The following is a 72,089-nucleotide window of genomic DNA, read 5'->3' on the forward strand; positions in this document are numbered from 1 at the left end:
TCTAGTCATTCTGAAAACTAAAGTTATATAATGTATAACTCTAGCCATAGAATGTATAACTCTAGCCATAAAATGTATAACTATAAGCTTATACAGTATAGTGTATAACTCCAGGTATTACTCTAGGTATAACTCCAGGCATCTAATGTATAACTCCAAAGTATATATTGTACAACTCTAAGCATATACTGTAAAACTATAGGCAAATAATGTATAATTCCAGTATGGAAATGTCTCTATATTGATATCTGAGCTCACCATATCAGAGTCTAGTTGGAATGGACTAGAACACGACTCTTGCCACATGTCCCACGAGGCACAAAAGCCTTCAGAATTATCAACAACCAAGTTTTTTTTCCTGCCTTGCCAAATTGCAATTGCTAGGTCCTATAAAAATGATAGACGGGGGTTGGCAGCTTATATCACACGTTACGTACATTTTGTCACAAAATAACTTGCGAAGTTCGAGCACACTTAGAGCGTGACCTAGGCCAAAGAAACAGCCGAACTTGCAACAGCTGCGGTGTTCGCGTGCGTAAGCTGATTGAGTAGTACAGACCAGCAGTCGATGACATTAGCCATAATCTGAGACCCGGGCATCAACGTCTGGAGATCAATATGCGTTATGCAGTTTGGACAGGCATATGTGACCAATTGTTCCCTACAAAGGATTAGCAAAATGAGACACGCAGCAAGGGAAAAGATTCATGACCTGTTTCATTGTCGTATTGAAATATAGGTAAAACTTATCTTTTACTTACTCTTTATTATGGACGTGGAATTGATCAAAGACATAATCCATTACATCCTTCCTCAACCTGAACACCGTCCTGAAACGTTCCTTGTTAAATCGCAGCAACTGTGAGCATACGTGTTGGTCAGGTTCGGCTGCCCCGCAATCCTGAGAACAACCTAGGTTCTTGATACCCGTCGTTGTGAGTACCAAAAATAAGATTTATAATTTCCTATTAAAACTAACCTAGGCTAGTGGTAACAGGGTCGAACCACAAGGAGGCGAATGTAATTTCTAATTGTCTAATTTATTCTAAGGTAACGAAAGTGGGGGTCGATTTGATTGGGTCTATACTAATAGCAATAAAAGACAATAAACTAAATAAACGGATAAAACAGATAAAACAAGGGGTACTAGGATGGTCGGTTCACTATAGTTTCGGCGGCAGCATATTAAACAGGTCTAAATCAAACACATGAGGCGGGAAATAAAGAGGTCCTCTCGGTCCACTCTTGACAAATAGCATCTTTCGATCTCGCTATAGGTCCCTAATATCACTAATACTGACTCTCGTCCTGAAAAGTGACTAACGGTCTAAACGTTACCTATCTTTCGATCTCAGCATAGTTTAGTCATTTTAATTGGCGATCTAACAACTGTCCCTATCTTTCGATCTAATGGGTCAGTCAAATATTAAGCACTCAACTAGTCGCATGCATTCGATTCGTCAAACACAACATCTAAATTAATTAAAACGAGGGTAAACCTCACGTGGTCAGTCGATCGACCAAGTATGTCAGTCGATCGACTGGCTCGCGATACAGGCCGTATTCATTCTACGCCGCCTACACTATAATTCCCCTACAGCCTAGCACGAACAATTTAGCTACTCATACTAAGAATGATAACAACAATAAGATTGATGAAATAAACAGAAGAATTCATAATTAAAACTACGGAACAAAAGGCTAGCATAAAACGATAATTATGGTTTCGGGAACTAACTAACAATTCTATACTATCAATGCAATAAAGATGAACTGAAATTAGAACATAAGGAATACCGAAATTACAGAGGAATGGTTAGAAGTACGAATGAAAATCCAATGCAAACCAATATTCCAAACCCTAATTATTGTCTAAAGAACTGAATGTAAAACTAGGTAAATTTCTGAATGAGTATCCCTGTAAACTAGGTTACGTTATATAGGAAATATACGTAACAATTATTATTAAAACCTAAACACAGTGGGCTTCAAGTTCCTTGATCTTTTAATTCTCGTCTGAAGCAGCGATGTGGTCGATCGACTAAGAGTGGCGGTCGATCGACTGAGTAGCAGTGTACAATAGCCTCTGGAACCCGCAAGTTGGTCGATCGACTGACGGCAGTGGTCGATCGACCGAGGTAGCTGACACTTGACTTCTATAATCTCGTGGATTTGTCTTTTGGCCCTTGGAATGCGCACCAAGCTCGTTCATTAAGCGAATGCTTCACGTCAAATGCAATGCAAGACACTCGGGGACGAATTTAGCTCAATTTCCGTTGAATTCTTCACATTTCTGCAATAATGTACAAAAACACGAAAGTAGACGGAAATAGGGGAAATGGTAGCTTAAACTACACAAATAAGCTCTGAAATGCGTGGAAAATAGGATGTAAAATATCATATAAAAGACACGCATCAAACTTCCCCAAACCAAACCCTTGCTTGTCCCCAAGCAAGAACTAGACTCGATCTAACGACCTAATGGAACGAGTTCAATCTCAGAGCGAATTACAATATGTAAAGCCTAAACCAATTTAATGCAATAACTATCAATCAATTAGTAATGCGAATCATGCAAACGAGTTATAAGGTCGTTAAAAACTGCTGAACCGTCAACTATAGAGACTTATCAAATCGGACTCTCACGGGTCGCTCAAATCACTCATAAGCACAGGTGAATATATAAGAGGATAGAAAGAATTCATTTTTGTAGAGACTCTCACCTAACTACGACCTATGAGAACATGCTTGCAGTATAATATGAAAGCAATCTCTACAACCGTACATATGCATTCCAACCAACAAATGACCATGACACATGCCGAGGTATATATGGATAATGTGAGGTATGGGTAAGAAGAGGCAAAACATTTATGGAAAAGTGGAGGTACAGGTGATCAAGCTAGTACCCAACCGGAACCATTTAGCAACATCCAACTTCTTGCTCGAAATCTAATCGACACGGTGCTAAAGCAAGCACAAAACTCACAATCCCTGATATAAAGCAATCAACCAACTCCCCATAAGATATGAATAATACATGGGAGCAAAAATCGCCATAAGATAAAGGCTTGAATTATGCGAATTGATTCTTTCTTTTTCTTTCGAACTCCAGTCGATCGACCATAATTGGCAGTCGATCGACTGCTTTGAACAGTACAGAACCTCTTTTTCTCTTTTTTCGAATCATTTTTCTTTTCTTTTTGTTTCTTTTCAACTTCTTTCCTCCTTCATTTCATCTTCCCAACTAAATCTCAAATAAGAACAAATGGCTACCAAAAACGAAGTGACAATCCCAACAACTAAACTACTAGCTTGACAAGGGCAGGCTAAATGTAGGATGCAGTAGTGGGACAAAAAGGCTATTTTTGGCAGTGTGGAGCTTATGGGCGAAACGAATAAAGGAAAACCTCTACCACATGTGTCAACAAACCACAAACCGAATGCATACAGGTATTAAGCAGATTAAGTTCATATTTATGCACATTGATGTAACATGTCTCATAAGGAGTACTACTCACATTCCTAAATAAACCGGTCATAGATGTCAGCAGTTATAGGCTCTAATAACTCAGAATATATAAGTAGTTTGCCAGAAATCAAAGTCAAGTCTCAAGTTCAGCAAATAATTTAACAAACACTCGTAGATATGCATATACGATTCTACTAATAATACGTCAATTAGCAAGGCTTAGGTATAAACAAATGCAAATGCAATATCATCCTTGAAATACTACCGTTCCGACTCGACCTATATGCTAAAATAAACATGCAATTTTTTTGAATTTTTGAAATTTTTCAATTTTTTTTTTGAATTTTTGGTATACATATATAAAATGAAATAAACAATGCAAAACAGAATGTAAACGTGAATGCAAGCAAATGATATGCGACGCAAAACCCTTCCCCAAACCAAATCGTACAATGTCCCCATTGTGCAAAATCATGTAATGAAGAAAAGAGAAACGGGAATTTGCAAAAAAATTAAATAAATAAAACATGAAGTAAAGACTTAGAAACTCACAAAACTTTAAGCGCAGCAAAGGAAACCTCCCCAAACCAGCGTGAGCTAGGAGGTTTCAGTAGCCAGCAGTGCTACTAATAAGTACCTGAAAAGACAAGCAAAGTACCACGCATAAAATCGAGAAAGCAATGATGAAGCGGTATTATGTGCAAAATTGAGAAAAATGGAAGAAATAAATAGTGACGGAAGATAAAGTGGAGTAGAAAACTCCCTTAGTTCCGCAAATCGACCAAACATAGCAGGAGAGAGGTCGTAAAGTACAAAAGAAGGCAGGTCGGTCGATCGACCACATCACTCAGTCGATCGACCGAGGTGAAAGGAACAGTAGCTCCTGGAAACTGCAGACCAGTCGATCGACTATATAGCCCAGTCGATCGACTGAAAATACTGCTGTACTTCAGATTTCTTCGTATTTGCTCAATTACTTGAGCTAAGGAGGTCTAAAAACCTGCAAATGCACAATAATACGCGCCCAAAATTGCGCAAAACCCAAAGTAAAGTCTAAAGCGTATAAAATCCTAAGCAAGCAAAATAAAATGCGAAATCTCGCGCACACAAAAGCAATAAAAAGTGTCTAACAAAAGCAAATAAAATGTTTGTAAAACATGTGATCAACTAGTAGTTGATCAAGAACGGCCACGGAATGGCCCACTTGGTCGGCTTCTGGCTACTAGAGGTAGCCTCAACGGTGCTTATCTTATCAGTTGCACCCTTCTTAGCTTCCACGTCTGTATGGCTCAACGGATCAACACTTTCATCATCTCCCCAGTCAATGATCTCTTCGGACTCGTCGGAATCCAAATCGGACTTTCTCACTTTGACCGGCTCGTCATCAACTTCCTCATCAGTGCCATAGCTAAGGCAACCAAGACCGCCTCGTGAAATGATTTGCTTCTTCGCAACTGGCGTAACTTGCAGCTCTTCCTTCCCCAAACCAGCTCCTGCAATATCAAAAATAGACAAATCTTCCTCCGATTTGCTCCCAATCTGGGGCGGAGGTGTTACAACAGGAATGGGACCAGAGATAGGCATATCAGGAAGTATAAAATAAGATTTCTTTTCAGAAACCGTATTGCAAGTCACGGGCCACATGGGGTCCTTCTTCTTAGCAGGTTGGGCAAAGACAATAGAATGCTTCCCTACTTTAAAAGTCAAGGTACCCGAACCAACATCTATGACTGCACCAACAGTGTGCAGAAATGGCCTACCCAAAATAATGGGAATATGGGCATCCTCAGGCATGTCAAGTACGACGAAGTCAACAGGGAAGAAGAACTTCCCTATTTGCACGGGGATGTCCTATAAGACTCCTATTGGCTGGACCGTAGATCGGTCAGCCATCTCAGATCTTGTCATGTCTCACACGCGAACCTAGTCAATTTGAGCTTCCTAGCAAGACTCAAGGGTATTACACTTATACTAGCTCCTAAGTCACATAATGCCTTCTCAATAGAGAAGGTACCTATATTGCAAGGAACAGAAAAACTACCCGGGTCTTCTAGTTTGTGAGGTGCAGTGTGAGATAAATAAGAGCATGACTCTTTGGTTAATGCGACAGTATGTACATTTTCAAGTGACTTTTTCTTAGACAAGAGTTGTTTCATGAATTTAGTGTAAGCAGGCACTTGATTAACTAACTCAAGGAAAGGCACTTGTACATTCAAGCTACGAATAACTTTTTCAAATTTATTAAAAGATACATGTTCCTTCGTCGGCACTAGTCTTTCCTGGATATGGGGTCAAAGAAGTAGCTTAGCCCTCTCCTCTAAATCGCGCATGCCGGTATCCGTGGACTTAGGCCGGAAGTCCACTACTTTCTCCTTGTTGAAGCTTGAACCCTCCTCAGACCGTCTCAAATGTGAACCATTGATCGACATCGGGTCGTACTGAGCGGGACGACCCATCAGCACTCGGGTCTTTTCCCAATATTTCCGGGACTGTCGTACCCCGAAACAAATGATCCCTCAAGTTGTCGGGCATCGGAGGACGAAAAATCTCACTATCAGCAGCGATCTCAGTCGATCGACCAGTGATGTCAGTCGATCGACTGAGTTGAACAGGACAAGAAGCTTCTGTAACTCGCACTTCAGTCGATCGACCGGGTATGTCACGATCGATCGATATACCCGTAGACGCCTTTTTCTTTCCTTTGCTCGTTCCAGCTTTGTTTTGATTCGGTTTCGCCTCATCTTTTGCAGCATCATCCTCGACCATAGCAGGCCCCTTCAGGGTGGACCCACTCCTCAACGTGATGGCATTAAGAGTCTCCTTTTGGTCGGTTTGAGTCGGTAAGTGTCCCGGAGCTCGAGTGGTATTCTTGCTAGCCAATTGAGCAATTTGGCTCTCTAGCATCTTCATCCCGGCCTCTCTAGCTTGGGACTCCTTCAGTAATAAGTTCTTCAACTCGGTGAACTCGGAATTTTGGGATTGTTGCTGCTGCTGAGGAACATACGGAGGCTTTTGATATGCCTGCTTATATGGAGGCACATAGGCTTGCTGCTGCTGCTGCTGTTGTGGAGGTTGAGTCAGATTCAGGACATTCTGGCTACTCCACCTCAAGTTGGGGTGGACATTCGGCTCATAGTACGTGTTTGTCTGCCTATAATGTTGAAAGGCAGCGCAAGACTCAAAGGGGACAGAACAATTTTCCGAGATATGCTCCTCGGCTCCACATCTTCTACGAGACGAAAGGACCGTCAAACAAAGATTAACATGGTACATCCCTCCTTTAGAGGCTCCTCCCAACTCATATTTGTCAAACCTTGCGGTGAGAGCTTCTAGTGCAAATCAGAGGAAGATTCAAAGCAGCTCTCCTTTGATTGCCTCCGAATTCCCATATTCACTTTATGGGTGGCTAAGTCATCAATGATCTTCCACCCCTTAGTCTCTCCCATATTCTCAAAGAAATCGGCCATTGGCTGCAGATCTAAAATAGCCCTCGATCGTCATACAGACCCATTATAGAACCGATTGCAAAGACTCCATTTTTCGAACCCATGGTGCGGTATGGTTCGCACCGGTTTCTTGAAACGGACCCATGCTTCATGAATGTTCTCATCAGGCCCCTGTTTAAAGCTCGTGATCTGAGCTCTAATGGCATTTGTCTTCGAGGCAGAGAAATATTTCTTGTAGAATGCCAAGGCCAATGAATTCCAGTCGGTGATCCCATGAGCGGCTCGATCCAGATCTCTATACCACTCCCTTGTAGCATCACGAAGGGAGAAAATGAACATGGTCTCCTTGATCTGGTCTTGGGTCACACCGGTCGGCGGGGGTATAGAGCAGCAATAATCAATAAAAATCTCCATATGCTTGGCTGCATCTTCATTTGCAGCTCCCCCGAACTGGTTTCTCTCAACCAGGTTAATATAGGAAGGCTTCGGCTCGAACTTTCTCGTCTCCCCTGGTAGTTCGAATCCTTTGTAGAGATTCGCAGCTGTCGGCTCTGAGTGACTGGCAATCGTTGCTTCTTCAGCCATGATTGGAATTTCTGGAGAAGTGACTGTCTCAACTGAAGAAGTAGAAACAGGAGATGTAGGTGGATCTTCTTCGAACAGTTCGTTCTCGTAGTAACTTGACAGAGTACTCAGCTCTTCCTCTGTCGGTAATACCCTTTGTGATCGTCTCAACTCGCGCAAGGATTTCTCAATCTCAGGATTGAATGGTACTAGTTCACCACCCTGTGACCTGCGCATAAGAAGAAACTACAAAAAGAATATAAGAAAAGTTTAAGGAACGGAAGTCCCTTAAACTAAAGAAAGACTAAATGAAAACAACTAAAAATTAGAACAATTGCCTCCCCGGCAACGGCGCCAAAATTTGATACCCGTCGTTGTGAGTACCAAAAATAAGATTTATAATTTCCTATTAAAACTAACCTAGGCTAGTGGTAACAGGGTCGAACCACAATGAGGCGAATGTAATTTCTAATTGTCTAATTTAGTCTAAGGTAACGAAAGTGGGGGTCGATTTGATTGGGTCTATACTAATAGCAATAAAAGACAATAAACTAAATAAACGGATAAAACAGATAAAAGAAAGGGTACTAGGATGGTCGGTTCACTATAGTTTCGGCGGCAGCATATTAAACAGGTCTAAATCAAACACATGAGGCGGGAAATAAAGAGGTCCTCTCGGTCCACTCTTGACAAATAGCATCTTTCGATCTCGCTATAGGTCCCTAATATCACTAATACTGACTCTCGTCCTGAAAAGTGACTAACGGTCTAAACTTTACCTATCTTTCGATCTCAACATAGTTTAGTCATTTTAATTGGTGATCTAACAACTGTCCCTATCTTTCGATCTAATGGGTCAGTCAAATATTAAGCACTTAACTAGTCGCATGCATTCGATTCGTCAAACACAACATTTAAATTAATTAAAATGAGGGTAAACCTCACGTGGTCAGTCGATCGACCAAGTATGTCAGTCGATCGACTGACTCGCGATTCAGGCCGTATTCATTATACGCCGCCTACACTATAATTCCCATACATCCTAGCACGAACAATTTAGCTACTCATACTAAGAATGATAACAACAATAAGATTGATGAAATAAACAGAAGAATTCATAATTAAAACTACGGAACAAAAGGCTAGCATAAAACGATAATTATGGTTTCGGGAACTAACTAACAATTCTATACTATCAATGTAATAAAGATGAACTGAAATTAGAACAGAAGGAATACCGAAATTACAGAGGAATGATTAGAAGTACGAATGAAAATCCAATGCAAACCAATATTCCAAACCCTAATTATTGTCTAAAGAACTGAATGTAAAACTAGGTAAATTTCTGAATGAGTATCCCTGTAAACTAGGTTACGTTATATAGGAAATATACGTAACAATTATTATTAAAACCTAAACACAATGGGCTTCAAGTTCCTTGATCTTTTAATTCTCGTCTGAAGCAGCGATGTGGTCGATCGACTAAGAGTGGCGGTCGATCAACTGAGTAGCAGTGTACAGTAGCCTCTGGAACCCGCAAGTTGGTCGATCGACTGAAGGCAGTGGTCGATCAACCGAGGTAGCTGACACTTGACTTCTATAATCTCGTGGATTTGTCTTTTGGCCCTTGGAATGCGCACCAAGCTCGTTCCTTAAGCGAATGCTTCACGTCAAATGCAATGCAAGACACTCGGAGACGGATTTAGCTCAATTTCCGTTGGATTCTTCACATTTCTACAATAATGTACAAAAACACGAAAGTAGACGGAAATAGGGGAAATGGTAGCTTAAACTACACAAATAAGCTCTGAAATGCGTGGAAAATAGGATGTAAAACATCATATAAAAGACACGCATCAGTTCTCAGGTACAATGTCCATACACGGAAGGGGGACAGTTGAATGCAGTAAGAAAGGATGGTGGATCATGTCACATCGCGGCACATAAATAGGGGGTGGGGGTGGTGCAACCGGCTCAAGCCTAGCACCAGCGATTTCAACTACCACACCTTCTTTGGCCGCACTAATCGTTCGCTCATCAACCCCGGCAAATGCCTCATTCACATATGTCGTGCTCATGAAAGTCAGAGGGATTTGCTTTCCACTCCATTCCGTTGAAGGATCCCTCGGGGTGACCTCCGCACCCTCGACAACAACTACGTTTTCACCCCCATTGTTAGAATGTTGTTCAACATTCTCAATTACATCCTTTAGACAGTGGCCTGAATGAAAAATAATAAAATTAAACACCATGCTTTTGTATCAAAAAAGTTACAGCTATAACTCTAAAAGTGATACAAAAAGGTCACAGAGTTACAGACCCAATGAATTACAGTTATACATAGAAGAGCAAGAGTTATACACATGTGTGAAGTATTAAAAATATGCTATAAGAGTTATACATATTTGAGTTAGAGTTATACACATATGGTTAAGAGTTGTACCAAACGGCCGTTCCAGTTCTACAGATTGAAAGATAATTTTATACAAAGAGGCACTACAGTTACAAGGCCTCATCATAAGTTTCAACAAAGTTATACTTTATCTACTTAGAGTTATACACGATCAATTAAAAAAAAACGAATGTATAACAAGTATTTAGCACAAATTAACAAACTTACCTCGCCACCAGGACCACTCCCGTACGCTGGAAGTCCACATAAAGCTTCCTTGATTTCAGCAGTAGAAAACATACACTCCATCAATTCTTGTGTATCCATTGGCAATGATGGGACCGTAGATTTTTCCATCTCCTTATCTGACGGTTGATTGTCTGACAATCTTTCAACATTTTTTTTCAATCCCTCCCCATGAACTTGCTCATGCACCTCATCACCTACCCCAGGCCGAGTTTCAAAGATCCTCCTCGACCGTCCGTAAGCTTGGTCAATTTCCTCCTCGGTGTACTTCGCCTCCAACAACAGCTCTCTGACAGTTTGGACGGGGGTGCACACAACTTGATCCTCTAACCCTGGGCTAGCATCTGACAACGAATTAGAAACTACTGTATCACCTCCCACTTCCTCCATAATCTTTGACCATGAAACTGCAACTGATTTCGTTGGCGCGTCAACTTTGTCCGACTCTCCACGCGGCTCAACACAAGGGTTACCACCCCTGCCACCTGCCACCCCCATCATTGGCGAGACTAGACGGAACTTCACTTATTTGACGCGTAGATGCATCGATTCCGTCATATTTTTTGGGGGACTCACTAACTACCTCTCCAAATGCAGGAGCGTTACCAACAGAAACCTACAACCTTTCTGCAATCTGTTCTGCTTCAGCGATGTACTTTTGAATCTTTTCACCCTCAAAGAATTCTTGAGACAGCTTTGATCCTTGCGGTTGCATCTGCGTACCATGAATAGAACACAATAGCGTTCCTTTACATCTGTAGATAAAGCTCGTGAGTACGCTGCATTTAAGAAGTACAGTAAGTTAGTTATATTATAATAGATGGGTACGTTTAGTGAAATGAATCAATCAAAAATATATAATAGATTGAACTTACATCGACAGCCCTAGCTTTCAATTCCTGGTCATCCTCGACACCTGCTGGTAGTTCGATTTGAATGAACTTCTTCTCAGAAGTTGAGTAGGAGAGAGGGGGTGGGGGGGCTAATAACAACAGTAGTTTGGGTTCACGCGGGTCGCTGAGGCTGATACTGTCCAAACTCCTAATATAAGAGGGATCTTGAAGGCACCTCGGATACCTGGTCTTAGACAAAGTTAAAGTACCCAATCCCCCTTGAGCCACCTCAAATTTTACCCTATCTACAAGCGAAGTTTCATCCCAATGCTTAATCAAAGGTAGATCGTGGAGGCACGGCCTACTCTTGTAATCATATCGCTGAAAGTAGCTTATCATGGGGAAGGGGATACAGCCACCCAACATCGTCACCCCCTTTCTACAGTCTGTCCCCGCTTTCACCATCATTTCCAAAATATAAGAGCACCAGTCAAAATGTGGAATGGCTTTAGGATCTTCTACAGCCCTTAAAAGCTTCAAATCTATCCCGTTGTTTGGGGTGGGTGCGAGGAATAAAGACATAGAGAACAAAACAAATAGCCGGCAAAAATGATCGTCTGCCTCCTCGTACTCCATAAGTTGCTTGTGAACTTTCCCTAAACTTATTGAACTATTTGCTTTGTCCACCCCGTAAGCTTGCCGCCATTTGTCCTTTAGCTCCTTATTTTCGGGATCGTTGGACCCCTTCTGCGAACCAGTAGGTACCAACGGGAGACGGTTGGGTCCAAAAGGTATCAAAAAACAGTCATGCACGTCATGCTTACTGATCATAAACTCCTTCTTCCGAGAAGCCCTGAACACATATGACCCATCAGAGAAGGACTCCAAGAATAGGCGAACGTGTGCAAGTGGGAAGCTGCTAATCTTAAGCTCCAAAAGGCCACCAAACCCAATTTTCTTAACAGCGGACACCTAATCCTCATTAAGCTTTTCAATGAGAGAGACAAGCCTTTGAGGTCGACACGAAACCGTGATTTCATGCACCCTCTTTACCCTTGGCTTGGCCTCAACCATCTGGGGAAAAACAAGGACAACACACAAAATTAGACATACCGTAGTTGCAATTAGAGATATTTGCAACAAAGAAATAGACATACTTTGAATTAAAGTTATACAATAAATAGTCGAGTTATACAAAATATAAGTAAAGTTATACATTCGATAGTAGAGTTAGTCGAAAAATATCAAGAGTTATACATTCGACAAAGCAGGTTATTCAAAATGTAATCAGAGTTATACAACAAATGACAACAGTTATAAAAAACTCAAACTTTGAACCTTGGAATCAGGTCCCTTCTCAGTACTTGGTACATCATCCATCTGTAGCTGACAAACAATAGGGACAATAGGGATTCAGATTATGTATAACCAAAATTCTGTTAAATCAAATTTCTATAAAATCCAAAATTCTTTTCACCATTCAAAAGGAGATAATCAGGAGAGTTATACAGAATAACAGTAGAGTTATACATATAATAACAAAAGTTAGACAATCTGAAACTAAAGTTATATAATGTGTAACTCTAGCCATAGAATGTATAACTCTATTAATAAAATGTATAACTTCAAGTATATACTGTATAACTCTAGGCATATATTGTATAACTCCGGGAATAAAATGTATAACTCTAGGCATATATTGTATAACTCCAGTTATACATTATGACAGCAGAAGTTATTCAACATGTAATTAGAGTTATACAACAAATGACTGCAGTTATAACAAAAGTCAAACTTTTAACCTTGGAATCAGCTCCCTTGTCAGTACTTGGTACATCATCCATCTGTAGGTGACAAACAATAGGGATTCATATTATGCATATATTTAGTTGAATTTATACATAATTCAATAAGAGTTATATAAAAAAGAATTTTGAATGGTTTGTCATCTCTTCTTTTCAACCAAAATTCTGTAAAATCCAAAATTATTTTCACCATTAAAAAGAAGAGATAATCAGGAAAGTTAGCTATAGAGAATAACAATACAGTTATACATATAATAACAAAAGTTAGACATTCTGAAAACTAAAGTTATATAATGTATAACTCTAGCCATAGAATGTATAACTCTGGCCATAAAATGTATAACTGTAAGCATATACAGTATAATGTATAACTCTAAGAATAACTCCAGGTATAACTCTAGGTATAACTCCAGGCATCTAATGTATAACTCCAAAGTATATATTGTATAACTCTAGGCATATACTGTATAACTCTAGGTATATATTGTATAAATCCAGGTATAAAATGTATAACTCTAGGCATATATTGTATAACTCTAGGCATAGAAACTAAATAGAAGTAGAGTTATACATATAACAATTAGAGTTTGACATTATGAAAGAAGAGTTGGTCACAGAATCAGAAGAGCTATACATCTAGTAACCAGAGTTATACATCTAGTAACCAGAGTTATACATATTGAGTACTAAAGTTATACATCTAGTAACCAGAGTTATACATCTAGTAACGTATAAATAAGAGTCAAAACTTTTAACCTGGATATCAAGTCCCTTGTCAATACTTTCTACAACATCCATCTGTAGATGACAAACAATTGTGATTAAAATTATGCATATATTTAATTGAAGTTATACATTATTCTATAAGTGTTATACCAACAAGACGAGATTTTTTACCTTTGATTCAGATTTCTTGGAAGTTTTCTTGGCATTTTTCTTTGGCAAAAACCATTGTTAATTATCAAATGAACTCGTATTTGATCTGCACAAGCATAATTAACAATTGAACAAATCAACATCAGCAAACCCATAATTGAAAATTGAAAAATCAAATGAACTCTTTTTATGATAGTTTAACAAAGGCAATAATTAACAAAAAACAAAGTACAAATCACTAAATAAGGAATGAAAAAAATACCTTATAAAAAAATGGAGACATGCGAGTTTGCAGGCGAGTTGGAATTAATTGGTAGTGATGAAAATGGCGTCTGTTGAGTTGGAATTAATTGGTAGTGATGAAAATGGAGTTATCAGCAATGTGAAGAAAGAAAAGGAAGACGAAATGACAGGAAATAGAGGGAAAAAAACCGCAAGTTGTTTTGAATTATGTGGAAAATGAGGAGGGAAATGATGACGGACTGATGGACATAACACTATAGCATGCATGGGTTAGTGGGTAAGAGGAGAGAGGTAAATCTAAAATATTAGTTGAGTGGGGTTTTACTGCGCAATCTTGGCCATTGGTTTGCTTGATCCAGCAGCCCACATTAGGACTTATGGACTTAATATGATATAATGGCCTTAGTTGATCTCTTCTCTCTCTCTCTCTCTCTCTCTCTCTCTCTCTCTCTCTCTATATATATATATATATATATATATATATATATATATATATATATATATATATATATATGCTGAAATTATACTACTTATTTTAATCATATTCATTTCTACTACACAGCTACAAACAATGGTCAGGTTGATAATCAGAATGGTGGAAACGGGGATAATCCATCTGAAGAAGAGTCGTTATGGTTCGGCAAGTCATAAAGAAAGTAGAGGAGAAGAAGGAAAAAGCAGGCATGCGAAGTGAGGAAGACATGGCAAAGGATCAAGATGGGGTAGTTGAAGAGGAAGCCATAAAGGCAGGGGAGAAGGAGGTGGAGGTGGGAGCCGGAGACAAGTTCTTATCATCTCCAAATCCGGCTTTTGACGAGGCATTAGCTACTACGACTAGTTTATAATTGATGTATATATACTAATTAATTAAATTTATTAATTAAAGTAGTGCATGTATATATACTAATTAATTAAAAATGTGAAGGTTGTTTGCAAGAAGCCTTGTGTTCTTTACTAGAAAGCCCCTGCAGTAGCATCGGGCAAAATTGTTGTTGCTAGGGGAGTAGCGTCTATTGCGACCAGAATCAAGAAGTTGAGGTTGAAGGCAATCAAGGCATTGCCTTCCGTGAGGGATGGAGGGAAGTGGAAGTGACCGAGTTATATCTGGAGGAGTATGGTACTCTAATAGTACCACGTAGTGATAATTGGCTTTTGCAAGATGTCGTGGGTTCTATTGTGCAATGGCTTGAAGCATTCATTAGTGTTGACGTCTCCGGGGTAATTAAGTTAAAGCGAACGCATTTTATATAATGAACGCCTTTAAATTTATTAGGGTAACCTTATCTAACATATATTAAGTATTTCAATTTTTACATTTGCAGGAGTTACACGAAGCCATTATGGCTGAAATTAGGACTACTACGTCAACACCCAAAGTCATTGATTCGACTGCCTCTCCACCCAAAATTCAAGAGGTAGTAATAATTTGAAAAATAGATTGTGAGTTTTTTCTTTTTTTTTGGTTATTTAAATTATATATGACGTCTTGTGTAATGTATATTTTTTTTCTAAATTGTATACCGGGGTTAAATCAGACGACTTACGATATAAGCCATCTACTTTTGTTGCACACAACGCTGGCGTTCCTCTTAAACCTAGATATCACACCGATGATTATAAGCAAAAATTGAATACTTCAACATTCGTAGCTTTGCACCAGCTGGCTGAAAAGAAGCTAGCTGTCGGAGAAGTACTCATTATTGAGATCGGAGAGGATGTTATGGGCGAAGGTACAACTGTTCTTATGGATGGGGAATCACTATGTCAGTTTCTCGACCTTGACGAGTTACATGCTATGCATATTGTAATTTGGATGAAGTAAGTTTTTTAATAAAACTTGGTATTTGGTTTTACGAAAAGTGATGTTTATTTAAATCATCAATGAAAATAACATTCTTCATTTCATTTGACGTAGTAGGTACCTGTGTACACACATCGCTGAGGGGAACTATGTTTCTCATGACTACGGATTCGTGTCACCTGAATTGTTCTCTCAAAAGGTGATTGGATACAAATAGAGAGACCACATCGATAAAATTGCTGAACGGTTGATGATGCCCAAAAGCCTATGGTTTGCCCCATACAATGAGAATCAGTATGTATAGTACTTTATTATAATGAATCATGATTCTGTTCATTTATTAACACGGTTACATGCATGTATATGAACTAACAGTTTAATTTTCAATATTTCATAGCAAGCATTGGCTCCTAACGGCAATCAATGTGAAAAAAGGCATAGTGTACTGGATTGACTCTTGCGGACATAGTCTAACTGAGAAATATGCAAAGATGATGACTGAGTATGTTTACAACCTTAAATTATAATGTCAATTGTTATTGTATGACCTTTGAAGTCTAGGCTCCTTTTAATCACAAATACTATCTTACAACCAGTTGTATATTAGCATTGTACAACCGCCTTAAAGTTTTTGAGTTCTTTACACAAAGTTATCGAGCTATTTTATAAGTTATTGAGCTAATTTAAAAAGTTATTAAGTTTAATAATTATTCCTCTTAAGCTCAATAACTTTGTATTGTAACTCGACAATTTTGTTAGTAAAGCTCGACAACTTTATAACAAAACTCGACAACATTAAAAAGGTTGTACATAAACTACATACAACCAGTTGTATAATCTACTAATTGCCTTTTAATATCCCATCAGTATTACTGAGCCAAATGCTAATTATAATTTCCTGTATATACTTATGAATTAGTGTGTTTCAAGCAATTGGTGCATCAAGTCCAACTTTTGTCACTATAAAAGTAAGTGTATTCTAAATAATTACTCCTATCAATTAGTTTATGTTTATGCGAGAGGTTGATCTAATTTAGCTTATTTGTATATGATTTATATAATAGTCTCCAATACAACCAAACAGCAAATAATGCGCCTTTTTCTGTTATCGGTCCATGTGGGAGATTATCACCTGAAAGTATATCAACATAGAGTCACCGGTTAGTGTGTTTTAATAACTATTTCAAACGTAACTTGGGTTTAATTCTGTGTAATATTCCACTTATTCTTTCTATTTTGATTAAGTATATTTTGACTTGTAGTTCCCACCTTCAATCAACAACAAAGACCCAACCTATTCGAAGGAAGACATCGCCGACATGAGAAATAAGTGGGCCACTTATTTTCTTTCATTAGCGGATGGTCAATAATCTGCTCATTATGTATGTGTGTATATAAAGCCATGTGTAATTAGTTTTGGTCACCCTGTTTATAATATTTTGATGTTGGGTTGAACAGATCAATCTGTGTAATATTCTGATGTTGCAGGATTGAAATTTTGCAATGCGCAACTTCTGAAATGCTATTTTGCAGTAGCATTTCAGCGGAACCTGCTACTGCAAAAATTAGCATTTCAGCAGCTGCTAGAACCTACTAAAACAATTTTTTTAAAAAAAAAAATTATAAATTCGATTACGGTTAAATATAAAACCGTGGTCAATAAATCTATTGAAAACGGTCGCATTTAAATAGAAACCCGTTGACATATTCATCCATAATATAACGGTTTAATAACCATAAACCGTTATCGAATTCATGACATTTAAAACGGTTTAATAAGCATAAACCGTTGTCATATTTACTATTTTACAACGGTTGTGTTTCAGTAAAACCGTTGTCATAGGTTTCCGTAGAGCATTCAGACTAATACTACCACGGTTTCAATATTATAGACAACGGTTTTTGAACCGTTCTTAATATTGTATTGCGGTTATTTGAACCCGTTATTTACATTTCATAACGGCTCCGCCATTTTAACAACCGTGGTTACAAAATAACAACGGTCGATGTAATAACGGTTCCGTATTTTGTATTACCACGGTATATCACCTTATCTAACAGTTGTTGCACCTATTATTTGGCGTAGTGTATGTATTGATTCAAATATTGATGATTTTCCTTCCCTACTCCTTCCATATCACTTTAATTCCTCTCTTTTCTTCAAAAGTTTATTCCAAATTAATGAGTTTAATTACAATTCTAAATTTTAAAGTTCTCAAACACCTAAATGTATAACTATAACCCACATCACTACTACTAATTTTTTCACCTATCATTATTCATTACCACCAATAGGCAATGACACAAAAATCACCGATCGCCTTTGGTATTTTCTTATTAAAATCTAATTCACTTATTAACAAAATATTATTTAGTGACCCGTGCAACGCACTGGCACAAAATTTAGTTGATTATAAGAGAGACAAGAATTTAGTTAATACAATTACCTCCTTTCGTATAACACCAAAGGTAACATTTACTATAAAATGATGTGTCACACCAAAGGTAAAATTCCTTATTTGACCCACAACATTACCAAATTATGCTTATACCCATTTGATATTTGTACAAAATGTCATTACATACCACCCAATAACCCACAATTACATATTCTACTTATTTTTTTCCCTTTTTACTCATACTTTTTCCACCATTACTTAAATCACAAATTCTCATTATAGACGGCGCATATCCGTCTATAGCTATAGACGGGCAAAATATTCACCCACTTTAAGCAAAACGGGCCAAATGTTACCACCTTAATGTCAAATGTCACTAGTGCTATTTCCTAAGCTACAACAGGTAGTTTATCTCATGAAAATGGTACTTGTGACATTTGGCATTAAGGTGGTGACATTTGGCCCGTATTGTTTAAAATAGGTCGATATTTGGTCCGTCTATAATTATAGACGAATATCCCCGTCTATAATGAGACGCTTTATACTTGAATACGCATTTTTTCCTACATTATATGTTTTTTTTTTGGTGTAATTCCTACATTATATGTGGTGTGGTAGGGGGAGTAACATTTTTTTCGTAGGTTAGACCGTCCTAATTTAATTATGACAAGTAGATACGCAAGTAGATAGGATTGAGTGCAAACAGTACTACAGACTGACTCAAATAGGCTAGACTTATAGAGCTATAGACCAATCATTTATAGGGTGTACGGCTTTTCACTAAGTTTTATTGAATCCCGATAATGTAATAATGTCCAATTAAGTCTATATGTCAAGTATGCAGTATTTCTCCATTGGATCACGTCATCACGTGCGTGAGTCGTTGAAAGTCCTACAAAATTATGCCTAGGGCAATTCACAATAGATAAACCTCTAAAAAGGTTTGTCACATGATATATCACCAAATTAACAAACTTCTACAATAACAAACTTATACATAACAATAGACAAACTTTTTCAAGGTTTGTTATGAAATATTACACTGTAATATTATATGGATGTCCATATCTTAGAATATTTTAGGGTATATTATATTATGGAAACTCTACCTCATTATATGTGTATATATACCCCTCATAATGGAATAATATACAGTTCTGTCTCCCTTACTTTCTCTCAGGGGCGTCTAAGGCCCAGGGCAGCCCAGGGCGGTCGAACTGGGCCTCCAAATTTTAGGCCCAAGTTCGTTGTCCAGTCCATCACCATTTGATAAAAAAAAAAAAAAAAAAAGAAACTAAACTAATTGAGCGTTGGAACATACGGGAGTCAACTACACTCCTAATTTTCTTCCCTAATTTATCTCCTTCCCAATTATTTCATTCCCAAAATCCCAATTCTGATATCTCGTTCCCGATTTCCACTCAACTGATTCCCAAAATAATCAATCAAGCGTTATAATCAATCAAACGTTCATAAAATCTCTGATTTCTGATTATATATATCTTGATTCTTCACAAAATTATGACACAAATTTACAATCAATTATTCTCATCTCCCAATTTTTCCTTCGATCGGATTAACCACTGGATTAAAGATCAATCTGTTACTATTTTTAACAGAAAGCATCCGTTGTTCATCAGTTTCAAGTTGCCGACAAGGTATAAATTCTTCTCTAATATTAGTTTGTAATTCATAATTATTTTGTTTAATTATTATTTCGTTATATGGGTCTGATTCAGACCGTCTGATGTCTGAAAAATTTATTGATGGCGACGCCGCGACGGAGTTCGGATATGTGACCGAGATGGCGAGATCTGCTCGACTGCTCCCCGTTAACATTTGGTTAATTGTTTGTATTTTATTGAAGGTTTTATATACGTAGTTTTGAATGAATAAATGATGTAATCCAAATTTTCTTATGTACTTTTACGTGTTAAGCATATGAAAAATAAACAGTTTGTTTACTTTTTAGGGCCTCATTTTGTTTTTCCGCACTGGGCCTACAATTCTTTTGAGACGCCCCTGCTTTCTCTTGAGTTTCTCTCTCTAATTCTCATACTCTATATTTCACAACACGTTATCAGCACGAGTCCTAACCGACTGGGCAAATAAAATTAACGACGATTACTTATTATTTAGATTTGATAATATGAAGGTTCATATCAAGTCTTGTTCTATTATCTTGCTAATTCCGCTGATTCAGGTCAGGTACGTTTGCTAACAAACTGAGTCAGGTACGTTTCCTCACCCGTAATTACTCTTTGATTGGGAGATAAAGTGCTTGCTTTCACCACGTTTTCGAAAACTGTTGAGTTACAAATCAAGCGTGTATCAATTTGTTGAACCAAAGTATAGTTTGTTTGGAATTCATCATTGATAATGATAAACATCTCATCTCTTCAATTCACAAAATAGTGAATAATCTCAAAGACTGGTTTATGAATTAGATCATCCCAAATCACAATAATAATCTGTTGGTTTAGGTACACTTATGTAACATAACTATGGTAAACCAGAATTCTGCACGAATTTTATGAATTATACATTGAATTTCTTATCCAATGCAACATTAAGCCACTTGTAAATTTTGTTTTTGTTTTTATAATCTATGCAATTGATTAGTAGTCTAATAAACATACTCCCTCCACTTTTTTATATATGACGTTTTGCATTTACGAGGTAAGCCTTTGACTTTAATATTTACAAAAATATATTTGTTCAAAAAATATAAAAATAGTACCATTAAATTCCTTACGAAAAACTCTTTCATATGAGTATACATATCATAATATTTAGTCTTATATTTTAAGAGATATTGAAGAGAGAAGGGGGTGTCTCGAAATGTGAGAAAGTCATATATAAAAAAATAGAGGGAGTAATAAAGAAAATATAATTGGTTTTATTAAACTTGTGATAACTTGTCTACAAAGCATAGTAAGCGACTCTCATAAACAAAGGTATTTGGTTGAGTAATGGTACAAATTATTTCTTATCAGGCTTATATGAATTTGGTATTTGGCATAATGCATGATTTCAGTCATTGGAAATTTGCTCTCGCTTTGGTTTAGCCGTCTTAATGGAATACTAGATAATACTAATTGTGTGTTCATTTGCTTTATTTGTGCCTTCTGGAAAAGCGACACACATCTTGTCCTTAGAGTCACAAGGAAAGTTGATTTATCGGACAGCAAATCTTGGGTACGTATATATATATATTCGGTATTGCTACCTAATTTAATTAGGTTTTATAATTCGGATTTGTTGTTATTCTCTATAGTCCTTGTGTTCTAACTTACCTTACTGGAATTTAATATAACCTATGAGAAATTATTATGATGACGTATACTACGGAGTATGTTATAAAGTTAACATGGACTTAAATTAATTCCATTGAATCATGCGAAACATGGATTGGTGATCATATTATTTACGGGCAAATTTAAATGGTTACAATTGCGCCCGATATTAACCAATACTTTGAATTGATTTTGTTCCCCGGAGTTGAACAAAGTTTTGAAAGAGGACATATCATATAATTTTGGGCCTAAAGTTCCAAAAGATTTATTTTATAAAGATGAGAGATATGTCCATATTATGAATTTGGCCTGAAGTTCAAAGTTTGAAAGGTGTGTAATAATTTAACACCGTCTCATCAGTACAATATATTCATATTGTATAAGTGTAAGTGGCCAGAAGTCCACGTCTATGAGTATATGAACTGCTGTTCAATTTAAAGCGGCCTTTATGAAAGGCAAATTTATTTGCAAATTGATTCTTGTTCACCTGAAGTTGAACAGTATAATGAGATATGAAATTTGATCCATTCGTTGAAGTGAATGTGACATCTCATAAAGACTCTGTCTGTAACAGAGATCGAAAATATGGCGTTATGACAAGCCTAATATTGTGGCCTTATTAATTGAGCCTAATAATGTGGCATCTGATTAGCCAAGTAAAGAAGCCTTAATTGAGCTTAATGATGTGGCCTTATTAAGCCATATTCGTTCATTGAAAGAAATGGAAATATCTCATGAAAAGTTAGGTGAGAATATGAAACTCGTATATGCAAGAGTTTGATATGAGAAAAGAAAAATGATATACGAGCTGAAATTTTGATATTCATACTATGACCATAGTTCATAGTGTTTACATACACTGAATTATGACCTGGAGTTCATAATGTTTGCAGATATTAAAACTGTGAATTGAAGTTTGCAGTGTTTATAAGTTCTCACATTTCATATAGTGAGTATTATTTTGAATATCAATATTAAGAATGGACTCGGTGTTTATACATGAATGTCTGCAAATTATGCGACACTTTTGAAAATTCATAATCATATCAAACCGATTCAAATTATATTCCCTGTAGCGAATGAGATATCATGTTTTGAGGATGAAATTATTTTATCTTTCATAAGTTGAATTGTGATCAACTTAGATGTATTATCATGCTATATAGCACATTGAAACATGCGTTGTGATAAGCATGCATATGTCATCATTTTATATGTTGACGATTATAATTGTTGGTCATATGAAAATACTCAAAGAGTAATATATTCCCTATTGGAATATTGATGAGTCTTGCTTATATATATGAGACACTTATTGTGTCCTAATTCAGATGTCACATCATTTATCTGGCCGGATATAAAATTTTAATGAGATTTACTGATACAAGTATTGCTAGAAGATTAGCATGATGAATATAGTCAACCAAAATATGGCATGTGATAAGTGAAATTATTGAGATACATCCAATTTTGATTAAAGTTTGCCGTGTATTTTTGGCAAACTAAGAAAGTTGACATGAAATGATTCAGATGTGACAAATTAAAGCCATCCGGGTTCTTACTATACCCGTTTTGATAAAGCTTGAGTTTATCTTCAAGAAAAGATAAGTGCTGAAATTCTCCCGTGTAGAAATTTTAATAAAGGCAAGACACTACACTGTGATTGAGTATATATGATGTTGGAGATCTAAACTACTCGATATAGAATAAAGAACTTAAATGTTTCTGTATGGATTGACACTATATTGTGTGACTTGTATTCACATAATGATTTTTCAGAGTAGTTCCTGTGATTAAAAATCACATTCAAATTTTTATATAAAATCGTTGATCTCTTAAACTGGGCATTGTGAATCAGCACATTAATCCAACTGCATTATACATTTCTTCCAGAAATATTTCGTTAAATGTTCATATAAATTCTCATCGATGATATGAGAATATGATATCTAAGGTGGTTATGATAAATATTTAGACTATACGTTGGTTATAGTTTTTACTACCTTAGGGGAAGAAAAGTGAATTAAAGCTGGTAAAAACAAATATGATCCCTTACTGAATCAAAAGTTCAGAGCATGTTATACATTAAATTCATTGAGTAGAGGTTTTTGAATTTGATATAACCATATCTTTTACCAGATTAATACAAGTATATACACTTGAAGTGTATTATAATAAAAGTCAAGGTGAATTGACGGTTCCAATGAATGTGAAATAGCAAGTTCAAGCAGTTGGTATGTTATGCAATTGCTATATTTGAAGTGTCCCTGAAGTGACACGATATCTGAAGGATAATATATGGCTTAAATGAATATAATGGTACCGCACACATATTCAGATCCAGATATCATTAAACAGTACTGATATCATCAAGAGATGATGAAATTATATCGATATATTTATGGAACCTACATACATTTGCGCGCGATATTTTATGGACTTTATAAATGGGGATCGTAAATTTAAGTCCGTTTTGATTGTCGACATATAATCAATGATTATAAATGAGCTCATGGACTAGAAGTCCACTTATTGACCTGAAGTCAATCCAAATTATGAATATTGGAAAAGAAAACTGATCAGTTTACATTTTGAGTCATCGTCATGTGCATATAGAGAGTAAGTTCATCATTGCATATTAGTTTTTATATTTACATTATTATTATTATTGCATATTTGTTAGGATATGTTATTTAGAACTTAGTTTCATATCATATGCATGCACATGTTTCATAATATAATTTTGAATGGATAATGTTGGAAAGGAGAAATATATTATGATCTCTACTCCTTTGAGGATAACTCCCTGTAGGAGCCTCTTATAAATGATCATCAATTGTTAATGGTTGATCAATTGAGTTATTGAAAACTCTTGATGAAATATATAAACCTCTACAATACGATTGAAAGATATCGTGATTAGTTCCAAAATGGAACATCAAAACTCCTATAGAGTTTATTTGGAAAGTTATTGTCTCAACCTGAAGTTTGAGCATATGAGAATTCAGATTTAAATGAGCTTCTTGCTAACCATGTGAAATTAGCTTATGGTCCAGAAGTACCATAACGATTGGAAAATAATGTATTTAAAGTCTACAATGAGAATGTCAATTCATACATATATGTGGTTTAGCAAAGAAAATCGCTCAAAGGAATTTGATGATTTATTCAATAATTATCAGATTGATTCCCTTAATACAAGGAATTAAGGAATGATGGCTACACTCTTTTTCCCTTCGACTAGGTTTTTTGTCCCAACGGGTTTTTCCTAACAAGGTTTTTAACAAGGTAGCAGTATAAGCGCATTATTACGCTATAGTCATGATCATCAATATTGTTGAGATGACAATTATTTTCGACATATAATGTTATGTCGTTTATTGAGGAGAAACTATATCATCTATTACGGAAACTCTATCAAAATTATGGAGGTATTAATTCAAGTGAAGAACCAAGAGTTATGAAATAATTATATCCAGACGGTGAGTTGTTAAAGAAATATGATATCGAAACCGTCATGAATTTCTATTGACCGAAGATTCAAGTTTATCAACCAATGGGTACTACTTCAACGATCATCAGGAAGTAATGTCAAAGCATGGATTATTTCAAGATTTATCAAGTTATTTAATCATCAGGGGGAGTAGCACGCGCTGTACTCTTTTTCCTTAGCCATGGTTTTGTCCCATTGGGTTTTCCATGGAAAGGTTTTAACGAGGCAGTTATTATTATGCGTGTTTGAAGATTATTGTACTCTTTTCCTTTCTAGCGTTTTTTCCCATAGGGTTTTTCTAGTAAGGTTTTTAACGAGGCATCTTCTTCAGTGATGGACATCCAAGGGGGAGTGTTATGAAATATTACACTGTAATATTATATGGATGTCCATATCTTAGAATATTCTAGGGTATATTATATTATGGAAACTCTACCTCATTATATGTGTATATATACCCCCTCATAATGGAATAATATACAGTTCTGTCTCCCTTACTTTCTCTTGAGTTTCTCTCTCTAATTCTCATACTCTATATTTCACAACAAGGTTCATATTATAGGACCCAATTTAAATTATCCATTTTTTTTCTCTCATATGTTGGGTACATTTTAGGGACAACCACTTGCCATATCATCCCACAAACCTGTATGCAAATATGTAACAATTCTCATCTATAAACCTCAACCCTCATTCACAACAATAGAGAGGTTTGTCAACAAACCTCTAAAAAGTACACAAACCTTTATTGACAAATCTCTATTGTGGATGCCCTAACCGCTGTTTTTTCCTTTTATTTTGAACACAAACTTAAAGAAAATGAATTTGAACTACACAAAATACTATATTCTACAATCCACATAAAATTTAATTTGAACCATACAAGATTTTCAAATTAGAAAAGAGGGAACAAGACCCTACTATCATGAAAAAGGAAAGAGTGAACAATACGTCGATTATGAGGGTGAGACTTTTATACTCGTATTTAGAATTGGCAATGGGGTCGTGCCATGCCGGCTCGAGTCAGCCCAAATTTTGGCCCGGTTCAAGCATGGTCAATCTTGAACATTGTAATTTGGATGAAGTAAGTTTTTTAATAAAACTTGGCATTTGGTTTTACGAATAGTGATTTTTATTTAAATCATCAATGAAAATAACATTCTTCGTTTCATTTGACATAATAGGTACCTGTGTACACACATCGCTGAAGGGAACTATGTTTCTCATGACTACGGATTCGTGTCACCTGAATTGTTCTCTCAAAAGCTGCATGGATACACATACAAAAACCACATCGATAAAATTGTTGAACAGTTGAGGACGCCCAAAAGCCTATGGTTTGCCCCATACAATGAGAACCGGTATGTATAGTACTTTATTATAATGAATCACGATTCTATTCATTTATTAACACGCTTACATGCATGTATATGAACTAACAGTTCAATTTTCAATATTTCATAGCAAGCATTGGCTGCTAACGGCAATCAATGTGACAAAAAGCATAGTGTACTAGATTGACTCTTGCGGACATAGTCCCACTGAGACATTTGTAAAGATGATAACTGAGTAAGTTTACAACCTTACATTATAATATCATTTGTTATTGTATGACCTTTGAAGACTAGGCTCCTTTTAATGTCCCAGCAATATTACTGAGCCAAATGCTAATTATAATTTCCTGTATATATTTATGAATTAGTGTGTTTCGAGCAATTGGAGCATCAAGTCCAACTTTTGTCCGGATAATAGTAAGTGTATTCTTAATAATTACTCCTATCATTTAATTTATGTTTATGCGAGAGGTTGATCTAATTTAGCTAATTTGTATGTGATTTATATAATACTCCTCTCTACAACCAGACAGCAAAAAATGCGCCTTTTTCTGTTGTCGGTCCATGTGGGAGATTATCACCCGAAAGTATATCAACATAGAGTCACCGGTTAGTGTGTTTTAATAACTATTTCAAACGTAACTTGGGTTTAATTCTGTGTAATATTCCACTTATTCTGTCTATTTTGATTAAGTATATTTTGATTTGTAGTTCCCACCTTCAATCAACAACAAAGACCCAACCTATTCGAAAGAAGACATCGCCGACATGAAAAATAAGTGGGCCACTTATTTTCTTTCATTAGCGGATCGTCAATAGTTTGCTCATTATGTATGTGTGTATATAGTGCCATGTGTAATTAGTTTTGGTCACCCTGTTTATAATATTTTGATGCTGGGTTGAATAGATCCATCTGTGTAATATTTTGATGTTGCATGATTGAAATTTTGCAATGCGCAGCTGCAGAAATGCTATTTTGCAGTAGCATTTCAGCGGAACTTGCTACTGCAAAAATTAGCATTTCAGCAGCTGCTAGAACCTGCTAAAATAATTTTTTTCAAAAAAAATTTATAAATTCGATTACGGTTAAATATAAAATTGTGATCAATAAATCTATTGAAAACGGTCACATTTAAATAGAAACCCGTTGACATATTCATCTATAATATAACGGTTTAATAAGCATAAACCGTTGTCCAATTCATGACATTTAAAACGGTTTAATAAGCATAAACCGTTGTCATATTTACTATTTTACAACGGTTGTGTTTCAGTAAAACCGTTGTCATAGGTTTCCGTAGAGCATTCAGACTAATACTACCACGGTTTCAATATTATAGACAACAATTTTTGAACCGTTCTTAATATTGTATTATGGTTATTTGAACCCGTTATTTACATTTCATAATGGCTCCGCCTTTTTAACCACCGTGGTCACAAAATAACAACGGTCGATGTAATAACGGTTCCGTATTTTATATTACAACGGTATATCACCTTATCTAACCGTTGTTGCACCTATTATTTGGCGTAGTGTATATGTTATTTTTATATGATGATTCAATTATTATATGAGGTAGCATCGGTACATCAAGACTATTCTAAATAGAAAATAGAAGATAAGTTTTGGTTAAAAAGTAATAGAATTTTGTTGAAATCCTGTCTCTATTCTAAACGCTACGAAGTACTATATTACATAGCTATTAAATAAGGAAAATGAGATGGCGACACCGGGTGTTACTCAAATTGAGCGACACCCGGGGTAATATTGTAATTTTATTGTGTATTTCGTTTTCCCTCCATTAAAATCCAAATTTTAAATTAATCATATATTATATTAAAGCAGAAACCATCTGCCACGTGTCGTAAGCAAATGACTTCTGTCACATGTCATTTTTAGTTTTCATCAAATATTATTATTTAAACCAACACCATAAACAAAAATATTTAATACAATGCCACTAAAAACATATTGCAGGAAATGATTGCAAAACATTATTTAGTTTCCTATTAAAAAGTCAAAATTGAAAATAGTTTGAATAAGTAAGGCATGAAATCCGCAAAATATTACGCGTAATAACATTTGATTCTTAACTGCAATAACCATTTTGCATATAAATGATAAAAATGGAAGTTAACTAATTGCATAAATATAATTTTCCCATCACTCTCCATGGAATCTGCATCAATAAACGGAAATGATTTTCTATAGAAATATTTATCATAAGTTACCGTAATGTTACTCACATACCATATTTAAAATCTTCGTATTTTGATACGGAGTATATATATTTTACTATACAATATAAATTTATGAACTTATTTATACACGGGGGTTCAAAAGCGTTGTAGATGAGTATAGTAAGAACTAGGAAGTAGCTATTTGCTTATTATCACCAACGTTTACTATATGCTCCATCATCATCCTTATAAATGCTGGTATGAAAAATCCTACTCCTAATTTTTCTTTTTCATCTTTTTTAGAGACTAAACATGTATGATATCTCAGCATTTTTCTATAATTAATTATAGAGAAATATCGTCGGCTTTGTCACAGTTTATTTATACTCCATCATCATTGTTATAAATGTCGGTAGAGAGAAGTATGCTACCAGTAGAGATGGCAACGGATCATGGACCCTATCCAGATCCGCGGATCCGGACCCTGATGGGTAGGATATGGATCCTAATTTTCCAGACCCCGTGGATATGGGTTGGATATGGATCCACTTATTTGAAAATGGATCTGGATATGGATCTGGAAAATTTGGATCCGCCGGATATGGGTCGGATATGGATCCAACGTTGGTGTGGCGGATATGGATCTGGATCCTATCGGACCCTACCCAGATCCGGTCCATTGTCATCCCTATTAACATTACACAAACACAGTACACAAGTTGTAAGTTAGAGATGGCAACGGATCCTGGACCCTATCCAGATCCGCGGATCCGGACCCTGATGGGTAGGATATGGATCCTAATTTTTCAGACCCCGTGGATATGGGTTGGGTATGGATCCACTTATTTGAAAATGGATCTGGATATGGATCTGGAAAATTTGGATCCGCCGGATATGGATCCAACGTTGGTGTGGCGGATATGGATCTGGATCCTATCGGACCCTATCCAGATCCGGTCCATTGCCATCCCTAGCTACTAGTGTCGCTCAAATCAAGTCTGGAGAAATTAAGGTCTGTAAGTATAACTTACTTGATGTTTCCGACAATTTTATATACGAACGATGATTTTTGAAGTGATGTTAAATTGATGGATAACGTTATTTTATTAGAAATTTTAAGGTTAATCTAATGAAACAAATTATTTAGACTGATTATAGTTTTATTTTATTTTATTTTTGTGACGAGGGAACCGCAACCGCTATCTTAGGTGTTGTAGCTTAAATTTTGATTGCGTCATATTATTAGTTTTTGACATGATTGTTTTATTTTGTAAAGAGTGGACTATATGATGTTAAGATAATGATCATTATAAGTGTATTTTATACTAATAATCTCTTTTGATTAATAGATTACGGTGGTAGTATCTTTCAAGAAATGTAACTAATAGAGATTGACAAAATAACTTATTAGGGACGGGTTGGTTAGGGGTTAATATTGGATTCGTATAAATTAATATTTTAAATCATCCTTTCATTCATCTATTTTCGTTCTAATCGACTCGATCTTCACAATACTTTTTTTTTACCTTGCAGGTACTCTAAGGTTGATTTAAAGAATCTGTTTACCATATAATTTACATAAGTGACAATACAACACTAATGGCTTAGAAATGCACATCGGCAATAGTACCGCCATTTTGATACTTCACAAGTTCACATTATAAAAGCACAATTGATCTTTCTTAAGATGAGGTTAAATAACATTCTGCTTAAATAGATTGGACAACGCCTTTTAATAATCCCTAGATATTATGCTTTTGTCAAATGTATTTTATTTGCCCTCTTTTAAGTTTAAGATGAAAGTACTATCTTAAAACAAGAATTTGTGATCAAAGCAATACGGTATGGTCATATGCTAACGGAACTTTAAAGATCCTGGCCGTTACCAAGCACACAGTAAGTTCAAGAGATATACATGGAAAAAGAAGACCCGAGACCTAACTCCTGTAAAGACAAATACTTCAAAAAAAAGTCTCAAAACTACAAGATAACGATATACTACATCCGAATAAGAAATACATTTCAGAATTGACCAGCTTAAGGACTATGTATAGTTATATCGATAAATAAATAATTAGATATTAAGCAACATTTTTATGTAGGTATAAAACCATTTGTGGCACAAGAAAACAGTAGTATTTTTAAATTTTGTATATTAATCCGTGCATTTTAGTGAACACGTCATAAAAAATGTTTTTAGTATTTATAAAAAAAACAATAACGAGATTGTACATTAAAATGATTTTCTCTCCATCTCACTTTTATTGTCTTCCCTTTTATTTTGGGGAAGATTTAAGAAATATGGGTAAAATAACAACTTTATCCCTTCAATTAAAAAGAATGGAGAAAAGAAGGTTGAAAATGAAATGAAGAAGTACGTAACTCAAAAGTATTACTAAGACAAACACATAGCAAAAAAAAATGAGTAAAATAAAACCTGCAATAATGGGTAAAACTTACAACAAGGGATGTTGGTTATGCTGAAGGTACATGATGTAGGGGATGGTGGAGGAAAGACGGGGTAGAGTAGTTGGAGGATGTAGGATATGGATTGCAAGGTGTATTAGTTGTGGGGGGCTGCTAAGATAGGGTTGAGATGGACGTCGTGGTTTGAGAGGCAATATGCAAGTCGTTCATAATAATGATTTATTTTTGTCTTTATCGGCTTGACTTTTCGTTTAAGTTATATTTCGAGTAAATGTCGGGTTAGGTTTCGAATCGAGTCAACTTGGTTTACCTTTCGAGTCAATTTCGGGTTCTCTTTCGGGTCAGGTTAGATGTCGGATAAAGTCAGGTAAGGTAGAGTCAAAGCATTTATCGGGTCAATTCGTGATACATGTCATCTCAGATCGGGTCGGACTCGGTTTCGGGTCGTACTTAGTTTCGAGTCGTTAATAATGTTGCGGGTTATCATCGGTTCAAGTCGGGTCGATTTCATACTTTCACGGGTTACAGAGTTTCATCGGGTCACGTCGGGCCAGTTTCAGTTTGCAACATTTTCAAATCCTATCAGGTTTGCTCGGGTTCGGGGTGCATATCACTCGAGTATTATTTATCCATTTGGTGTTACACCAAAACAGAAAGAATTGTATAAAAACAACATAGCACTTCCGATCCACCATTTAATTTTTTATTGTGTTACTTTTATTTTTTTATTTTTAGATAATTTAAGATTATAAAAATAAAAAAAATTCATCTCGCGGAATTTAACAAGTTAAAAAGCAAAAAAAAATCACAAAGTATTATAAATAAAATTACGAAATGTAACTTCACAAATATATGCATAAACAAAATAACTTTTAGAAAGTTTCATTTAAAATCTACTAATGAATTAACCTTTGACCTTTACAACAAAAAAACCATACACAATCTCTACTTCGATCAACATTTTTCGTAGCCACCCGTGCAGTGCACGGGTACAAAAACTAGTTAGTGTTAAAGGACAATTTAGGTATTTGACATTAATTAACCAACAATGATGAGCAATTTTTAGCGTGAGATTTTCGTGGAACAAACTGTGAACAATATATTCATCAGTGATTTTAGTTGAAAAATTAAAACAAAATTTTCCAATTTGTCATTTATGAATACATTTTCCAATTTGTCAATACTTTTCTCAGATGTGAATTAATACATGGCAAATTCAATGAAAAATTCATCTTTCGTGTGTACATCTGAACTTTGAACATACCTTAACAATTATGAATCCAGTAGAGAAAATTTGTCGTTTCACGTTTGAGAATAGAATTCTCTCTTTTATTTTTGTTAATTTAGTAAACGTATGATTTGATGATGAAGATAAAGCGTCATGATTTGATGTATAATACTCCGTATATATTAGAGCCGTTAAGATATGCACGTACTAATGTAAAATATTTGATATAGTTTTAATTAGTATTTTATTTTCTTAATATAATAGATTGTGAATTACGGTTTTATCCTTATGATATTGGCGTAAAAACGAAAATTAATTTTTTATTTTTTATTTTTTTCTATTTTTTTATTTGGGTGTTACCGAAATTCGATAACACCCGGTGTCGCCCTAACACTTCCCATTAAATAATAGTAGTATTTGAATAGGTTACATATAGTCATAATGTCATATAGTGAAGTTTTACTCTGTTTCGTTTTTGTGCAGCCGAAATCATGCTTAGACTCCCTCATATGCAAAATTGTAAAGAGAGTAATTACCCATTTTGTTTCTTGTGATGCTACCGTGGGTTTTTTTAATTAAGCTTGATTAATTTAACACACGAGTGATACATAAAGTGAGAACAAGGATGTAAAACAGTAGCATATTTGTGAGTAATTTCAGAGTATATACTTCGTATATATTGATTCAAATATTGACGATTTCCCTTCCTTATTCCTTCCATATCACTTTTATGCCTCTCTTTTCTTCAAAAGTTTATTCCAAATTAATGAGTTCAATTACAATTCTAAACTTTAAAGTTCTCAAACACCTAAATGTATAACGATAATCCACATCACTACTACTAATTTTTCACCTATCATTATTCATTACCACCAATAGGCAATGACACAAAAATCAACGATTACCCCCTTTCGTATCACACCAAAGGTAACATTTACTATAAACGGATGTGTCACATACTCACATCAAAGGTAAAATTCCTTATTTGACCCACAACATTACCAAATTATGCTTATACCCATTTGATATTTATACAAAATGTCATTACATACCCACCCAATAACCCACAATTATATATTCTACTTATTTTTTTTCCCTTTTTACTCTTACTTTTTCCACCATTACTTAAATCACAAATTCTCATTATAGATGACGCATATCCGTATATAGCTATAGTCTATAGACGGGCCAAATATCCACCCACTTTAAGCAAAACGGGCCAAATGTTACCACCTTAATGTAAAATGTCACCAGTGTCATTTTCTAAGCTACAACAGGTAGTTTATCACATGGAAATGATACTTGTGACCTTTGGCATTAAGGTGGTGACATTTGGCCCGTATTATTTAAAGTTGGTGGATATTTAGTCCTACTATATTCCTCGTCTATTATGAAACGCTTTGTACTTAAATACGCAATTTTTCCTACGTTATATGTGGTGTGGTAGGGGGAGTAACATTTTTCTCGTATATGTTAGACCGTCCTAATTTAATTATGACAAGTAGATACGCAAGTAGATAGGATTGAGTGCAAACAGTACTACAGACTGACTCAAATAGGCTAGACTTATAGAGCTATAGACCAATCATTTATAGGGTGTACGGCTTTTCACTAAGTTTTTTTTTTTTTTTTTTTTGACAAAAGTGTACTAGTTTTATATATATAATAAAGTTCGAGTACAAACGAAGCCGTTACAAAACAAACCGAGGGCCAGAAAAGACCCCTAAACTACTAGAAACACAACTAACATAACTACTATTACAAACCGAATTAACAAGAACACAAAGACGACGCTTTTTAAACGGTGGATGGAAATGGCTATCAAAATGGATTGTGTTTTCCTCTTTTCTCTTAAAACTCGTAACCTTCTCCACAGCTCCAAACCTGCAAAAAACAGATGAACCCCTATCCGTCAGCAAAGACTTACCCTTTACCTTTGCTCGAACCCAGGTTGAACATTGCCGACTAATATTCTTCGTCTCAAATCTGCTACAAGCCCTATTTGAATGTGTCTTCATGGCTGTGAAAATAAACATGCTTTGACATGGCGCGGGGATAGAGTTGGTGTTCCCATGCTGGTCCAAAATGGCGCCTTCAATCATTGAAATATCACTACAAGTCATGCTTGAATTATCCCTAATAGGAGCAAATTGAAATTGAAACTGATCCACTGAACATTTGCTAACAAGAGAAATGTTCTGCGAAAGGCGCTTCTTCTTCTCGATATGGATGATGGCCTCCTCTTCAACCAACTTAACCTCATCTGCCTCCGTTGACTCATCCGTTGACTCATCCGTTGAGACAACTGTAGATATCTGATTACGCATCTCGGGTAAATAGCTAGAAAGGGGAACTGCTGCTTCCCTTGAAGTCACTTCATGGGGAGTTCCCGTCTGGGCTTCCTTATGTGGAAGCGAGTGAACACGAACTATCATTGTAGTAAAAGATTTACTATGGTGAACATGAACTTCCTTACCTTGTAGAAGGTTATTGTAGGAGCTGGCATCAATTTTAAGGTGGGAATGACCACCACCTTTCTTGTTGAATTTGTGAAAATGATCCCTTTGATTCGGAGTAGCGGAATCAACAACATTCATGTCTGAGGATGAAACTTTACTACTAGCACCACTACTACTATCAAAATGCATATGATCGACGGAGGATGTAACATTCTCATTAGGACACAACTGAGATGATGAATGCTTGATGTCCTCATCCATTTTTGTTACCAAACAGGCTTCTTTAGTTTTGAGGGAAGAAACACACTTTTTCCCCGGGCGAACCGTATCTTCAACCAAAGGGTCGATAACAACTCTCTTACCATTTTGATTAATCTCGAGGGCTGCAAACTTCATTCAATTCTCGAATAATATCTTTATTATGAGGTTCTAGCGCCTGTGCCTCCTTCAAAATAACACATGCCTCTGAAATCCTATTCAAATTCCTAAGAGCCACAGCCTTGCGAAAGAGGGCCTTAGAATTATTAGGGAAGAAGGTTAAAACCATAGAACAGATAATTAGAGCACCGTCAAATGCTCGAAGCTTAATGGAACAGGCCGCTAAATTCAAACACAAAGAGATAGCTAAGGATACGGTTGAGTTTAAATCAAAATAATTCCTATCCTTAAGATTCACACACAACTGACGGCATGCCTTATCATAACAATCTCCCGCAAAATCAAACTGATGTTGTCGAAAAAGACTATTACCAAAGTCTTTAAGAGCATGAATTTTAGAAAGGGGGGAACCATCCAATTGGATAAAAAGCTTCTGAAATTCTGCATCGTCACCCACCAACACGTCACTCCCAAAAACAAAACCAAAGTATTAGAGAAAGTCGGTACCGGAAACAGACGACATAACTGGAAACGAAAATTGAGATTGATAAAAGAGTAAGCTCAACAATCTGAATTAGATCTATAAAGGAGAAAAGCACTTAGCTGAATCCCGACAATGTAGTAATGTCCAATTAAGTCTATATGTCAAGTACGCATTATTTCTCCATTGGATCACGTCATCACGTGCGTGAGTCGTTGAAAATCCTACAAAATTATGCTTCATCCTAACCGCTGTTTTTTCCTTTTATTTTGAACACAAACTTAAAGAAAATGAATATGCACTACACAAAATACTATATTCCACAATTCACATAAAATTGAATTTACCGAAGATGTCTTAGTCTAGTGGTTAAAACGGAGATATTGTGGACAATAGGTCCCAGATTCGAGTCCCCCTTCGCCCATCTATTATAATGCGACTAAATGCACGCTTCGATTGACCCAAGAAAAAAAATTGAATTTGAACCATACAAGATTTTCAAATTAGAAAAGAGGGAACAAGACCCTACTATCATGAAAAAGGAAAGAGTGAACAACACGCCGATTATGAGAGTGAGACTTTTATACTCGTATTTAGAGTTGGCAATGGGGTCGTGTCGTGCCAGCTCGGGTCAGCCCAAATTTTGGCCCGGTTCAGGCATGGTCAATCTTGCTTTGAGGCCGTGCCGTGCCAACCCGTTTTTCTTACCCACTCCCCCCTAGTGGCCCGCCATTGGCCTGGTCAAAGTGGTATTCGGATCGTTGTCCAGCCCGTGGGTTTGGTCGTGCCTGAGCCGTGGGCCGGCCAAGTGACTTGGTTTAATTTTTATTTTTTTGTAAAAAAAGATTAAAGTTATGCGTTTACAGTTATACTATGCAACATGAAGCTCCAAAGTACAACACTATGCAAATGTTTACACAAATTCATATAATTCCCCAACATTACACACATATAGGGCCAACTTTAGGATCAGCCCGGTCTAAGCTCGTCGTGTCGTGCCTAGGTCCAACGTTTTTCCAAATCTCGCGCCTTGGCTCACCCCCTAGCCCGGCTTGTCGTGCTCGGGCCGTTCCCGGGCCGCCCATCGTGTCTAAGTCCGGATTGCCAACTCTACTCGTATATAAATATTATAAATTAATGAAATTATTTTATTTACTTAATTTAGTAGCAACAACAATCAATCTTTATGTTGTGACAGTCGTGAGTTATTATTGTGATATTAAATCGGTTACTTTTGACGGTTGGATCAATTTCAAGAACAATAGCCTTAAAAAGGATCTTACACTACCCCAAATATTGAAACGAGGACACTCAGGTGTATTGTTATAGTGTGTTAATTAGGTTGATTTTAAATTACATATTTATTTATAAATATTATAGATTCCGAGCGAATGCGCGGTATTTTAGATATAAATATTAAAGCAAATAATAATGAAACTGATATTTAACTCAATTTGAAATTTAATTGTAAATTTATTATTATTAATATTTTGTATTAATTGGTGGAAAAGATAAAGTTCAGTATAATCCAGATGTAAATATAATGTAATAAAAGCTCAATTATAGCCAATTCATTTAGGCGGGAAAATTTTGGAGAACTCTTATTCTTTTAGTATAAGGGGGATGACTTTATCTTAAATTCACTTTTAAATTTTTTGTTTTTTTTAATAATTACTATTATTTACAATTTTTTACTAAATACATAGAGATCACATTTGATATATTTTGATGCTCGTTTATGATACATACATATATATTCACAAAATTTAAGTGACATATTCTCATATTGAATTATGCGAATATGTATATATGTATATTCTATTAAATGAATATATACGATTGGCCCAATAAATATGTTTGTTATTCTTATGAATAAGTAATTCGTGAATATTTATATTAATTTTGTGATTTTTTAGTTTTATTGTGAGAATATGATTTTTAATTTATGTGAGTATGTCAATCATGTGATTTGAATATGAGGTTTAATTTTGCGTATATGTAACTTATATGTGTGGATATACAATTATATTTTGTGACTGTAAAATTTGTATGTTGTGAATATGCAACTAATACATGCACATATATAATTGTGTGAATATATATTCTATTAAATGAATATGAATACTATGAGTAGCACAATAGACATGTTTGTTATTCTATTAATTAATGTTCTGAGTATTTAAATTTTACTTTGTGAATATAATTTTCAATTTACATGAATATGCTAATTATGTAATATGAATAACTCGTGAATATGGCAGCAATATAATGTATGTGAGTATCTCATTGTTATGAATATTTAATTATGTGATGTGAATACGTAATTAAAACTAAAATAAAGATCAAAATATATAAAATGTGATCTATACTTATAACGGAACAAAAATTATAAATGATGGTATACTTTTTATATTTTTCTAATTTATCAAATTTAAGTTTTAAAGGTTTTAATTTTATTTATTTTTTCAGTAACTAACCTATTGAGCAGTTAATGTATTATACAACTGGTTGTATATACAACTTATTCAATCTAGTTGAGCTTTGTTATAAAGTTATCGAGCTCTACTATATATCAAAATTATCGAGCTATGATACAAAGTTATTGAGCTTATCAGAATAATTATTAAGCTCAATATAATAATTTCGTAAAATAGCTCAATAACTTGTAAAATAGTTCAACAACTTTGTGTAAGAGCTCAACAACTTGAGGCGGTTGTACAATAGTCCTATACAACTGGTTGTAGGGATAATATCTGTGACCTATTGAGAGTATCCTACTCCCTACTTCTGAGAGTAGAATATGATTTACCGTTCTCAGTTGGATCATTCTCTTTATGCTTTTCCGTAATATTCTTTCCATACCAAATCAATGGTAACACTTACCTAATAGGGTCGTACCACACCAATGGTAACATACTATGAATGGGCTATTTTTTTTTCGAATAATACCCTTATATCCTTCTTATATTTACACAAATGTCAAGTAATGAGTCTCTCACCAACCCAACATTAATCCTTATTATATTCAGCTTACTTTCCATATTTGCCCCTATTTTTACCATTTTTTCTTAAAAATCTCATTTTTTACCATGTTACCATTAAGTCTGACATGGAGAGAGTATGAAGTACTCTTATTGCTTTATTTATAAGCCCAACTTGTGATTTACATTTTTCTTATTGTAATGTTTAATTGTTACTGCGTATTTAATTTTTTTTGTAGGTTATTATGATAAAGGATGTGCAGTAGCTTTTCCAAGTGTTTTGCAAAGGTAATTTTAAAATTTATTATGATGGTCAATTTATGGCAAAGAAATACGGTGTACCAAACTATTATATTGGGGGAGGTTTACCTATAATGTACATACTCTTTCTTATTCGCAATAAACTTCTCATTTTATTTTGACACAAATTAAGAAAATATACTGCCCCATCATATAAATAAATTTGGACCCCACAAATACACTATTTCACCATTTAATTAAATTTAGACGACACAAAACACTTATAAAAAGGGAAATAAGGAAATTGTAAATAGATGGAAATGAAATAGAAAAGTACCTGCTTACAAATAAAAAAAAATTCAAGCTACTTGCTTAACTATTGGAGCACTCCACATCAACTAGCTTAAATTGAGCTAGTAGCTCCATGGAGCTAGTAGTTCAAATGGTCCCACAAGAAAATATAACCAATAGAAAAATAGTTGTCTCATTTATTTTTTATTTAGTAATTAAGAATTAAATAAATTAATAGAAAAGTGTGTTAGTTAGGTCTCATCAAGCTAATACTAAATTGGATTCACCATTGGAGAATTGTAGAAATAAATTGTTGTTCTCAAAAAAAATGATGTGGCAAAGGTAAAAATTTAAGACTAACTAAACTTACCATTGTTGATGCTATATTGAATAAAAAGGAGTAAATATTAGATTGGATTTGAAAATGATGACAGAAAGAATGAGGAGGGGGAAAGGGGAAGATAACTTGTACCTTACTTGCGCAAAAAACAAGCTACGTTAGTCAACACTAAAGTGTGCTTTTTCTAACGAAAGTTATGGTTTAGTACTTCATGACAAACTAATACGAGTACAGTACAAAATACCCCGTAATAGACTCATCACAGATTTTTTTTTAAAGATGATTATATCCGTCTTAGGATTAGGATTAAGATACGTTAAATAATATAAATAAAACAAAAAATATTATTTGTCTTATATGCACAAATGAAATAATATTTTACTTATTTTAATATTAAGATGAATATATTCGTTCTTAGGACAACTAACTTCGCCTAGAAAAACTAGTACTTCCTCTATTTAACTCCACTCTACCAATTTCATTTTTCTACACTATTCACAAGTAAACATTCAATTGTAAATTTTTCTCAATATGTAAGTGGAAATATATTCATGTGAGATCTTATTTGATTCGTCCTTACGAGTACATTAAAAATATCTAATTTTTGTAATTTCTTGTAAATACGTAGTTAACGATATTTAACGCGTAAAACACGCGTTGACAAACGTGAAAAGGTAAAGTGGTAGAGTGAAGTTAATGGAGGAAGTACTAAATGGTAGGCGTAAGGACCAAAAGACCTATCTTCGGTCAAAAGGAAAATATAGAGTATTATTTAATCGTCTGCCTATGGAATGACACAAATAGGCTAGACCCATAGACCAATCATTTATAGGGTGTACGTTTTTCCACCAAACGCAAATTTATCCCAAGAGTATGATATAACTGGCAATTAAGTACGGAGTATTTGAGATGTCAACGTCGCGTTCATCCATATCATCATGTGCGCGTCTCGTTTGAAGTGTCGATAATTACTACTACGTAGCATCTAATCTCTCTCATCTAAATCAAAGGTAATACTTCTTCCTATTTACTACTCCCTCTATTTTTTTATATATGACTTTCTCACATTTCGAGACACTCCCTTCTCTCTTCAATATCTCTTAAAATATAAGATTAAATATTATGATATGTATACTCATATGAAAGAGTTTTTCGTAAGGAATTTAATGGTACTATTTTTATATTTTTTGAACAAATATATTTTTGTAAATATTAAAGTCAAAGGCTTACCTCGTAAATGCAAAACGTCATATATAAAAAAGTGGAGGGAGTATATTTTTCTCCTTTCCTTTTTGCACAAAAAATAAGAAAGTAAATTTGGACCACACAAAACACACTACCCCACATGCAATTTAATTTGGACCACACAAATCAACTCAAAAAAGAAAATAGGGAAGAAAACCCGAATAATTCGAATAAGGAAATAGGGAAGAATATAGTGAATATGAGGGAGTATGAAAGAGGGCACATGTCTTATGAAAAGGGAGAAAAGGTATAGATAGTATTGAGATATGACCACTTGTGACTTAATTAAAAAAGAACCACCAATATATGATGACATTGTATATAAAAAATAAGAGTGTATGGTGTCTTTAGTAATGTTTTTTTTACCAAAATAGGAATGGCTGGGTTGGTTTTGATGGTTCGAATAAGATAAGTGTTGCTTTTGGTTTGGATGAGAATGAATATTACGTAATATCCTCAATTCATTAAAATTACCTCACTTTTTGGGGTAATTCTAAAAAATCTTAGTATTTGTGTGGGAACAAACATAATAACTTAAGGTATCCTGGAGGTCATAATTAATTACACTTTGTGATCTACCTTTAACTGAAAGGGTTCGAGTGACAATTTTAGATATGCTGTGAATGATACAATTCTTATATTCTATTAATCTTATTAATCTTCAATGATACTTATATGTTATGAAAATACCGATTGTACGTCAACGAAGTCTTAACAAGAGTATTTGCGAATGCTAAATTACAAACTAACGAGTAGATGATTAATTACCTCTAATGAAGGAAGGCTTCACCGTGCTAATTTAATCTACGCCAAGATAAACTACAGTCTAAGATTTAAAGATAGACTAAGTTGTGGTTATTTGAGTTGTGTGTGTGCGCACGTGCGCCTGTCTGTGTGTCTGTCTGTCTGTGTGTCTGTCTGTCTATCTGTGTGTCATTTGTACTATGTCAAGTAGTTCCTTATATAGGCATTCTTCACCGGTTCCTTGCAACTACTTCTTTTGTGGGGAGCGGTCTGATAACCTTTGCCAACTCCTCTTACTCAACTCCAGCGCTTCGTTCCGACTCCTTCTAGACCAACACTCATCTTCTAGGCTTCTAATCTCATTTTATTCATTAAACATTCATCCACGCCTAATATCCGTTCTTTAGATAATAAGCCCAATTACCCTTAATGTAATAAATTTAGTACCCTTACTAAATTAAGCGCTAACAAATACCCCCCATCGTTCGAAGGTTATTAGTATCAGAACTTCTAGACGTCGAATTGTCTTTTCCGGCTAAAAACTTTACTGTCATAGGTTTATTAGGCCAAAAGTTCCATCTTTGTTCCAAAAATACGATGCTCTCCAAACTTCAGCACATATTACCGGATCTCTCCATTGCAGTTTAATTTGGAGAAAATTTGCAAAATTATAAAAGATGCATCGGATCCTATTATAAACAAAGGATTGAGATGTTCCTCATTCTTTTGACAAAGTTGAAGACTTTCGTTTTCCTTTATTAATTTTCTTGTATACCTTTGTTGAAACCTAATTTGATAGTTATAATGTTGATGATGCCTAAAACAAATTAATCTCATTGTTTATTAATCGTGTGCCTCTTAAGTTTTAATCTTGTTACTCGGAAGCTCTAATCGTCAATGAAGATTGCACAAGGATGATCAAAGATGGAGAATGTCATAGATAGAGTCATGGTGTTGTAAGAGATCATTAAACTCGTATAAATACCTAATGTTTCAAAATGTACAGTGCAGTCCACTGTGGTTTCTAGCTCGTATTTGAAAGAAATATTTCGAAAATATTTAAACTCTGGAAAATCCCTTTCAAAACTTCCAATTAAACTTAAACGTTTCAGAAAATCTGGTTTGATCAATTTAAATGAGAAGAAAACTTTTGATTTCTTGAAAAAAAGGTTACTTGCATAAAAAGATACTTACAAAAAATGGTTGTTTACTTTTAAATATTTGGCAATGTTAATGGTTCCCATAAACACCATCAAATAAACTTATTTCTTGATTAAAAACTTGACCCATATTTATGTGTGTGTGGGCATAAAGATCACTTAGACAAGTATGCTAGATTACTGATGCTAGTAGATCGATTCTTGCATAAGAGTCTCGGTTTTACTTGGACAATAAATCGTCCCATTTTCGAGTGTTACTCAAGCTTGAATTATTTACAATATTTCTTCACTTGGACCATAATGTTGTGTGGTGTTTTAATGTGTGAAGTATACATTACTTGCACATTAAAAATACCATACTAATTTCATTTGGACAAGTGTGCAACAATAATATTTAAATTAAAAAATACTTTAAGCTTTAATCAAGTAAACATGCAAAATCGTTTATCATTCTTAAATACTTTGAGTCATGTTTTGCAAAATTGTGTCAAGTCTTTTTAAAAGAACTAGTTCGTTGTACTAAGTAATTTGTGTCAACTCGTGTTAGTACTTCAACGTTATCTCCTTCGTTCAAAGTGTGAACATATATGAGATTCGTGAGTTTTGTAACAAACCGAGATAGAACCCAATCAAACTCTTAGGATAGATTAATCTTAAGCAATCAAAGCCTTATTGCAGAGTAGCTTTAAGCACTGAGTCTTTAGTCGGACTAGCTCAAAGCATAAGTCTTGGAAGCAGAGTAGCGTTTAAGCAAATAGCAACCGGAGTAGCTTGGGGAGTTGTTTTATTGTTTGGGGTTTTAGTTTGTATGAGTTTGCTTCTAAGACGTTGTGGACAAGGGGGGCCCACGGGGTCGCTTGGGAAAACAAGCGTTTGCATTTGTGGAGTCGCCACCAATTTATTGTGGAAAATTGGAAATCGTTCGAAGAAAATGAAGACGGTTTTTTACCCGGACTCCAACAGAACTCTAATTACTGTCAAAACGACTGTAATGGCGCGTATATGATGACCAAGGGGTAGACACAAGTATTTGAGCTATCACTTGACGATAAACTTACGAATTGTCATAAATCGTTCTGTGTACCAAACATGCGGCCCAATCATCACCGGGTGGCTTGCGGGAGGTGCAGAAACGAGCTATCTACATACGTTCAATAAAATAACATTGGACATAGGTCGCGGAGTAATGATTGATCCAGTTTTAAAAACATCGTTTGTTTTATCTATTTACGTTTTATTTTTGCTGCACATGTTGATTACACTGTGACTTATACTTGCTGAATTATCGCTCCATACTTTTAACTCTATAATTCTAAATATTAACCTCTCCTTTCAACTAAGTATTGCCAAAAGTATTAAGAGTATTAAAAGAAAGTTTCAGTAAGCTTAAATTTTAAAATAGGCACCTAATTCACCTCTCCCTCTCTTAGGTGTTCTCGCCCTTGACTCTTCAATTGTATGGACATTAGCCCACCTGCAACGCCCAGCCAATCTGTGGACATGACAACGGTCTTTTTGAAAGCCACGCTCGGCGGCGTAAAAATGCTTTCGACCAGATCGTTTTAGATCGGTGGTTTCATCTCGACAAGGGTCTCGAAACGATGCAAGAGATGTTCGGAGTCGCCACCAAGCATTTGTGGGATGCTTGGAACCCGTTCAAATCCACTTTATACCTAGGTCAACCAAGGCAAAAAGCGGTGTTTGACATAGGTACTAAAGATAGGGAATCATCCCTCTTTAGCATCCTATCTCTAGAATGACTCTCGTACGCCCTGGATAAGGTCGTCCACTATCCAAAGTTTCTGAGTAAGAGGTGAAGGTACGTATTGGGAAGCCCTTTAATCGGACACCCAATCCCGCCCGCGGTAGCGGCCTCTACTGATCGATCTTGGTTGGTTAAATGCAAAAGTTGATAAAACGGGTAAATGCATGAATGCGCATCCACAAGTTTGAACCTAACATGTGAGCTTTCTATGTCGGTTTGTTTAATCCAAGTATCAAGTATTTGATGTCGAGTTGGATTTAATATTCATTTGCATGCAAGACGGAAATTAAACATCTATTTACTGAGTTAGGTTTATGGTGCATAAGGTGATCCATTTGTCTTAATAAGGCATTTTGCAAATATAATGTAAAATGGGCAGATTTGTCATCTGATCCGTCCTGTATTCGGGTTAATCGAAGTCGAGATCGTCCTAGACAAGTGCTGGAAGGAAACAGACCCTGCATCAGGCAGCCAATATAGGCGCGAGCCATCTGGCGATGCAAGCAGGCCTGTCCTGGTTTGAAAATGGAAAAATGAGTGGCCTGTTTAGGCGCGGGTCAACAGACGATTGAAGGACGTCTTCTGACCATTGAAAAAGTTCATAAAATGGATTGAAAATAGGGTGTTTGAACCCGTCTTGATTTGAAAAGGCCGTTTAGGCCGCTTTTGTGTTGATGTGAAGAACGAGACTTGAATAATCATAATTATTTTGACAATATTTGATGTCGGGTTCGGTTTTGCAAGCTTGACATGAATAGTTTTGAAAATAATTATGAACTAATTGTTTTAAGTCCATTTTTTTATAATTAGTCAATGTTTATCATCGTACTCGGGTTAAAATCCGACATGGTATGTAGAACCAAGGATGACTTTGTATTTATAACTAATACATTTGTTTTAAAAAATGTAAAGAAATGAAAAAGGTTTTAAAATGCCTTTTAAAATGTAAAGAAATGAAATAAAAGGTTTTAAAATACCTTCTAAAATGTAATTAATCAAATATTATCACCGAAACACGGATTAAACCGTCATGGTATTAGGAACCAAGGGTGAAAAATGTTTTATGGTTAAAAGTTTTTCATAAAAATGATTGAAATATTTGGAATGGTAAAAACCGATTACAAATATGAAATGAAAATAAAAGGGGAAGAAGAGACCAAACACGGCTGGATTAAATCCTGAGAGGGGCTTTAGGCGCGAGCCTGTCTGCTATTCAAGCAGCCCCTATCTCGGCCAAAATCCGGTTTTGGCTCATTTATCCCATATTTGGACCATGTTATGGATGTTTTAGCATGTTATAGTCATAAAATAAATGAAATACATGATAGAAGAAGATTTTTACACCCTCATACTTACATGCTAGGCTTGAGACGAGAAATCGACGAAAGTGTATCAACTTGTTTGGTCGGAAAACTCGGTTTGAAAACCGTTTTAGCAATGTAAAAGAGTGTTTTAAGTTTAGTGATGGTGTAGTTAGCCGAGATGGTCGGTCAAGTGATTTAATGCACGATGACGGTACCAAACAATGTGTAAGGCTTGTGTTTTCGATCGGTGGGTCGGAAACACGTGTCGGTTTGTGACTTGAGAAGTTGAGTCTAGAATTTAAAGGGAGAAATGAGGGGGCGGACACTCGCGTAACTCTCAAATGGTGGCATTTGAGGGGTATTTATAGAAAAATGGGTGGTTGTGTGCGTTTTTAGCGACGTGGCCTCATGGGCTGCTCGAAGTGGCGCGAGCAATTTCGCGGGTCTTCGAGGTGTCTTGTCACTATCACGCAAGTGTAATCCTGATTTGTTCTATCCTATGTTTTGGATGAACTTGATTTATACTTGAGCATTAAGGATTCCGGGAATCCTTAACATGGAAGTCTTTGAAAAGTTTGTTTTTTGTGTTTGACTCGGTGTGACTCGTTGTTGGAGTCGGGATTTGAATTTTTGAGTCGATTTTTGGTCCGGTGTCGGTTTTGACCCTAATTAGTGTCATTGTGAACCCGTTGTCATGCATTAAACACTCTAGGTATTTTTGAAAAGTTTTGAAAAGTTTTATTTTCGAAATCGTTTTAAGTTTTCCGACTTATAGTTGTACAAAACTGTCGATCAAACGCTGCGATTCCTAAGCATGTTGTAGTCCGATAATCATCGGGTGTTTGTTGAAGACTCGACAGATAGTGGGTATCTACAGAGCCCCCATTTTGACCGAGGCTTGGACAGGGCGAAAGTCAAAGTATAGCCCCCAGGTCAATCGAAGATTACAACCTGGAGATCGAAGCGACGTCGAGGCGGCTCGAAAGGATTCGAGCCAAGGACCTGCCGCTGGCAAGGGCGACGCCAAGGCGGCTCAAGGGTACGAGCCAAGGACCTATCGTCGAGAACAGTTAAGAGTCTGTCGACTATCCGTGCGGGTCGTTTAAAGTCCGTTAGGCTACGTATAAAGGCTCGCCAGCCATAAGAAGGAGTCATACCTAAGGCATCTTGGGGATATATCCTTGAGTTGTTTCTTGCTTGCGGACAAAGGCTCACCAGCCGTGTTGCAGATATGAAGGGGCTTTCTAGCCGCGGTGCGTATATGAAGGGGCTCATCAGCCGCGGTGCATATATGAAGGGGCTCGTCAGCCGCGGTGCGTATATGAAGGGGCTCGCCAGCCGTGGTGCATATTTGAAGGGGCTCACCAGCCGCTGAAAATGCGTTGTGAGGCTCGCCAGCCATGCTGAATGTGCATTGTGAGGCTCGCCAGCCATGCTGAATGTGCGTTGTGAGGCTCGCCAACCATGCTGAATGCGCATTGTGAGGCTCGCCAGCCATGCCGAATGTGTTGCGTTTTGAGGCTCGCCAGCCATGCTGAATGTGCGTTGTGAGGTTTGCCAGCTCTATTGGACGTGCATCGTGAGGTTCGCCAGCCACGTCGAATGTGCGTTGTGAGGCTCGCCAACCATATCGTATGTCGATTGATCGACCGTGGGAAATAGCCGCGTTTGATGGGTCTATTCTGAAAAGTTGTTTGAATTAGCAGGCTCCGTGAGTAAGCCTCCGATATCCTGTTAGGGAATTTTGGTGTTTATTTTGAATGTTTGTGGTGACGGAAAGGGATAGGTTTGTGAGCCTGGCCTCAGTGGTCGGCGGTGATTTTGAGTCTCGATGAGAGATAGCGGTTTTTATTGCCGTTTGTTTTGTAGGAAAAGGAAAGATGTGTATTCTGTCGTCTGGTGGGTTCTTAGGGAGGATGATTTTAATTTCGCCTTCCCATGATTTGAGATTCCTGAAGGGTAGCGAATTTCACTATCCCTTTTTGAAGGTTTGACGGTTTTTCATGCCGTTCGTTTGAGATTTGTGAATGTTGTTGAAAATTTTGTGGGAATAGCGGATTTGAACTCCGTTATTGATTTTGTTTTTGAAAGATGGCGGCTTTTAATGGCGTCGTTGAAATTTGTGAAAATAGCGGATTTGAATTTCGCTATTTTGTTTTTGTATTTGAGAATCGACGGTTTTTAATGCCGCCATTGAAATTTTGTGAAAATAGCGGGTTTGAATTTCCCTATTTCGTTTTTTGTATTTTGAGAAACGACGGTTTTTAATGCCACCATTGAAATTTTGTGAAATTCGTGGAAATTGCCAATTTTGAATTTCGCTTTTATATTTGAAAAGTGACGGTTTTTATCGCCATCGTTGAAAATTTGAGAAAATAACGAATTTGAATTTCACTATTTTTGTAAAATGACGGTTTTTATTGCCGTTATTGAAAATATTGTGAAAATAGTGAATTTGAATTTCACTATTTTGTTTTTTTTTTTAAAGATGACGGTTTTTTATTTCCGTCGTTGAAGATTTGAAATTTGTGTGAGAAATTGGCCAAAGCCCAAAATTTCGCTGAATGAAGCAGGGGGTGCCTCATTGAAGCGCGAGAATAGCTGCGAAGGAAGGGAGCCTCCCTTTTTTTCGTAAAAGGACGCGAGAATCGGAACGACCCCTCTTCACTTCGTCTTCTTCGACTAACAACTCAAAAACCCGATAAATCGCCATTTTTGATCTCGTTCCTTGCTTGTCTGTGTGCCATTGTTATCATGTCATCTCAAGGTATGTAAATCCTCTTGAATCCATTTGAATTTGTTTGTCTTTTTGTTAATTGAATTAGGGTGAAACCCAAAACTTTCGAAAATCGAATTGGGCGTTTTTGATTAGTCCATTTTCGAGTGAAAGTGATGGTTGCATTAGGTTAGAAACCTGTTTAGGAGTATAGGGGTGCTTTTAGTTTGCATTTTGGTCCCCGTTCCCGCTCCCTATGCTCGAAAAACGCGAATGAGATGATAAAACCGTCTTATTTCACAATGTCAAGTTTGTTTGCTTGAGTTGTGTACCCCACTAGGTTGTATTGTAGTCGGGCAAGACCGTGTTTGCCATATGGAACCTTCGTTGGGTATTGTGGGCAAAACTTTGAGTTTTTGCCTTTTGCGGCGGTCTTATGTCTGACGAAATAAGCGTCTGTTTGAGCTCAAAATTGGGTCAGTTTGTTTTGAAATGGACCTTAACGGTAGTTTAGGTCACTTTGAGACGTGATTAAATCGCATTGTTTTGTCGTGGTCGAGTTTTGAAATTTTGACCTGTTTGTGCCCGGATTGGCGTAAAATAGCCTTTTGGAGCTGTGGAAAATACCCAATTGCGTCGGGAATATTTTTTGGTTGTTTGCGGACCTTGTGTGGCTCTTGAGGTGTTGGGTGCTTTTTGAAATTTTTTGTTGTTTTTTTTTTGACTCGTCTTTTGCTTGAAAAGAAGGGGCGAGTCGTTTTTTGTGCTTAGTGTTTTGTTGTTTTTTTGTTGGTTGGGTTTGGGCGGGTTTGCCCTGGTTTTTGTTTTGCAGGTGTGTGTGTTTTTTTGGATTTGCCCATTTTGTGCCGTCGTAATGCCGAAATTTCGGCTGACGTTTTTGGTTTTGTCTTGATTTTAGGGGAGTGTTCTGGGCCCACTGGGTCCGTTGCCGAGACTTTGGAGGCTTTTTTTGGGACTGGGCCGATTAGTACTCCGGCTAGTGTACCTGAGGTGGTAGTAGAGGACGCTTCCGAGAAGGAGGAGCCCACCGAGGAGGTTGTTAGGGCTGAGGGAGCTGCTGAGGTTCATGAGGGGCCCGTTGTTGGGGCTGTCGGTGCTGAAGGATCTGCTAGGGCTCGGGAGGAGCCTGTTGTTGAGGTTGCTGGTGCTGGGAGGGCTCAGACAGGGTCTGAGGCTGGTACCTCCGGGAGGAGGGTTAGTACCGTTAGGAGGAGGGGCCTCGGCCTACTAGACGGGGGGCGGAGACGGAAGCGGATGACGCTTACGTCGCAGGCTGGGTGGCTAGACGGGTTATAGATCCGCGGGGGTTGAACCTGCGGGCGGCGCCTGCTTGGGCTAAGGGTTTTGACAGTAGCCAGCTGTTGCTGCGGCTAGACACTCACCTCTCCTACCGTGCACACGAGGGCCTGGTAAGTTTACTACTTTGTCGAGCTTTTGCTGTTCTTGCTGTTTCAGACTTGGATAGGTATTCTGACGTTTGTTTCCCAATTTCAGGGGATTGGTACCATGAGGACTTTCTCAGGTTTCTCGATTTGTCTGGGTTTCTACGGCGTTTTTCGGGCCGATATGAGGGCATTGATAGAGAGGTCGGCTATGGGGCCGTTGGTGGCTGCTTGGCGTGATATTCATAGGGCTTCGATTAGGTCGAACCTGTGTCTAATCCGCGCCATGTTGGACCGTTACTGGGACACGACGTCGTCGTTCCACATGGAGTTTGGGGAGGTCAGTGTGACTTTAGAGGACTTTGCCATGATATTGGGCCTCTACTATGGCAAGACGACCGTTGAGTTCCCGGAGACGCCGGAGAGGGTGTCTTCTCCTGTGGTCAAGGGTTTGATCGACAATGTTTTGACCGTACCGTGTGACATCACTCCTTACTTGATCGCGAACTCATATGTGAGGGATCACTTCAGGGGGAGAGTGGTGGGTTTTGTTCCGGTGCCATTGGCGAGTCCGGAGGTTGAGGCGAGGGCTGACGCGCAGGAGGCGCGGTTGTGGTTGTGGTACTTCTTGGGTACCACGTACTTTGGTGACAAGGGTGAGCGCTTGTCGACCAAGGTACTTCCTCTGCTTGCTGACCTGGACACTTTGGGTCAGCTTGACTGGGTGACGCCGACTTTGGCGAGTTTTACCCGGTACTTGCACGCTGCGGTGCGTCCGGAGGTGATGGGGGATGGGAGTTCTCCCGCTTTGGTTGGTCCCGGCCTCATCTTGGAGGTACGAGTATTTTTTGTGGTTTTTTGTTGAGTTTGATTTTGATTTTGATTTTGATTTGTGGTTTGATTTTGATTTTTTTGGCAATTTTTGAAAAATTGACTGATTTGTGATTGCTGTGTTTTGTTACAGGCTTGGTTGTACGCTTACTTCGTCCCTCTACGTCCGGGGACGACTGGTGGCGTTCCTTCGGCTTACCCGCAGTGAGGGATTGGACAGTGGCTTGGAAGAAGTCGACCAAGTCGACTTACGAGGACTGCAGGCATCGGGTGAACGCCCTCCGAGTGCTGACGTAAGTTGTCGCTTCCTACCTTTTTTGTTTTTTAGAAACGGATAGAGATAGGATGACTAGGTAACTTAGGAAGCCCCCAGTTAGCTGATTAGCTTTGCCTTGAGTGCAGTTCATCGGGTACCCTTGGGAGCACTACACAGGCGTGCCGACTGCGGTGAGGGAGCGTCTGCGACCTCGCAGATCCCAGCGTTTTTACCTTGAGACGGCGATCAAGCCGGTTTGGTACCTGGGCGAGCGTTTAGCTCGTCAGTGCTTTAGTGAGACCTTTGTGGTACCGGTCGATCCGCCTAGGGTGTTGTTACAGGAGTCGACACCCGACGAGGTTGAGGAGCACATTTACAGTCACGGAGGTGAGGAGCTGTTGTTGCGGGAGGCCGACTACGACACCTTCCGGTTGTTGAGGCTCGCCTGGTACCCGATTAAGGTATGTTTTCCTCTGTTCTTTGTTTTCATTGCCTGTTTTTAACAGATGGGTTTGTTACCTTCGATGTGGATCCATATTGTAGGGGGTCGATGTGTTGATGAGGACCCATCCCCCAGTTTTCCCGACGCAGATCACCTTTCAGGGGCCGGGTGGTGAGTAGCTACAGCTGCACCTGCCAGAGCCTGCGGTCGCTGAGGTGACCGATGCTGGCATGGAGTGGAGGTTGACCGTTTTCAGGGTGAGTTTCTGATCTGAATACTTTTCCCCATTTATGTTTTGCCTTGCATTTTTGTTGTATTGAAGGACCTTACTGGTTGTAGGTGTCGACCGCTAGTCATCAGGCTTTGTGGCGGATGGCTAACCGGTGGAGGGCGCTTGCTGGTGACCTGGCTGCGAGGGAGTCTCCGCTTGCACAAGTACTTTTGTTGGTTGTTTTTGTGAGTTTTTGTGTTGCCTTTCACGTTTTAGATCTTAATGACCTGTATTGTGTTTGGCAGGGTACTGCGGATCCGGCGGAGCTTGCTCGGGTCTGTGCTGAGTTGGACGCAGCGAGGTCGATGATCCAGGGACAGTAGCTGGGGATTATCAGTCGGGACCAAGAGTTAAGGCGTCGCGAGGACGGGTTGCGGAGCCGAGATGCGGATATTTTCTCTCTCAGGGCTCAGTTGGCTGCGGTGGAGGAGCTTCGCGTCACGATGGAGTATGAGATGTTGGAGAGTTCTCCGGAGAGGGGGCCCGAGCAGGACGTTGTCTTTGCCTTGGCTGCGACTCCTCGTGAGACCGAGAGTGGTCCACCGGGAGGTGTTGAGTAGTTGTAGTTGTTTGTCCGTGTTTTGGACTCTTGTTTGTACATATTTACATTTTGCGTGAGGCGGTTTGTATATATGTGTTTTTGGTTTGTGGCTTATTTGTGTTTTTGGCTTTTTGTGTTGTGTTTCGGAGAAGCATTGTCGGCTGCGAGTTCCCCTTTTGCATTGTATTTGTTCTTGCATCGTTAGTGTAGAAAACAAGCAACAGGTAGCACAAATGCACAAACGTAAACACGTAAAAGCATTTGATGAAAACAAAAATAACCACGATGACTCGAAGTTAAAATTGAAAATTAAATTTCGAAAATTCCGCGACAGGTCGTCACGTTAGGATTTTTCAAAAAAAAATTGATTTGAAATTTCGAGCAATTAACTCGTGTTTGAATTATATTGCATCGAATTTGCTGAAAATTGATTTGTAACTCGAAAAAACTAAAACTCAAACCGTCACGGGTGATTTTTAAAGAGATTTTTGCGAGTGTATTTGATTTGATTTTTGTGAGATCAAGACTCGGATTTGGAAGAGCTTGAATTTTTGAAGAAAATTGATGTCGTGTTATCAATATTTAATTTTGTGGAATGTGGAAAATGCGAAAAAGCGAAAAATTTTCGGAATTTTCGACTGACATGGAAACGATCCGTCTTGGATCGTGACGACTAGCCCTTCCCCCTTAAAAAAGAAGAAGAGAAAAACCCGTATATTTAAAGCTGCGTCATGGAAACCGCGTCGGATTTCGTAATACGTGAAAACAAGGGAATGTGAGTGTGAGAAAACACAAAAATTCCTGGATAGGCCCGAAGAGGCGTGAGTCCTATGGCGGGAGGTTTGAGGTGTCAAGAAGAAACACAACTTGAAAGAGACAAATCAAGGTGTGGATCCTGAGGACCAGCCCAAAGAGGCGCGAGGCCACGGGCGATGGAAGTCAGCTTCCTTTTTTTTTGGGAAAAAGCGCTGATTGTTTTATATAATTAGGGACATTTGTGCTTCATTGTTTCATCATCCGAAACACGAAAAACATCTCCACAAAAACCTTTCTTCTTCTTTCACCAAATTATTCATGGATGCTTTCGAAAATAGGTTGCGACATTGGTGTCGGGATTTGTCACTTCCCGAGAAGCACTAACTCGTTGTAATGGAAGTTGGTCAATTGTTGGTGCTTCGTCAAGTCAAGGTGCAATCCTCGTTTCTTGAAGCATGCTCTCGGTTTTGGGATTCGAAACATCATGTTTTCGTATTCCCGAAAGGTGAAATTTGTCCTCTTGCCGAAGAAGTAGGCGCCATTGGTGGATGGCTGGGTTGTACTCCAGTGCTTCCCCCGACTCGGTTGTGTTACAAAGAGAAGTTTAATTCGATTTTGGGCTTGTCAACAAGTCAAGTCAATTTTCTCCTTGCTCCTTATGGTGTGGATAGGTTGGCTCTTATCAACATTTTCTCAAACCGGATGGATGTCAATGTTTCGGAGGTGGCTAGGAGAAGGGCTCTTGCCTTTTGACTAGTGCATGCATACCTCCTTGTCGATGTCTTGAAGAAGGAGGGGTCCAAATGTTATGGTAGTATGACCCTTGTGCATGTGGTTGAGCAAATGGAGCATGGTAGGGATCCATCATGGTTGGTGCTTGGCGAGATCATCCAAGCTTTGGAGAAGAAGGGCTCTTGTGGAGAAGCTCCTTCGTTCGGATCTCCAAGGATCCTCCAAGTGTGGCTATTGGAGAGGCTAAGGTATGTAGAACCTCCAGCCGATTCTTCTTCTTATTCCTTCCGTTACCTTACTATGAGGAAGAAGTTGTACTCGGATAGTTTTGCATCAACCGAGGCTTATTGGACCTCGAGATTGGCGGAGGAGGGTGGTCCTCATATCTGTTGGGTGGTGCCATGGTGGCACTTGAGGTCCTTCACGGGGTTACCCGCTTCAGTTGCTAGCTCTTGTTCTTTGATGGTGGTGTGTTTGAAGGTTGCTTCCTTCATCTATCCCGAAGGACTCATGAGGCAAATGGGGCATCAACAAAAGGTGCCCGCTCAAGATACCTCGTCCAAGAGAGTGTTTTCCGGAACTCCGAGCTTGTGGAGGTCTTTGAAAGGTGGTGGGCCACTCGGCCGATTTGGGAGGTGCCAAACCACGTCGCCACGACATGGGTGACTCCCGCTTATGTCAAGTGGTCAAGAGCTCAAACCTTGGAGGAAAGGTCCAAATCTCGTAAGGACGAGGTTGTTGATTTGAAGTATAGAGAGGTTGGCAAGGCCAACAGTGCCTTCTTTGACGACTTTGTTGATGGAGCTAGCCCGGATGTAATGAGGCCACCGAAGAGGAGAAGCTCGGGACCCAAAGAGGTAATGGGCCGTGTATGGGCTCGTCTTGGACCGAGTATGGGGTCACGCAAGAGACCTGAGGCCGCCGCCGTTGTAGATCCGTTGAGGATCCGTTCCGAAGAGGAAGTTCTTGCTAGGTGGGCCACCAAGGAGAACACGGGGAAGATGTACCCCGAGGGAAAAGACAAGGGTAGAATGGAAGAATGAAGACCTCCATTACCCATTTAGTTATTATGTTGTATTAGTTTTGTGATTTTTTATTATGTTGTACTAGCTATGTATTGTGTGTTTTGTGCTAGTTTTACTATGTGAGATGTCTTAGCCGACACTCTAGCTTTGACAAGTTGTAGATTTGTTGAGCTTTATTTGTTGTCAAATTTGTAATCCTTCTCATTATTAATTAAATAAGTGGATTGCTTGTGAACGCTTGTTTCTTCCATCCATTTTGTAAAGGCAATTCAGTTTTGAATTATCCTAAACATTGCACTTGGGAAATGGGATTTTTGTGGGAAGGGAGAAAGGCTTCTTTTTGTATTTTTTTGTGGAAAAAGGAGAGTTTTTTTCCTTCTTTTTTGATGTTGATATGGGGTGATGTTTTTCTGTAGGTGGGGATGGTTGTATCCTTCATATGTAAGAAAGGACTGCCTACGTATCCACCTAAAAAGGTGAAATCAAACAATGATCGTAGTTCTAAAAGCTTTGTAAATTTATTTGGGTTTTGTGGTTGTATCCTTCTTGTGTAAGAAAGGACTGCGTACGTATCCACCTGAAAAGGTGAAATCAAACCATGCTCGTAGTTCAGGTGTTTTTTTTTTGTTTGAGTGCAAATGGATGTTGCCTTTGACAGATCAAAGGTCGTTTGAAACATGGCAAGGTGCCGTAACTTAGACTCGATGAAACATGCAATTTCAAATCAGAACGCTTTTGAGGAACCTGACTTGGAAGGGACATGGTGGTTGCTAGTTGTAAAACTAGAGAGAGGTTTGTTGGCTGCTACGGTTCAAGAGTGGTATTTCTTGAGTTGGTCTAGGTTGGCCGGGTTTATAAAATCCTCCCCATCTAGGTCACTCAGTCTCACTATGCCCCCCGAAAGTATTTTCTTGACAAGGTATGGCCCGGCCCAATTGGGCTTGAATTTCCCTCTCGGATCGACGAGTAGTGGTGCTCGAACCAACTTGAGGACCAAGTCGCCTTGTTCGATGTTCCTGGGTTTGACCTTTTTGTTGAATGTCCGTTGTATACGTCGTTGGTATAGCTGGACGTTGTGCAAGGCGTTAAGTCGCCGTTCGTCTAGAAGCGTGAGTTGCTCGAACCTTCGACGGGTCCATTCCGCCTCAGTAACTTGATTCTCCAGTTGGATACGTAGAGATGGGACCTCCAACTCTACTGGTTGAACCGCCTCCATGCCGTATGCTAGGTAGAAAGATGTGGCTCCTGTTGGTGTTCGAATGGAGGTTTGGTATCCCTAGAGTGCGAATGGGAGTTTGCTCGGCCCTTCGCGGTAATTATCTTGCATCTTCTTGATGATGGTGACAAGAGTTTTGTTTGTTGCCTCTACCGCTCCGTTGGTTTGGGGACGATAGGGGGATGATCGGTGTCGCTTGATTTTGTATTTGTCCAGCAAGGCTTATGTTTCCGCCCGGAAGTGAGAGCCTTTGACGCTGATGATCTCATGGGGTACCCCATATCTGCAGATGATGTTGTCCTGGATGAACTTGGCCACTTGTTTGGCGGCTAAGATTGCATAGGACTGTGCTTCCACCCACTTGGTGAAGTAGTCGATGGCGACGAGGACGAAGCAATGCCCTTTGGTGCCTATCGGGTTGACTTTCCCGATGATGTCGATGCCCCAGGTCGAGAAAGGCCATGGTGATGTCATAGTGTATAAAAGGGAAGGTGGTATGTGTTGTATGTTGGCGAAGATTTGACAATTGTAGCAATGTTTGATGTTGTTTCGGTAATCGGCTTCTATGGTGGTCCAGTAGTAGCCTAACCGCATGATTTTTCGGGTCAGCATCATTGCGCTCATGTGAGGGCCGTATTCTCCATCGTGGACCTCTACCATAACATTTTTGGCTTTGTGATGGTCAATGCAAAGGAGAAGAATCCCTTGGGGTGTTCGTTTGTATAGTTGTTCTTGGTTTATCACGAATTGTGATGCAAGTAAACGGATGGCTTTTTGTCCTCTTGTATCAGAGTTAGGAGGGAATTCGTTTTTGGTTTTGTAGTTGAGGATGGCTTAGTACCAAGGTTCGACATGGTTTTTCTCGTCGTTGTTGATGGCACAGATGTGAGCTAACTCGCTCCTTCTCTCGACACATAAGGGCATCGATGTCATATCATCAGGTATGTTGACGAGCGCGGCAAGTTTTACCAGGGCATCGGCAAATTGATTTTCCTCTTGTGGCAAGTGGAAGTAGTCGACTTGGTCGAAGAACTCGGCCTCTTGATTGATTTTTGCCCGGTAGGGTGCTAAGATGTCGCTTCCGATTTTCCATGATCCGGACACCTGATTGATGATGAGCGAGGAATCGTCGTGGACCCTCAGTCTCTTGATGCCAAGTGTTATGGCTGCTTGTAGGCCGATGAGGCATGCTTCATATTCGGCGGCATTGTTGGTGACGGCGAAGTCCAGTTTGACTGAGATCGGAACATGTTCCCCTCTGGTGATATTAGGAGGATTCCTACCCCGAAGCCTCTTAGATTTGATGCACCATCGAAATATAGGTCCCATGCGTCGGAGTCGACACAAAAGATGTCTTCGTCAGGAAGTGACCATGTGTCGGTCGTTGGATCCTCATTGACGGGATTTTCCGCAAGGAAATCGGCGACTGCCCTTCCCTTGATAGCTGTAAGGGGTACGAGTATGAGGTCAAATTCAGATAGCATGAGTGTCCATCTAGACAGTCTTCCGTTTAGTACGGGCTTTTCGAAAATGTATTTGACCGGGTCCATCATGGAGTAGATGTGAACCGTGTAGCTGAGCATGTAGTGTCGTAACTTCTTTGTTGACCATACTAGGGCAAGACATGTCTTTTCTAGTTGGGTGTACCTTGTCTCATACTCGATGAACTTTTTGCTGAGGTAGTAGATAGCTCGTTCTTCGCCGTTGACTGTTTGTGCTAGCATTGCTCCCATGGCTGTGTCGGTGACAGTCAGGTATAGGGATAAGGGGATTCCTTGTTGAGGTGGCATAAGGACAAGAGGTTTGGATAGAATCTCCTTTATCCTATCGAAGGCCTTTTGACAGTCGTCGTCCCAATCGGTGTGATCGGAGGCGTGAAGCTTCTTGAAGATCGGTTCACAAATCATAGTGAGTTTGGCTATGAAGCGGCTGATGTATTGAACTTGACCGAGAAATCCCCGAATCTCCTTCTCATTCTTAGGCCGATGCATTTGTTTAAGGGCTTTGATTTTGGTAGGATCAATCTCAATGCCTCTTTTGTTGACGACGTGTCCCAGGAGTTTTCCCGAGGTGACTCCGAACGCACACTTCTGAGGATTCAGTCTCATGTTATATTTCCGCAGACGAGCGAAGAATTTTCGGAGGGCGCTGATGTGGCCGTCCCATTCTTTTGACTTGACAATCATGTCATCGACATATACCTCCACCTCCTTGTGCATCATATCATGTAGGAGTGTCGTGGCGGTTCTTTGATAAATTGCTCCGGCGTTGATTAGACCGAAAGGCATGATGGTGTAGCAGTATGTACCCCACTATGTAGTGAATACAGTTTTGTGCATGTCTTCCTCATCCATTTTGATCTGGTTGTACCCGGCATACCCATCCATGAATGATAGTAGGGCGTGCTCGGTGGTATTATCCACCAGGATGTGAACATGTGGCAGAGGGAAGTCATCTTTTGGACTTGCTTTGTTCAGATCCATGAAGTCGACGCTAACCCGAATTGTCCCATCCTTCTTGGGTACAGGAACTATGTTGGCCACCCAGTCAGAGTATTCGGACACTTTGATGAGTCCGGCTTTGAACTGCTTGTCTACCTCTTTCCTGATTTTCAGGGCCCATTCAGGGCGCATTCGGCGCAACTTTTGCTTCACGGGTTTAGCTCTGGGTTTAATGGGTATCCTGTGCTCTGCAATCTCCCTGTCGATCCCAGGCATGTCTTTGTATGACCAAGCGAATACGTTCTTGTATTCGTGTAAGAGGTTGATGAACTGTTGTCTTTCTGAGGGGTCAAGGGTTGTCCCTATCCTAAGTTCTTGAGGTGCGTTGTCGGTTCCTACGTTAATAGGTTCGGTCTCCTCAATGATGGGGGTCCTAGTTTCTCGTTTGTCAAGTTCTTTGGCTAGGTGAGGTGGGTAGTCACTCAAGTCAAATTCCTCATATTCATTCAGAATTGCATTGCAATTAAATTGAGACGAGTCATAAACAAACTTCGCGTTCATTAAGTCGACTTGAGCGAAGAGCTCGGATAGGACAGACATCTCATGGGCAGTCAGAGGCGATGTAGCAGAGGAGGTGTCCCCTGGAACAAGCTCCAAGTTGCTACCTCCCATGGGAGTGGGGATGACCCTAGTTGACTCAGCCTCTGAAGCAGCCACAAGTTTGCGATAAAGCAGTGGAAAAGGGACCTTGACTAGGACATCAGGAGTGCTAGGATCTAGGACAGACTCAGACTCAGACTCTTCTTCACTTCCCTCTTTGAACATAGGGCCTTCTCCAGTTGTAATCTTGAGAATGCGGCCTTGACGATCGGTCCATTTGACAGTTTTCCCCCAGCCTTGTGTAGCTTTCTCTGGGTCAGTATAAGTGATTAAGGCGGTGGGATTAAACTGGTTGTGCTTCAGAGCAATGTTGATGATGTCCTCATAGCCGAGGTGCTTGATGCTGTCTTCTCCGAAGAGGAGGCTGACGGCCAGTCCGTCGAGGCATGGGGTCGACTCAGATTTGGTCGACGCAGCTTTGGTGTTGTCGGGGATGAAGTAACAGTTTTGGAAGACTTCTACCCCCGGGTGCTTGACCTTGGCTACGGAATCATAGATTGGCTCAGCGAAGCCCTAGTAGAGCTCGGATTCTCCCCCGGGGACGAAGTATCCATTGAGGGTCAAATGATAAGGACGGAGGATGACTCCGTGCTTTTTGCGCTTCCGTATTAGGAGGTTCATCTCCTGGATGTCTTCATCGGTAGGCTCATAGTCTAGCCCGAAGGGGATGTTGGGCATGTTAGCCTGTTTCAAGGGAGGCAAGGTGCTCTTCAGCGGATTGAGGGGTAGACCTGGTAAATAACTCTGGCGCATCAGGATACTGTTGACTGTGAGGTTGGAGAACGGATCATAATCAAAAGGCGCTGATTCATCGGTAAGGGCGTTCACAGCTTGGAATCCCCACATTTCGCTGTCGTCCTCCTCAATGGCTGTGACACCCCCTTACTCCAAGTGCCTTACCAGGACCACTCAGGAATAAGAACGTCACCATCTCGGTTTCTCGAGGCAATGATAATCAAATGACAATAAAGAAACATAATTTAAATAGCCAAACTGTTTAAAGTGATTACAAATCCAAATCCAAACTGAAAAAAAGTACAATACATGTTCTCAAAAACCAAAGGTCTAAACAACTAAAGTATGACAGCGGAAGACTCTAATCAGCTCGTGGTGACACATCCCAGCTAGCCTAAATGCCTCTAGTCAAACCTGCTCAATAACTGCTCACCATCCCCGAATGGATCACCACAGTTTTTAAAACTATTAAACGGGGTCAGTACTAATTACACAAAAACAAGATACAATACAACAATCACCTAACAGCTCACTAGTCATATCAAACCCCGGTCTCCATAATCAATCTCCACGTAACTGACTACACACTAAAGTGTGTAGCCCTGCCAGAGTACCCATCGCAATAGATACTCCACACCGCCAGTGGGGGACCGCAGCCGTACTCACCAAATCCCCGCTCATCTCCATCGAGCGATAAACCCAAGTCCATTAATGTGCACATCCCTTCTGTGGCGGGTTCCACAGAAGGCGAATCATGGGCGTGAAGCCACTCCCGCAAGTGACTCCACTCAGCCAGGGACACGCCCCGAAGAACACAGACAAAACAAACAGTAACCATAACACCAAAATCAACAACCGTCTGAATCAATCAACAAGATATAATCACAACCGTCTGAATCAATCAACAATCACTAACTACATCATAATTCAACACACATATCATGTAACTAATACTGAGTAGGGAAAACCGTACCTGAAATGCAATCACAAATAGCAGACGATCTAGCAGTTGTCTCAAAATCGTTCTTCTACGAATCCTCCTCCTATTCACATAATCATATAATCACTACCAACACAACAAATCATAAAGACCCCCAATCCCAAAATTATGGTTTAAACAAAGTCAACCAAGTGCTATAAAATTGGTATGTAGGACTTACCCTTGACGCAAGGATCACAAGGACCCAAAGAACAACGAAATCCGACCTCTCAAGCTCCGGGATTTGCCAATAATGCGGATGAAGAGAAGAACGTAGTTTAAAATCTCCTTTGAGTGAAGTAGGTTTATAAAAAGTGTTTAATAAAGATGACGACATAATATAAATACTAATCCGCATTATTAACAAAACCCGTCAAAACATAACCCGTCAACCGAGCTACTCGATCGAGTAACTAACGTACTCGATCGAGTGCCACTTACTTGATCGAGTGCCAAGGCTACTCGATCGAGTACCCTAGAGACAGAATACTGTTTCGTAAATTAAAACACCCCTACTCGACAGATTAAGGCCCACTCGATAGAGTACCCAGAGACTCATAAAACCGTAGTATTACAGTCTTCCCTCCTTTAAAAGAACTTCGTCCCAGAAGTTCAAACCACAATAAAATAAAAACATGCTAACATAGTCCCGACGCAAAAACAAAAACAAAACTCAATATAAAAACTCCAACACATACTGCCAACCCACTCTCAACCCGACTCAAACCACTACTAACTACACTAAAGACAACATAAAAAGATGCAAAAACTCTTCGCGATCATCTCCTACCTCCCTAAAAGAAACAAGGTTACGTCTCCGTAACCATACATACCTGATAAAAAAGGAACGGATAACACTCTCTCATGGCCTCCTCTGCCTCCCATATAGCTTCCTAAACCTCATGATTTGACCAAAGAATCTTAAGCAAGACCGTCTCACCATGTCTAGTCTTCCTAACCTTCCGGTCAAGAATCTGCTTAGGCACCTCAAGATAAGACAAATACTCATATAGCTCTATGTTTTCCACCTCTAACACATGTGACAGATCACTCACATACTTCCGCAGCTGAGAAACATGAAACACATTATGTACCCTATCCAAAGCAGACGGTAACGCCAAACGATAAGCAACCTCTCCAACCCGGTCTAAGATCTCATATGGTCATATGAACTTCTGACTCAGCTTGCCTTTCTTACCAAATCTCATGACCCCACGCATAGGAGACACTTTCAGAAGAACCTTGTCCCCAACCTGAAACTCTATGTCCCGGCGATGTAGATCTGCATAACTCTTTTGTCTATCCTGAGCCGCTCTCATCCTCTCCCTGATCAGCTTAATCTGCTCAACCATCTCATGTACCATCTCTGGTCCTAAAACCACTGCCTCAGCACTGGCGTCCCAACAAATCGGACTCCTACATCTCCTCCCATATAAAGCCTCAAATGGCGCTATGCCAATACTGGTGTGATAGTTGTTGTTGTAAGAAAACTCAATCAAATCTAACCTCTGTTCCCAGCTACCACCAAAATCCATCACACAAGCTCGTAACATATCCTCCAGAGTCTTGATTGTCCTCTCAGTCTGACCATTTGTCGCAGGATGAAATGCTGTGCTCATCTTCAATGTCGTTCCCAAAAACTCCTACAACTCTTTCTAAAACCTTGAGATAAGCCTCGAATCTCTGTCAGATACTATGTCTTTAGGCACTCCATGCAATCTCAGCACATTCTTTCGATAAGCCATAGCCAATTGTGCTTTAGTCCATGTATCTTTCATTGGCATAAAATGAGCTGACTTGGTCAGTCGATCCACTATAACCCATATCATGTTGTTACCCTGCTGACTCTTCGGCAAACCCACGATAAAATCCATAGAGATGGACTCCCACTTCCACTCAGGTATCTCTAAAGACTGAATCTTACCTTGTGGTCATCGCTGCTCCCCTTTAACTCTCTGACATGTCAAACAACGGGCCACAAACTCAGCTGTTCCTTTCTTCATCCCAGGCCACCAGAAAGTCTTCTTTAAATCCATATATAGCTTGTCACCACCTAGATGTACCGAATATGGTGTACAATGAGCCTCTATCATGATTGTCTTTTTCAGCTCCTCATCATTAGGGGCACACCACCTCCCATCAAACCTCAAACTACCATCTGTATGAATAGAGAATCTAGACACTGTCCCTTTCTCTACTCCAGCTCTCCACTCCACCATCTTGGGATCCAACTCCTGTTTACTGCGAATATCATCATAAAGATCAGGCTGCACCGTCCAATCTCCCATGGCATCCCCTTTCTGGATCATATGTATCCCAAACCTCCCAACCTCATCTCTCAATCTCATCAACGATATAGCTGTGCACAAAGAATGTACACTCTTCCTTCTCAAAGCATCTGCAACTACATTGGCCTTCCCTTAATAGGAGATAATATCCATGTGATAATCGCCAATCAACTTCATCCACCTCCTTTGTCTCATGTTTAACTCCTTTTGAGTGAAGATGTACTTGAGACTCTTGTGTTCTGAAAATACCTTAAAGGTCGTCCCATATAGGTAATGACTCCAAATCTTGAGAGCAAACACAACTGCACCCAACTCCAGATCGTGTGTAGGATAATTCTCCTCATAAGGCTTCAATTGCCTAGAAGCATAGGCAATTACTTTACCGTTCTGCATCAACACACATCCCAAACCATTCTTTGAAGCATCCGTATACACTTCAAAATTCTCACTCCCTTCAGGCAATGCTAAGATTGGAGTTGTGGTCAAACGCTCCTTTAATGTCTGGAACGCTGTCTCACAACTCTCATCCCAACAAAACCTGTTCTCTTTCCTCATAAAAGCTGTCATAGGTCTAGAAATCTTGGAGAAATCTTTCACGAACCGTCTGTAATATCCAGCTAAACCCAAGAAACTCCTGATCTCAGCTACATTCTTTGGTGCTTACCACTTGGTAACTGCCTCAATCATTGCAGGATCCACAGCTACCCCTTCCTTTGAAATCACATGCCCCAGAAAGGCAACTTTCTCTAACCAGAACTCACACTTGGACAACTTGGCATACAACTCATGCTCCCTCAAGGCCTGCAACACAATCCTGAGATGCTCCTAATGCTCCTCCTTAGTCTTGGAAAAGACTAAGATGTCATCTATGAAAACCACCACAAACTTGTCTAAAAACTGACTGAAGACTCTGTTCATCAAGTCCATAAACACGGCTGGTGCATTAGATAACCCAAACGGCATCACTACATACTCATAATGGCCATACCTCGACGTGAAAGTTGTCTTTGGTATGTCCTCCTCCCTAATCTTCACCTGATGGTACCCCGACCTCAAATCATTCTTAGAAAAGACTGCTGCACCACTCAACTGATCAAACAGGTCATCTATCCTTGGCAAAGGATACTTGTTCTTCACCGTCACTCTATTCAGCTCCATGTAATCTATGCACAACCTCAGACTCCCATCTTTCTTTTTCACAAACAGAACTGGCGCTCCCCACGGTGATACACTAGGTCTAATGTATCCTTTCTCAATCAGATCATCTAACTGCTTTCTGAGCTCCTCCAACTCCTTAGGACCCATCTGGTACGGTGCCTTAGAGATTGGCCCCGTCCCCGCCACTCAACACCAAATCTATCTCCCTCTTCGGTGGCAACCCCGGAATCTCCTCTGGAAAGACATTTGGAAACTCCCCCACAACTGGTATCTGCTCAACTGTCGGACTCTCTATCCTGTCATCTCTCATATGGCATAAGATCAACGGGCACCCCTTCCTCAGATAGGACTTCAAGGTCACAGCTGCAATCAACATAACTTTGGGTTTGACCACAAACCCACGATAAGACACACTAAACCCCTTAGGACCTCTCAGAGAAACTTTCTTTTGATGACAATCTATCTTAGCTTTGTACTTTCCCAACCAATCCATCTCTATTATCATCTCAAAACCGTCTAAAGGAAACTCTAGCAAGTCTACAGGAAGATCAACTTGCCCAACTAACATGGATACATCTCTATACAACCTACCACACGATACAGACTCACCCAAAGGTATAAAAACTTCATCTCTTACAGACTCATACTCTCTCAGACCCAACTATTTAACATGACTCGAAGATACAAACGACTGTGATGCCCCCGAATCAAACAAAAAGAAGGTATAAACACCATTAACAAGAAAAGTACCAGTGATAACATGAGCGTCGTCCTCACCTGCTTTCTTCTCCATCATGAACAGCTTGCCACTAGTCTTCTGCCCACCTCCCTGGACAGTATTAGCTGAAGTAGCCGGTTTATCACCTGACCCCTGGTTGTTGTTGGTGTTCGTAGCTGGTTTCTGATAAGAGTTACCGCCATTGCGGTTGCCCCACTGTTGTTGCTTTGACCTCCCCTATTGTTCCATGACCCAGCCGGTATGTTACTCGCATAACTCTGTGCATGACCCTGAGAAAAGCTCCCCTGTCCCGGCCTCTTAAAACCTCAACTCACCGCACTGGTGCACTCATGTCTCTTGTGGCCCATACCGCCACAGTTGTAGCAGGTCATACCCCAGCTACCAGCACTACTGCCATGGCCTCTCCCAAAAGAAGCCCCAACACTAAACCCCGAGCCCGAAGAATATGCTCTCGCCTGAGTGTGGTTACCCTTCTTATAGTTGGATTGGCCACCTCCCTTACTCTCAGCCTTTCTTTTCTCAGCACCTCTCTCTCGGGCCATCTCCACTAGCCGCTCAGCCCTCCCAGCTCTCTCATAAGCTTCCTTAACATATGTAAGGACTCCCACATGTAGTTTCTCCATGATCTTGGGGGTCAACCCCTTCTCAAATCTCAGAGCTAAGTTCTCATCACTCAACCCCATGTCCTCAGCATACCTAGCCTTCTCATTAAACTGTCGGTAGTACTCAGCCACCGTTATATCAGGTGCCATCTTAAACCCATCAAACTCCTCTCTCAGCTTACTCCTCACATGCTCCGGCACGAACTCTCGCCTCATAGCTTTTCTAAACTCTTCCCAAGGAATAGCAGGTAACCCCTGCCTCACATACATATCTCTAGCACTCACCTTTACCTTATCCCACCACTCTCCTGCCGCCTCCCTCAAGTAGAACGCAGCTTGTTCCACTTTCATCTCATATGGGAAGTGCACCAAATCCAGGATGTTCTCCATCTCTCTGTGCCAATTATCCAGAATAATTGGCTCCCCGGTCCCCTTATACTCTTTCGGGTTAAACCTCGCTATGTAGATACTAATCTTTGAATGATCAACATCTTTATCCTTCCCCACTCTCTTCAGCATATCTGTGAGAGCATCTTGGTGCTCCAACATCTTTACTATGTCATCGACTGACATACTCTCAGCTCTAGCATATAGGGTGTTTCTCTTTGGCGGCATCTTGTAACTATATAAGAAAAGGTAGATATAAACACGCATACTATAACCCAAAACACGTATATAACCTACACAGACCCCACTCGATCGAGTACCGGAACCCACTCGATCGAGTTGAGGCCACTCGATCGAGTGCCCAACCTACTCGATCGAGTACCTCGACTCCAGAACCTAATCAGACTCCTGCCCAAAAACATACTCGACCGAGCTGACAAGACACTCGATCGAGCGCCCCCTACTCGATCGAGTGCCCCTATGTACTCGATCGAGTACCCAAAAACACGGTTCTGTCCAGAAAACATCAAACTACCTACTCGACCGAGTCACACCCACTCGATCGGGTGCCTCGTCTACTCGATCGAGTGCCCCCCACTTGATCAAGTCATGCAGACTCGTATAAACTACCAGCATGTTCATTTCACTTTCCCAACATAATATACAAGTTTTATAATTCCAACAAAATAACTATAACTACGCATGCATTTCTACACAACTCTTTATAAAATCAACAAACCAATTTACTTCATATTATCAAAATGCCATATTATAACATACATCATGCTTTTGATCTATTTCAACATATAAATCACACATCTTTCATCCTCTACTCCATCTTTCCAATTTTCCACATTCAACATCCAACGATTCATTACACATGCCACTATGTACACATACAAACCAAAAGACAACACATACGACCCTGACACACACCCCATGTGACCGGTTCAAAATTGCAGGGCGAGTTCGCGACTTTAGGACGTCTCCTAAGCCTTTGCATTAGCTCCTACAACTTCTACCCCGGGTTCATTTTAACTAACACCCTATGTTCATTAGATTCATTAGTTACAGGTTTCAGGATCGTCGCTCTGATACCACTTTGTGACACCCCATACTCCAAGTGCCTTACCAGGACCACTCAGGTATAAGAACATCACCATCTCAGTTTCCCGAGGCAATAATAATCAAACGATAATAAAGAAACATAATTTAAATAGCCAAACTGTTTAAAGTGATTACAAATCCAAATCCAAACTGATAAAAGGTACAATACATGTTCTCGAAAACCAAAGGTCTAAACAACTAAAGTATAACAGCGGAAGACTTTAATCAGCTCGTGGTGACACATCCCAGCTAGCCCAAATGCCTCTAGTCAAACCTGCTCACCATCCCCGAATGGATCACCACAGTTTTTAAAACAATTAAACGGGGTCAGTACTAATTACACAACAACAAGATACAATACAACAATTATCTAACAGCTCACTCGTCACATCAAACCCCGGTCTCCATAATCAATCTCCATGTAACTGACTACACACTAAAGTGTGTAGCCCTGCCAGAGTACCCATCGCAATAGATACTCCACACCGCCAGTGGGGCACCGCAGCCGTACCCACCAAATCCCCGCTGATCTCCATCGAGCGATAAACCCAAGTCCATTAATGTGCACATCCCTTCTGTGGCGGGTTCCACAGAAGGCGAATCATGGGCGTGAAGCCACTCCCGCAAGTGACTCCACTCAGCCAGGGACACGCCCCGAAGAACACAGACAAAACAAACAGTAACCATAACACCAAAATCAACAACCGTCTGAATCAATCAATAAGATATAATCACAACCGTCTGAATCAATCAACAATCACTAACTGCAGCACAATTCACCACACATATCATGTAACTAATACTGAGTAGGGAAAACCCTACCTGAAATGCAATCACAAATAGCACACGATCTAGCAATTGTCTTAAAATCGTTCTTCTACGAATCCTCCTCCTAGTCACATAATCATATAATCACTACCAACACAACAAATCATAAAAACCCCCATTCCCAAACATAGGGTTTAAACAAAGTCAACCAAACGCTATAAAATTGGTATATAGGACTTACCCTTGACGCAAGGATCACAAGGACCCAAATAACAACGAAATCCGATATCTCAAGCTCCGGGATTTGCCAATAATGCGGATGAAGAGAAGAACGTAGTTTGAAATCTCCTTTGAGTGAACTAGGTTTATAAAAAGTGTTTAATAAAGATGACGACATAATATAAATACTATTCCGCATTATTAACAAAACCCGTCAAAACATAACCCGTCATCTGAGCTACTTGATCGAGTAACTAACGTACTCGATCGAGTACCACTTACTCGATCGAGTGCCAAGGCTACTCGATCGAGTACCCTACAGACAGAATACTGTTTCGTAAATCAAAACACCCCTACTCGAAAGAGTAAGGCCCACTCGATAGAGTACCCAGAGACTCATAAAACCGTAGTATTACAATGGCTTGGGAGGCTTTTCCCTTTTTTATGATGACCTTGATTGGGGAAGCGGGAATTGTGATTGTCTTCCCGTTGAAAGGCACCCTGATTTTCTGGTGAAGGGTTGAGGCAACAGCCTTGACGGTGTGAATCCAGGGGCGTCCTAGAAGCATGTTGAAGGAGGCGTCGATGTCAACCACTTGAAAACTGGCTTGCCTTTCCACGGGTCCAGTTCCAATGGTCAAGGTGATAAGCCCCGCAACCTTACGACAAGTGTTGTTGACATGGCTGTCGTATACCTATCAAAAATAACTAACTAAACTAACTTTATAGCTAGGGAAGTCAGGTCGATCTCCTCAGGGAGGAAAGATATCAGTAAAGAGTCCGTCTATTTGGTCAGAAAATGGGGGGTTTTTAATTGATTTTCTAAACTAAAAGGTGTAAAAGAAAGAGAAGCAAGTAAAGGGAAGTGAAGGCAGAAAATAGAGATTAACTATCAATAAAGAAGGGTTATGTCAGGACTTCGGTTCACTACGGTAGTTCAGTGACTCAACTGCAAATAACTTAGATAAATTAATGTGAGACGGGTATGGAAAGGTCCTTCCGGTCCACTTTCTACCCTAGATTTCCACTAACTTAACTTCCGTCCTCGTCATGGTAGTCTACTGTTCATAGCAGGTCTATTTAGTCCAATCTTCCGATACAGGATTAAATTTAACCAGATTAAAAGGTGACTCAGAAGCGTGCACTCAACTAAGTCGGTAAATACAGTTATATTGCTATGGGGACAGAGTCTCACAAATAATTCATCTAACCTATTCACTACATCGTCACATTTCTACCGTACATCCCCTAATCCCAACATGAAATAAATTAGCTACTCATATTATCAATATTGTCAAGACTAATAATAATGAATGAACTAATAATAAACATATTGAAATGATAATTAAATCGCATAAAAGAAATTAGGGCAGAAATTAAGATGACTAAACAAGAGAATCAAAGCAACCGAATAATAGATTAAGAATAAAAGAGGGTAAGAAATTACAATCGCGAGAATTCCGGCGTAAAGAACACAAGATCCAAGCTAAATAATCTCGAAAGTAAAAGTTACAGTGAAAGGACAAAAGCAGCGTTCAAGAGTAGTGTAAAAAATGATAGATGAAAGATGCTTAATAACCTAGTTATCGAGCATTTAAATAGAATTAAGCTAAGTCCATAAGCTAATTATAAGTTCACGGACTAATTAAAGCCCATTAAAGACTAAACCACTCGATCGAGCAGTTTGAAACAGCTCGATCGAGTACTTCTCCAAGAAATCTACTCGATCGAGTAGAAATAGAGCTCGATCGAGTAACACCCAATTCAAGCATTGTCGATCGAGTAAAACAAACCACTCGATCGACCTACTCAGCCACAAAAACCACTCGATCGACCAATAAAAGGGCTCGATCGAGTGTTCTTCCTCTGAACAGCTCCAAACTCGTAACCGACTGCTTCGTGGATCGTTCCTTCACACATCCCAATGCAAGATCTCACTCCGAAAAATCTCGTCTCCTCAAATGCATGCAAAGTAGGACGAAAATGGTACGATTCCACTACTTTTACGTTCATTTCTACAAAACGGACAAAACAAACCAAAGTAGCCAATTCGGGGCATAATGCGATATAAAAAGTACAAAAGTACATGAAAATATGTGCTAAACTAGGCTAAAAAGATTATACAAAATGCGCGTATCAAATCTCCCCAAACCGAACCATTACTCGTCCTCGGGGTAAACTAAAATGCAACTAATGGAACGGAAATGAAAACTCAGAGCTAGCTATAACTTGTCTACTTGAACCAGTTTAATGCAACAAAAATTAACAGTTACCGCTAAGCAGTCAATACGCAAACGAGTTATAAGTTGTTTAGAAATATAGCCGACCTATCGACCTTGCCAGACCAACAAAATCGGACTCTCACGTGGCCACTCTTCTCTCATGAAGCAAAGGGTGAATAATATATGTGAAAGAGAGAAAGAGAAACAGTCACTCACCTAACTGCGACCTACATAGCATGCATGCAACAAAAATGAAAGACAATTCAAGTACTAATGCACACACTCCAACCAATAATGTCCGTCACAACCGAGGGCTTACAAATGATATGGGAATAGTGAGGTTCAGGTGAGAAAAGGCAAAACAAGTTATGGAAATGTGGAGGTAAAAGCGCCAAGCTAGTTCCTAAATAGGACCATATAAGACCGTCCGAATCTCAACTGACTGAAAAATAAAGTACAAGTGCCCTTCATTTGGCACACAGCTCACTAATCACATACACTATATCTTCAAAATTATGGAATAAGAACGGAGGAGTTAGACGGTCACAAACTTCCCTTTTTTAATACCGTCTTAATGAATCAACTTATACAAATCAAATATTATTTTCAACTTTTTCTTCCTTTTCCTGACTTACGTGAATCATTCATTTTTCATTTTTTTTTCTTTTTTTTTTCTATTCACGTTTCTCCTTTTTTTTTTCTTCTTTTCAATTCTTTTTTTCTTTTCTCCTTCCTTTATTTACACCAACTCCAATCAAAATGATACGGGCCAAACCGCAGACGGAAAATCATACCACAAAAGACATACTAAACTAGCTTAACTAGGCAGGCACAATTTGGGATGTAGCTAATGGGTCAAAAAGGCAAGTTTTGGCTTAAGTGGAACTAAATGGGTGAAAAATATAAGAAAAGGGGAAAATTTGCAAGCACCTCCCTGCATGTGACACCGACCACAAACCCGAATGTGTGCATTTGACAAGAAATCGAATGTCATTAGAGTGCAAAAATGACGAACATGCTATGCAAGGAGTACTACTCTCAATTCCTAATGAACTGGTCATGAATGTCACCAGTTATGGGCTCTAAATCTCAGAAATTGTAAGTAGGCTGCCGATTTATCAGGTCAAGTCTAAACAGTCAGCTACATTTGAACAAAAACTCGTAGACTATGCGTATGACAAAGCTAATAACTGTCAATAAAAGTGCAAGGCTCAAGTAAAATGACAAGTTATAGTGCAATATCATCACGGAAATCAACCGTTCCGACTCAACCTATATGCAAAAATAAACGTGAATATTTTTTTGATTTTTGAAATTTTCTAATTTTTTGGGTTTTTTTTTATTTTAATGAAATAAATAAATAAAAATGCAAGTTGAAAAATAGAAACATGAATGCAAAACAAATGCAAATGCAGACTCAAAAGGATGCAATACCCTCCCCAAATCAAAACGGACAACGCCCTCGTTGTCCTCCAGCATACACCAGCAGATATATACAGGGGAACGGGAATATACAACCAATAAAAAATGAAAATCAATAAAATAAAAAGGAGACAAAAGAAATAAATGAGCGAGAATAGTCATACAAAACACGAACTTCCCCAAACCAGCCTGAAAACAGGGGAAGTGAGTAGACCAGCAGCTACTCACCAGCCTCCTCCGTCACGTCCTCTACCGTCACGGTGTAGTCCAGGTTCACCTCCTGCTCTCTCCTCCTCCTCTGCTCAGCTCGAGCTCTCTCCGCCGCTGGGTCCTCGTCCTCCTCCTCTTCCTCACTAGCAGGCTCCGGGTACCCCTCACCTGGGTACCGGTAAAAAGAAGGGTGTGGCCAACCCTCTGGGATCGGATGGTGTCGCCTCATGTGATACTCGTATAGAGGGAACAAAGTGAGAGTTATGTCCCTCTCCATACGAGCCTGTCTCTCTGCAATCTCAATCAACAAACCGTCACGGCGCCCTTGGTCCATGACCGAGGACGCCTCAAAGGGTGGAGGAGGTACAAAATTAGCCGGTAGGACTGGCTGTGTCTGTGTCTGGTCAGCAGGCGCGGGAGTAGGAGTAGGAGTAGGAGTAGGGATCGGGGTAGGTGTGGCCATGGAAGTCTGGCCACCCATGGAAGGTGCGGATCCCTCTCCGGTCTCAAGTCTACGCCGCTTCTTAGCAGCGTGTAAG

The 72,089-nt window shown here is 38.9% G+C and overlaps 1 protein-coding gene, 1 long non-coding RNA gene and 1 other non-coding gene across 3 annotated transcripts; 2 read left to right on the forward strand and 1 right to left on the reverse strand.

Moving 5' to 3' along the window:
- Positions 1-7,015: 7,015 nt before the first annotated feature.
- Positions 7,016-7,122, forward strand: LOC141645247 (small nucleolar RNA R71). Its single transcript, XR_012544830.1, has one exon. It is a non-coding gene; the product is annotated as a small nucleolar RNA R71 (small nucleolar RNA).
- Positions 7,123-19,384: 12,262 nt separating this feature from the next.
- Positions 19,385-20,014, forward strand: LOC141629654 (uncharacterized). Its single transcript, XR_012537322.1, has 2 exons — positions 19,385-19,735; positions 19,817-20,014. It is a non-coding gene; the product is annotated as an uncharacterized LOC141629654 (long non-coding RNA).
- A 14,851-nt stretch (positions 20,015-34,865) lies between these two features.
- On the reverse strand, positions 34,866-35,396 carry LOC141640786 (uncharacterized). Its single transcript, XM_074449467.1, has 2 exons — positions 35,381-35,396; positions 34,866-35,314 (listed from the first exon to the last, which is right to left on the reverse strand). The coding sequence occupies exons 1-2, from the start codon at positions 35,394-35,396 to the stop codon at positions 34,866-34,868; spliced, it is 465 nt and encodes a 154-aa protein (XP_074305568.1).
- Positions 35,397-72,089: the final 36,693 nt, after the last annotated feature.

Source organism: Silene latifolia, chromosome 2 (assembly GCF_048544455.1).
Source record: "Silene latifolia isolate original U9 population chromosome 2, ASM4854445v1, whole genome shotgun sequence".
Taxonomy (NCBI): domain Eukaryota; kingdom Viridiplantae; phylum Streptophyta; class Magnoliopsida; order Caryophyllales; family Caryophyllaceae; genus Silene; species Silene latifolia.